Below are 72,089 nucleotides of genomic sequence, written 5' to 3' on the forward strand. Positions count from 1 at the left end.
TAGACATTTTGCTTTCTAATCAGTCTCCAAATTCAGTATACACAACTAGCCAAGGTAAACCAACATACAAGACTTTAGAAAACACATTATGATTTTCTTTAACCTTAAACCGTTCAAATTCAAAATGGCCGGCTGACAGACATTTTTTTAATCAATTGCTAAAGAAAACATGCAAAACTAGGGATCTAATGGATCCTACATATGAAATTTGAAAGATCCATAAAGTACGTTTTAAGAAATAGTGGGCAACCATCTACAACCTGTCAAAATTCAAAATGGCCACACGTTTTCCAATCAGTCTCCAAATTCACTATGTACAACAAAGGACCAAGAGGAACCTACATATAAAATCAAAAGTTAAGCTAAGTACTTCCTGAGAAATAGCAACAAACTTAAAGCTGTTGTTTTCTGATCAGTCTCGAAGTTCAATATGTACAACTTGGGATAAATGTGAACCCATATGTGAAATTTAATGAAGATCCATTCAGTAATCTCGGAGAAATAGGGCCCGGGTAGCAATAACTGTTAGATGGCAGACTAGGTGTGGTTTTTAATGAAAATGTTAGGACTAAAAATCCATAAAGAAAACAAAAAGATATTTGCTTTGCATCATTTTATTACCATTGATCTTGATGTCCCTTTTGTGGTTTGAATCTAATATTGCATAATAACAGCCATAAGCAGCAATCATGGCTGCAGACCTCAAGTGGCACCAATCTCAAGACAATAGCACTTTTTAAGTAATTTGAAAGATCTTTGTGTGACTGTAAAGAACATCTTACTCCATTTTGACAAATGGCAAATTATAGGATGATAGCATATGAAATAAGTGATAAAACTCGATTCAAATTATTTTTCCTGGCAAATTGTAAATAAGAGATTTATTATAATTTGTCATGGTTTAACTCACACAGCAGTGAATGCTGAACTGTATATATATCGAATTTAGAAGTTTTGAAAAAGAATTATTCAAAGTAAACGGCTGAATTTAATAGGCCATCAGTATCAAATGAGAATTGTTCAGCTCGAATCATTGATAATGATATGCATTATTTGTCATTGAGATTGCTATCAAAATATTCTATATAACAACCACAAGACATCAATGGCTACAATCGTGGGGACTAAACAAGGTTGCATTATTTCACAAATTATAGATTTGACAGGGACAATTAAAAGCCTGTGGTTGACCGATGTAATTTTCAAGCACTGTGACTTTGGTATGGTTTCAATTTAGATAAGTGATTCTACACAATATAAACACAACAGAAAATACATTTTGGTAAATGTGTATCCATGTAGTGCTAGGATAGATGGATTACTCCGAATGAAAAATCTACTTCAATTAAAAACATCAGTTTAAAATTTAAACTCGAAATGATATTTCCCAAATTTCTCAAACAAATGCAATATCTTAATGACATATCCTACTTTTACCTCAAATTCATTCACAATTAAGTATTTTGACGATAAATCTGAATCTCATTTTTATTTTATTTCAAATGAAAATATCAGAATATTAAAGCTAATCTCAGTAAAATTGTTTCCAATAATTATAGCATAGTCCTATTTTTAATCCTAGTGTACAGACGGAAATAAGGGTGCAAACAAACTACCTGTATTGTCAATATCAAGTTCAACTTGATCTGTTGAGTGTGGACAAGTCAATGTCGACTTTTTACATGTACACAATAAAAGTCTATTCAACAGACGCATGGCAGCATCTTCACCTCATTCTACAGAATACAAGGACATTTTGCCAACTTCACAACCTTTGCAGCTGTAGAAATTGTATGTACCTATAATTCTGGGGTGAAATTGTTTAATGATATCACAATGAAGTACAAATCGAATATGATGAACACATTTTAAATACACTGCTAGACAAGACCCTGACCACAGACCTTTTCAACCACGTGTCTGTGGGAATTCATCATAAAGTATCGTTCTTCACTTTGCATTATTCACAGAACCCAATTCAATGAGGTTCACAAAGCACAAATCCACACTTCCCTGCGACTCACTGTTGTGTCCACCTTACTACACGCATCACTTTGGCAACTTCGCCACACTTACTAAAACCTTATTCAGGTGGCAAAATTATAAATTAAAGACAAAATGGACAAACAAAATAAGAATGGGACGAATCTAAGGAGGCCTTCTACACCTGTATAGTACCTTTACTTCAAGTGTTTCAGACTAGTAAATTAAGAAATATTTGTTCGTATCCTTTTCTCTCTCCTGTACTGTTGACCAACCAAGCTGCCATTACTTCAACAAGCACTATAATTTTAAGAGGTCCATGTCCGTAGGTAGGCGGCACTTTAGTGTGGCATCGTCTTGTCAGACTTCTCTCACTTACATGGCAGGATTGCGTGTTTGGTGTTCATTACACTTGACCAGTTTAAGAATCTATGCCTGAGCTGGCACTTTCTGGAAAAATAAACAAGAGCATTCAAATTTCCCTTAAGACATGCAGTGGTTTATCCTAAGAAAAGATACTACAGTATTGATTTCTTTTGTTTAAAACAATAAACAGTTAACAAGAGTGGTAATCATTAGGGGTGGGTATTGCCTATGAAAATCATATTGTAATATTTCACCCAATATTGCAATATATTGTCGCCATCAGACTCGCCAATTCCGCGGCAGAAAAAAAAGCGGAAATGCCCCTTTTACTATTATTAGAATCGAGCTTCCAGTTTCATTTTATTCATGAATACATGGAAATGACATTCTTGATTTAAGATAACCTTGAACATATAGAGCAGGTATAGATTCAAATTTCTAAGTGTTATAGCTTTATCTACACTGTTTTCATGTGTCTACAATTTCATGCAACACTATGCTTTGTTGGCACGTATTTGAATTTATTGCTCGACACAAGAAAAGAAATGTGTCTGTTATGAAGTTTTGATATGGAAACGAAGAACCAAGAAAGGTATCAAAATACCAATATTTTCTGATCATACCGCAATATATTGTTTTCTGTTTTCACATTGCAATAACTGGTACCGGCAATGTTATTGCCCATCCCTACCAATCATAGCAATTATCCAACTGGTCATTTTGGCAAAATTATATCTTGAAATATAAATAGATAGCAAATTGTCTTCTTTAGGTACATGAAAGTAAGTGATACCTGTTTTGCTGATCCATCTCTTGGCCGGTTGACACCAGCTGCCTCATAGTCGTAGTTATAATCCACCCAGCCCTGGCTCCTATTTCTCCCTCCTCCCCTTTGTGGGCCATTATTCCATCGTCCTCCCCCTGTTTACAAAACCAAATCAGCAATACAAAATCATGTGGGATAAGAAAATGTACTAAGTTAAACAGCTCACCTGTTCTGTTATCAAATATTGTTATGAAAAGATTAGAATTTCAGAAAACTTGATTGGTAATGACTATTATAAATAGACTAGACAATTCAGCCTATAGCATGGCCACAACTTTTACTTGTCCAGATTTTCTTCTTTGTCAAAGTATACTTCAACCAAATAAGGTTATCCTGTGACCCTTTTAAGAAAAGAGGTAGCATGTAGCAATATGAAGACTCGTGGGTTGAGGGTGCTCCAGTTTTTATAACATTTTCATGTTATGTGTTGCTCAATTGTCCATTTGTTTCAGATCAATAGAAAATGAATTTGTATGGAATTAAGGGTGTGGAACTTAGTATTTCTTAGCAAATATGAAGCATCTCACATGCACAATAGATTGAGGCATTCATGACACACAATTTGTTTCTGTTTTGTTGATGTAAATAACTAGAATACTTCACACCAAATTGGGGCCTCGAACGAGTTTAATCAAAATAGATGGATGTACTTGTATTTTCAAGCCTTAACACTACCTACTCAACCCTGAGTTCCTGTTTATTTTGTACAGCTTGTTGACTAAAAATCTAACTTCACACTTGTGTTCAAATTTCTGTTTGGATGAACATTAGATTAAAGGGCCTGCATCCTCACCATATATTCACTTCTTAGATAATTCTATACCTTTAAGATAATGAAAAGACCCTTTGAATATTGTTCAAGGTAATTTCTTTATGTAAAATTTGTTGAGTGTCATACCAGGAGCCTACCAGTCAAATATAATTCTAGGCCTTTAGAAGTTACTTGATGGTTTGAACAAAGTTGACCTTGAGTATGGATTAAGGTCATTGTACTTTGTGGGCCTCATCAAAGGCACCTATCAGTCAAATATATCAGTCAAATATCATGACTCTGGGACTCTTGGGTTTTTCGTTTGGAAGTTGATTAAAGTTAAAAGGTGGATACCGGACACCACACTACAGCATTGTCCCTTCGGGCCATGTAAGCTAACAGGAGGCCCTTGGGCTTTAACGGTCACCCGTGTTCCAATATGTTTCAGTCAATTTGACCCATTTTGGCGATGCATATCAGTCCCTGGGGTCAGTCTGGGCCATTATTAGCATACAATACTGATAATTCTAACCAGTTTCAATTATTTCTAATTGCAATCCAACAAATAATGCTCAAAAATGGTATTTTTAAAGTAACACTGAATTATGTGCAACCCTATTAATTCCTCATATACAATTTACTCATTAACTAGAGAAATTTTCTTTAACTGGATTCCTTAAGCATCAGACAATTAAGCCAGAGGTCCCCAATTTGATCCCTGTTAGAGACATATGAAGTAATTTCTCATGCTCTATTGTACACATGTTAACACTGTACCTCTTGGACCTCCCCTGGGTGGACCCCTGAAATATCCTCCACGACCTCCACGATATCCACGGTTACCATACCCTCGACCACCCCTGAAATTTCTCCTAGGAAAATCAGAAACACCAAATGTTTCTACATTAAGTTTTCGCTCCTCTCTCCAACTAGTCCTCGTTGACCTGTAAAATAAAAACACAAAGCTACTTGACAAGTCACTAGTAAGCGTCTCTGCAACAGTAACTCACTCTTTTTATTGAAAATATATTTTCTGATGACTGAAAACCAGTCAATCAACATCTTACTTGGATCTTATATGTTACAAATAAGTTGATTGAAATACACTTTTATCAATTCACATACTGGTTTAAAAGTAAATGAACAAAATGCAGACATTAAATGATAATTTGGATGGAGTACCCTTTTGCTCTTTCAGTTGCTTCACAGCTAATATTGTCAAAGAAAGATTTTGCTTTGTCATAAAACAAATCATCTTCTTCCTCCTCTGGGGGGTTGTTAGTACTAGAGTTGTCACCTCCATTTTCTATGCTTCCTTCTTTTTCACCATTTGTGGTAGGAACTTTATCAGCTACAAAGATAGTGATGCAAATTCTTAATCAAAATAGATTTTAACTAATATCATCAGAAATAAATTAGTTAGATCTTAAAAAGAGACTTTTTAAAAAAGACTTTAGAATTTTTATTGATACTTTTGACTGAAAATGTTCAATATAAACTGTTATCTCATCTGCTTTCTTCTAAATCCTGAAAAGTTGTAAAACCATTTGCGTCCTCTTAAGTATTCACTAAATGATGCCCTTTAGAGCAAGCTTATAAATGCTTAACCATGCATAATTACACAGCTTTCACTATTTGGTAAATTATATCTTTTTTGTAAACAAACAAATCAAAAGCACATCTTACAAATATTTTTTGTTAATGTAATTAAGTTATGGGGAAACTTACAAATTGTAAGTTTTTGTTTTAGTTCACGTTCAATTTCTTCCTTGTCAAATTGAGCATTTGAACTTTCAAAATCAAATTCTCCTTCAAATTTGAGTGGAGATTCTGTTGGGCGTCCAGACTGAGGTCTACCACCACCCCGTGGTGGTCTACTGCCTCCTCTGGGTCCCCTAGGGCCGACGCCTCTTGGTTCTCGTCCACCTCGATCAGTGAAGCCCCCTGCAATGAAATTGGTTTAATTGAAGTGAATATGCATTAAGAGTTACAAATTGTCAAATATACAGTAATACAGAACAATAAAAGCCTAATACATTCATATATATTCACAACAATTACTTTTTAACAATGCAGAGCAATGCATGCACAATTGAAATGGACAAAGGGACACAACTGTTGAATTGCAACAATAATGATCAGACCATCATTTATTGTGCTTGTACATTTCAAAGTGTATTGTGTAGAGCTGGGAGAGGAATACTGTACCTCTTTCTGCTGCTGCTGCTCCCCCAGACATGCTTTTACCACGACTCTGTCCCCTTCCACGCGAGTAAGACGCTGATGGAGGTCTCTGATTCGGAGCACCTCTTCGTTGTTCTCGCCGTTCCTGTAAGCCCTGATTATAACCTTGCTGTTGCTGATGCTGATGTGATTGCTGCTGTTGTCTTTCAGATTTATCTGGACTAGAACTAGGATGCTGGGTACTTTGGTCAAGGGTTGGAGACTTCCTGTTTGGCAGTGGAGGAGTTGGACCTCGGGAACCTGTATACAAAATACAGTTTTATAGTTTTCCTTACAGTATGTACAGTATCTAAAAGAAAGAAAATATGTTCAACTAATAGAAATTATTAATTTCCAATCACCACTGAAATTGGCTTTCTTTTTTTTCTATTAGATAAAAACTAAGACTTATTTTCCATTAAACAAACGATATCAATATTTTTGAGCACATTAACAACAAAGAAAATATCACAAATTGTTGCTATATTACAGAGACTGTATAAAGATGAACTTAACCATGGCAAGCTTAAAGGGTGATCAAAAGAATAGACACGATAAAACAGGCTTGTTAAACATTTTGGAAACCATGATTTCTGACAAATTAATCAACGACTTGGAGTAAAATGCAGTTACTTTCTAGTAAAACAGCAGACATCATTTTTTAAATAAATTCAAAAACTTGGCACAGATAGGTTAAATGGATGAATGCCATCACTAATAGCTAAAAAATGAAGGAGAGGTGTTGCTTCAGTAACTGTGACAAGTGGATGATTCTTCCATGCATTTCATGCAAATGCAAAGGGATTATTCTTAATTTGGATGCAATCGCCAAGATGTCAGAAATGAAAAATAACCCAATTTAAAAGTCTTGCATAGCGCTAGATACAAAGTTCATCTTACAAAACCTGAACGCACAAAATATGGCAGAAATGAAATTATGTCAAAGAACATACCATGTCTGTCTTATAACCATTAGTTGAACATAAATAACTGAAGTAACATACAGTGCAAAATGTAAACATATGGAAAAATTTCCAGTTTGAGAAATTCTCCAAGAACCAATGTCCTGCTAAGTTCATATCTGTGTTGTAATACATCAACTTGGGTCCAGGTGTATCCTTTAGTGGATAAAATGCCCTCTTAAAAGCACTGAACAAATAAATTCAGAAGAGCAGAGCAAACTCCTGAAGCCAGGTTCTAATTGATATATTCTACTTTTTTCTATATCTGGGTGCCAACATGTTTCAGCTTAAACAGGCCGTCATCAGGGACACAGCTTTCATTACATGATGCACATGTAGATGCATGACCATGTGATAATAACGTAACAATAGATTATGACATCATGAATAATTGATCAAGGAAAACGGGCATGGCTTAATTGTTAACGTCTAAAATCTGAGAATAAAGACACAAAATATCCAGTATATAGAAAAATAATAAAATTGCTTTTTCAGCAGTTGAGCATACAGAGTTGGAGGAAAAGTGTGAAACTGTTTGTACATGAGATGATGGTAAAACCAAATAAAATAGCAATTTGACATCCACATTTTACTGATCTCCACCAAGCCACAACTAGATCCCATGGATAATATTGTCTAACAGTTGCTAAATACTTGGAACTAGCAATAAAACAAAATTGACCTTCATTTTAAGATGGCAGTCTAGTGTTGTTTATCATATTTGGAAACAGTGTAATTAGGATATTGGACTTGAGGAGAACGGATCTACTAGGGCAAAAAAATGGAATGGAAAAGCATGTCTAGCAATGTAACTGGATAGACAAAGTGAGACAAATATTGAAATGCAATCAATGTTCATATAAATCAGACTATACTCAAATGTTATCAAATTCATGATGGCATATATTTTGAAAGAGATAAATTGAAATATATCATTCTAAAGCTTGAAAAGATTTTTCATTTCATCAAAGGACTTGAAAAGCAATTTCAAGCAATCAATTGATATATATGCCTCAGTAAAAGTAAAAACTGAAATCAATTGCACATACTGTATATACTGAAGAGAAAATGGAAATCATTTTTACATGGTGTTCATAATAAATGCTATTTTAATCATCAATGATATTTCAACATACGTATTACTTAAACTATACTCTTAGTGGTCTACTCCTATTTAGTAGTGTCACCTCAAGTTAAAAGCCACATTATTTTCCCAAAAGTTTTTCTTTTTCTAATCAATGATGTTTATTGATGGTTGTAATAATACATTTGTCTGCTTTTGAAGCTCTATTAATAGCCGATGATATTGAGTAATTTAAACAAGTTTTGTTAGATGGGTTATAGTGCTGCAACGGTGATCTGTGGGATAATATGTCGCGGTGTAAATAGCAGAGTTTGGTTCACGGTATTTTTTCTTGCATCACGGTATGCTAGTTTTCCTGATCAGACTGCTTCCACTTTTCTGCCTATTAATTAGTATTGCCCAAACCCAGCATGGTGACGAAATCGCTTTCGTTCAGTGATTGCTTAGAATTGAAAGAACCCCTTGCTTCATTTAATTCAAATATTTGGAAACATTTTGGGTTTCTCGTAAAAGAAACAGATGGTGTTTACTATATTTCATTTATTTGTAAAATAAATGTACCATGATATGTATCGTATCATGAGGGATGCATATCGTTGCAGCACTAAACGGTTAAAACCAACCTGCTATGTATATGTTAATAAAATTACCAATCAGAATCTTTGGTAATACCAACAGCCTTTCAACTTTCAAGCATGAAAAGGTAGCACATGTTAAAACGTTTATTTAATGTAAACTTAAAGCAAACATGGGACGTGCAATTAACCACCGTTTGGATCAGTCTTTTGCAACCATTTTTTTTTTCCAAGTTAAACCTTTCTTCTTAAGATGGATGCAAATGAATGATACAACAAGGTTTTACTAACAAAGACCATCACCCTTAATAAAATATGTCAATAATGTACACAAATGCTGCTAGTGTGGTAGTGACGGGTACTAGAATTACATAGACACTAGTAAGATTGATGCAGTGATAGGATTGATCAAGGCGTGTTCAAACATGCATGTCGTTTTCCTGCACAATTATTCCTTTACAGGATACCAAAAGCAGCAAAAGGGGTAAATAAGCACCGATATTGGACTACCCACCAGGTCTCCTGATAGCGCCTATAGCAGCAGCCTGGGAGCCAACCTGTATACCTTGGTCCATGGTAGGGGATACTCGATTAAGAGTGGGTGATGGCCCACGAGAACCTAATTGCAAGAATGTTGAACAAAATTCTGTGAGTCATCCAAAATGCTTGATGATTTTACAATTAAATGTAGTATGTACCAGACCTTCAATTTTTTTTTTTTTAGATATCTCAACCTAGACTTGAGCTGAAAATTACTATCATGCAACTTCCTGAGCTTTTTTTGTAAACCTGAGCATTTAACATACAAAAAGTATTCATCTGAAACATTTCATTAAGTTTTCATCAGTCAAATATCACTTGCAAAATTGTATATTGGGAAACATTTGCCGTGACTGAAAAATGCTTTTTTTTGCCATGATCAGTGTGATATACATGCAAGAATGTGGCAATTGGTAAATTTGTGAAATATCCCTAATGTAAAGATTTAAATACAAGTCAAGAGCTTCTTTTTTTTTTAAATTTTTGTACCCAAAATGAATGTGATGAAATGATGTGATCATTTTTTTTGCTCAACAATTTCTATAGCATAAATTACCTTTCTTTAGGAAAGTAGATTTTAAAATCCCAAGCAAAACCAGGAATGCACTTTTTTAATATAATTACATAAAACTTGGTGTAAAATTCTATCCAATACATCCTTAAAGCTACACATATGCTTACAAATGTAGTTACCTTCCTCTATAGTATGAGCGATTGACTGGACAGTTATTCAGAGCTATCATTGCAATAACCCTTTATAAATGGCTTCCGTTATATAATACTTGATATAAGATGTGAAGAGTTCAAAAGTTTAATCTACATTGGGAACAGAAAGATTGGTTGACATTTATATCTATACACATCATGCAGTTTTCTCTAAATTAATACCAGTGACATTCTATAGGCGATTACACATCAAGCATAGAACAAATAAATGAAATCAGACATTTAAAACACAGATGTAAATTATACTGGATTTCACTTCTATCCGATACTGCTAAGGGCTTGCGAAATGTCTATGAAATGATATTTAGTTGAAATGTAAAGATTGCATAGGAATATTCAGTTGGCTTTGGTCTGGAAACTTTTAATACATACATAAGGCCATATAAAAAAAAAAAAAATAGATCAGGGTAGGTGATTTTTTTTTATCACTTTATTGGACACCGAACAGATAACGGTGAATTAAAAAAAAAAATCATTCACATCAAAATGAAATATTTCAATATATGCTTTGAAGCAATTTCTGTTTGCATTAATTTCAACAAGAAACAGCAAAATTTTCATATCCTGTGTTAATCCACTTTAAATCTTATATGAATTACTAACCAAACAAAGAAAATTTACCTTTAGTGCAAACAATTGCATGGTTTTTACATCTGTCTTTTAATTTGACTGACAGAAACAAAACCACCGAACACATATAAACTTTGCCTTTTACAAGACAACAAAATAAAAAATAACAATTTCATATGACTTGTCAGGTTTTTTTTCAGTGGTTCATACAGACTTGAGTCATAAAATTCCAAGGCCTTTCCAGAACTTTGTCCTCAACTTTTGATGAAATTAATATAATTAAGAAATATAGCATAAACTTTGATTATATTTTCAAAGTCATAGGAAAGATCTTTGATATTCATGTGAAAAATATATATGTGCAGTTTTCAGGTTGTCAAGTGGAACATTTGATTTGTTTTCACTATCATAATAGTAATAAATTAAGTATTGACAATCGTTTTTCCACCAAATCTTTATTTTGTACTGATAGAAATTCACTGCCAAGTCTCCACATATAAAATATAATTCTATCTAGTAAAATAACGTTTTTTGTTCAGCAATATCAAAGATCCTATGCCTTATTTCATGATTGTAAAGACATGACATTGAACTCCAGTACTTTTCCAGCCATGGACTGAAATTAAGATTTTCATGTCTGTATGAACTTTTTTTTTAACACAACAATTTTGACAAAAATGGAATGATAACAAGTTTTGTCATCGTGTAGACAGATCATATATATATATAACATTATACAGGTAATTTTTTTAAATGGCTAAACAACAGGTTGTGTGTCAATAATGTTGTGAGATTCCTAGTTTAGATTTAATATCAGCAAGTTAAACAAACCATGTCCATGATGTGGTTGTGTGGAAAAGGGCTGAGGAGCATTTCCGGGTGCCTGACCATATTGACTGTAAAGTGGAGGGCCTCCAAATGGCTGGTAGGATGGTCCTGCAAAACCTGGGGCTACTGCTGGTTGCTGTTGAAAGGAGGGAGGAGCCACAGGCTGAGAGGACTGAACAAAAGAGCACAAATTAACATAAGATATCCAGATAATCTACTTATTTCATTCATGAAAAATGTATGGCAGTATTATATTCACTTTTCTTCATTAAGTTTTTTTTTTTTAGATGCTACCCTGTAATGAAGCAGTCATTAAGAAATATATTTACGAAATTCATTTGAAAACAGTGTACCTTTACGATGGCAGGGTCTTGCGGGGGTTGGTGTTGCTGCTGTTGCTGTTGTGCTGATTTTGGTGGTTCACATACATGCAAGTCCTTGATGTCACTTCCTCTAAATATGATGTACTCAAAAATCTCATCTCGTGGAGCCACAGGCCTGTCAGTCGGTCGGTCTTCTGTACCAAATGACCTCACTGCAAGATGAATTGATAATGCATCTAAATTTTGTCATTAATCATCAAATGTAAGTCCCATTTTGTAGATGAACCAGGGGCAGGGACTTGTACTAGCAGGTTGGTCAACAACATTAATCAGTAGATAAACATTCATTAAAGATAATATCACTGGAATCTATGAAATAATTTTACTATGATTAGGTCCTTGATTGGCTTTGTATTATTGAATGTCCTATGGATGGAATGTCCTTTGAAATTACAAGACAAGTTCAACATTATGTTCTAAAAAGCAAATCAAAATTAATCTGAGAAAAGTTACTGAACCTGAAGCAGCAGCAATCTGATTAAAATACGGACCATCACTATACACTACATTATGAAGATCTGGCAATAGTCCTTGTAAGTGATCCAGTTTATCATATCAAGTTTTGGGTCAGTCTTATTTAATATTATAAAAATATTATTTATCATTTTCATAAAATTCTTTAGGTATAATGTATTGTATTGGATTCTACTGTATGTTGCATTCTAATGTATTGTATTGGATTCTACTGTATTGTGAGCCATATCTCGTTTCATTTGATGATACATTGTGACATACAGTATAACCTGTTGTAACGACTGCCTGTCTATAACAACCACCTGTCTATAACCATCAATTTTCAGATTCATTCCAAGAGATTACATTATATAATAGCCCTCTGTATAGGGACCATCTGTCTAATGTGATTAGCTAATGACCAGTGATTTTTGAACAGTGGTTCATTCAATACTCGTTTTCTATAACGACCGATTTCCATCAGCCAACTTCTGCTCTCAGCAGTCACTCACCATAAAACCCTGTAAAACTCAACACTTTCAGTAGACATCTTTCAGTAAAATATTACTCATTTCATCATAGATTCATACAACATTTTAATAATGCTATTTAAGCAACTTATATTTGTCTCAAGAATAGCAGTGCTAATGTTGTCCTATTATATAATATGCAACCTCAAATAAAAATTCTTGACTTAACAAATTACAACAGTGATTTGTCCGCAAGAACCCAAAACTGCCAACAATAGGCCTAGTTGTTTATAATAACCAAAACCAAGAGTTGCAGCTATCAATCTCCGAAATTAGGCAACCAAGAGTTGCAGCTATCAATCTCCGAAATTAGGCATACTCCCATCCTAAAATACAAAGCCGACTAACAAAACCGATATTCAAAGGAGCATCGTAAATGACAAATGTGCTAGATATAATATAAACTAGCATAATAAAATTAGTTGACGCCATATATCGATACATTGCATTGGTTTGTTAGTGTCAAACATTCACTCATTCAGCTTCGTCATCTGAAAATACTGGTACGCCAGATAAGCATTGATATGGCAATGATACACGAGAGACAAAGGGAGACGGGCGGAAAGTTTAACAATATACCAGCGTCTTCATCGGCTTTTGAAGGGTCTACTCAGAACTTTAAGTCAGTAATATTTACGAAACGGTCGTGAATCTATGTTGGAAATAAACAAAGTGAGCTGCTACTTTCACATTGACAATGAACACAACTTCATATGCATATAATAAGTAGAGTGAATTACTACTCATATTGTAACGTTACGTGAGGGTATTTTATGAAGCCGAGACTACGTTAGTGCAAGAAACTGTGTTTTTACATTGTAAACATACCTTTGGCCAATGCAACAGTCGATTCATTTGGATCGATTGTATACAAAATGCCTTCATATCGAATGCCAGCCTTCGAAATGAGGCTTATTTTACTTCCTAAGTATGGTATTCCCCCACTCATGGCTGCGTGTGCCACAGGGAATCAAATTATGGAAGATGACGATGGATTGAGTTACTTGCCACCTCAAGTCTGGTACGAACTGATCAAGATGGCGAAATCATTTGTAGTCCGACAGAGGGCGCTAAAGTTCAAAATTCATACCCATAGACCTCCGTTCTGCGCATGCGGTCTTCAGTCTGAAATGTGTTGTGCGGGGAAATGGCGACCGCCAATTTTATCGACGACTTGATTACCTCTGAGATAGATGAAAGTGCCGTTAGTGCCTTAGTTGGTGCATTAGAAGGACAGTTGGCTTCCCCTACACACAAGGATAACTCACAGTCGATATCAGAGTCTTCTATAAATAATAATCATATCACTACAGCAAGCACTCCGGTAGCTTGCACTGCATCATCTTTCAACATTGTACAGACCACAAATGTAACACAGGGACTCAAAGGTTTGTCTTTACCAAACAGTGTGACTGTGAACTCTGTCACGAGTCCATTGGTGAAACTGACCCAATCAGACCCCCAGATCATTGGTATTAATTCTATAATAAACTCCAACAATGTTGCAGCATCCAATAACAATACTCAAAATAATAGGGAATCCCCTGTACCAAACTCGAGCAGAGTTGTAAACAACCAGCATGCTGTTAGAATAGTACAGAACACTCAGCCACTTGTCAATTCAAGAAGTTCCCCTTTACCACAGGCAGTTGTCAATTCCAATAGTTTGGTAAATACAAACCATGTTCAGAGTGCAAATTCACCACAAATAGATCTGAACAGGACTACTCATTCTCCTAATGTAAATACAAGAATTGTCATTTCAAAACCAGGTGAAACTGTAGTTGATCAGAAATCTGTGATAATACCACATGTTACATCAAGTGCTGGAGGGATCACTATTCCACAACAATTTTCTAGTCAGCAGGATGTAGTGTTAAAACCAGGACACATTATTCTGAAACATGACCATGTGAATTCTGGAAATGTAAATGCTATAAAACAAGAACGTGTAACGACTATCAAACAAGAAGGCTCTATGAACTCGCAACAGCATAACCAGTTTTTAATAAAAAATGAGCAACAAACTACGAGAAGTCCAATTTCAAATGTGAAACATGATGGCTCACCGTCAATTCAGACTATACAGACCGTTCATGGAACGCAGCACATTCAAACAGGATCTGTACCTACAGCTGCTGGAAGTCAAATCACACAGGCAACTAATGTTCATATAGTTAATGCACCAATTAAAGGTGGTGTAGCAGGGAACCCAAGTGTTATTACAGTGAGGACTCCAGGACATACACAGCCTGGTCAGGTTGTGATGCGTCAACAAACGCCACAATCAAGTGGTGTGCCCATGCATGTGGTTAGTGTCAGTGGTTCCAATGTGGTTCCAAGATTCACAAACAGCAAGGGAGCAGTAGCACGGGTGGCAACTGCTTCTCCTGCACGACAGCAGCAAATCAACATAGCACCTCGGCCAGGAACGACAGCGGTAAGAAACCTCTAGCAGTAACAAAATTCTGAAACTTTGTTATTTTCATTAGTTTATAAGGTTAAAGTTGCCAATATGTGAACGTCCGTCATACCTATGTCATCATCAGGGTTAGATAATTGGGACAGTCTCAAACTTGTGAATTGTTAATTTTATGGTTAAGTACATGCTACCCTGTGTTTAAAACACTGTTTCAGTTTTCGTATAGAGAGCACATTTACTACAGATTCTTTTAACCAATTTTGAACAATTTTCATGACTTATAGCTGAACATTTTTTTTTCAATTAGATTGAATAACTCATATATATTGTTTGTTCTACAAAAATAGTCGGGCTCCTGTGGTAATGCTAAAGCAGCATTCAAAATGAGGTTACATTTTAATCATATTATACATAATATACATAATTTTCTGGAAGGCAGTTATATTTTTTTTTATGTCAATACTGTTTGCAGAATTTTGACATAAATTTTTGGTGATGTAAATTTTGCATTCTAGTAGACACTCACTGTCAGTTATTCAGGATGTAGCATCTGAATATCATGTGTTCACAGATTAATTCAAACTTAGTGATAAGGATACGAACTGGCATTTAGCTTGATCTACAACTGATCATGGTGTATAAGGCTGTTTTCTCAAAATAAAATGCTCTTTTGCCAAAATAGAGATGTGAATGCTGGAGTGGTGCTCTTTGCTTTGGGTTCCATGTATACCAACCAGGGATAGAATGTGTCTATCAGGGTCATGGGGTCATATAAGGACAGGTGTGAAAGCAGTGAAGTCTTAAGTGATTTGGTCTCTTCAATCTAATCCAATCTATTTGAAAGAAGATTCTCAAAAGCCACCCCTGATTCTACATGTGACAGGGTCCAGCTTTTAGTCTCCTTTAGTTTTGAGAAATTACTGATAAAATTTTATGGCTTGTCAGGATGTCATTTCACCTCAAAGTTGGATTATACTGATGTTGAAACAATTGCATAAACATATAAGGCAGGTTTTTCCAAATTCAGTTTTATTTTCAGCTTGTTCATTAATGATCAAACTGAAAAAACTGGACAGGGGAGATGTGATTTTAAATTGCATGCATATTTTTTTGACTTAATGAGCCGTTTCTTGAATATATTATCGCTGCTCTTCCTGAATGGATCATCACGCACAGAAATGAACATTAGTAAAGATAGCATTATCCATAGAAGCCTAGACCAAATTTAGACTTGAGCAACTTTCATGACAGTTATTCAAACCAGTGTCACATTCAAGAAGGCTATCACAGATGACATTACAAAGAAGTGAGTGAGGGGATGGTCTATAGGTAGCTCTGAAAAATATGGACCTCTCTGACATTCATGTCAGCAGTAATACCATTCCATTGTAGGTGTACATAATCTGCTTCGGATTCAGACAACATTACAAAATATGTTTCTCGGTATATAACTTTTACATTATATAATGCCAAAATTTATTATGTTTTGCTTTAATCAGTAATGGTACTGTATTTGTAACCTTAGGGAACTATCACCTTGCCTACGGGGATGCTGCCACATGGTGGAATGTTGATGAAAAATGAACAAGGCCAGTATGTCATTGTCACGGCTAACCAAGGGGGAGTGCAGCAGGCAGTGTCTACAACAATGGTTAGTTCTACAACTGGGCACCGCATACAATATGTGAGGGTAAGTATCGTGTACGTGTATATGTAACTCTTTTCATATCGTGATATAAGAGCCACAATTCCTCTTATATTATTCGATTCAGTTTTGATAGACATGTAGCATAAATAAAGGTCTATTGAAGTTAGGATTCATACACTCCAATTTTAAAGTATCTTGTATTACTTTGTCAATGTCGTAACCAAAAGTTTCTTCCTTCTTGCCATGGATCCTTGATTTTGTTTCAAATGTTGCCTTATTTTGCCTTTCCAGTTTCATTTGGCTGGTAATTTGTTAATTTTTCCATATCATTGATACACAGAACAGATTATGCTAGATTTAAATGTGTGTTGTAATTGTGTTGCACCACCTGGAGTAGAGTTTAAAAGTGCAAGATTTTGAGCCATCTGACTAAATGATTTAATCCTATGTTATTTATTTTGTTTTTGTAGCCCCCTACCACAGTCCAGGCACATGCACGACCTCCTGCTACTCAGATAGTAACCATCCAACATCCGTCTGGTACCTCAATAGCAGGCCAACCCCAGACAGTTCTCCGTCAGACCGTCCCCTCCTCAGGAGCCCCAACACATGTGTCTACAGCATCAAGTCAGGTTGTTCAGACTGTTGTCCGGGCTACCAACCCCACTATGGCACCAAACACCTCGACAACTCCTGGCACAAGTAAGTCTGGTATCTGGTATGTTGTGAGGTTTACTCCTCAATAACCACCCTGTTTACAAACCAGTATCAAACTAGTGTGGTTCACAGGCAAATAGAATATTCAGGCCTGCCATCTATCGGACTGCTCATTTGACCCCAACTTTTTGTGAGGGCATAAAACTCCATCCAACAACCTTAATCTGGGCATTGGGCTAATAGAATCACACACCTCTTACCCTTGTAAAATGAAAAATATCAAACTAAATCTCCAGTCTGATATCTGATGGTTGCAAAGTTTACAATGATCTTACAAAGTTCCATATCAAAATAAGACTGATGTCCATTGAAATATTGAAATATTTACAGTGTGTGTTGAATGAACCCTCTTGAGTGACAAAAGTGAAACTTATTTGAATCCAGTGTAATCTGGTAGATCTTTCAAAGGAAATGTTATGTTATTGATGGAATATCATAGTTGTGACAAATTTGGTGTTACACATTGTTTTCTTTTTTTCAGGCCAAAGTTCTGGTCAAGTCCAACAACAGCCTCTAGATAATGTAAAAAAATGTAAAAACTTCCTCTCAACACTGCTGAAGCTTGCAGCTGGACAACCAAAAGAAACAGTCAAAAATGTTCGAGAGCTCATCCAGGGTCTCATTGTAAGCTTTTCTTAGAGGATGAGTATACAGTCTGTTTTAATGACCAGTTGACATAATACCTGTAATAACAAACAGGTTTAAATGGTTACATTGATGTTTAAATTAATTTGGCACTAAACTTAATTATTTCAGTCTTAAATTTTAAATTCCAGTATTATATATACCGTATTTGACCTAATAAGGGCGCCCCTACCTTTTTTCAAGGAAATAAATCTTTGAGTGTCAAAATGGTGTTCAAAAGTAATAATTCATGTGAAAAGTTTTGCTTCTTTATGTGCTCAATTTTCTTCAGCAAATTAAGTAACTGGAACACAAGTTTTCGCCACATTTTGTCTATTCCTACAGATGACATGTCAGTGCAAAGAGCACCCGATACTAAACACACATACAAATAATAACTTACCACCTTTATTTGAAGATAATGTGAAAGACTTCATTCTTGTTGATAAATAACTTTTGTTCAGAACAGAATGCTAGTAAAAGACATTGTAAATCAATTATTAGGTCAAAGAAAACGATGTCTGATATGATCTGGGAAATCACCTGTGTCTATAAATAGAACACAAAAGTGTTCCATTTGAACATAAATGGTGGAACACACCTTCTCTGGTCTAAAGATCAGCTGGCATGGTTGACAAGTTTACAGGAATATTCAGGTGATGTTTAAGCTTAATATATGATAATGAATAGATATCTTCATCTGGAATATTTTTATGACTGAATATTTTACCGTTTCCACAGCCTTGGGTATTCTGCTATAAGGTATAGTCTGTTTCATAAAACTTCAGAATAACTAATCTTCATAAGGCCCCCCCCCCCCCCCCCCCCCCCCCCCCACTGTCAATTACCTGCGCCCTTATAAGGTCAAATACAGTACAATGATATTGGATGAACATGCATGATGAGATAGTTTCAATATGGAGGCAATATGAAGATATGAAGGTTTTTGTTTGTCAGATGTATGTGCTGATCTCCTCACTGTATTTTAACAGGATGGAAAAGTAGAGCCGGAGGCTTTCACAGAAAGGTTACAGGCAGAACTCAAGTCATCACCTCAGCCATACCTAGTCCCATTCTTAAAGGTAACTCATCACCATACACACAGGCTGTCAGATACTCGGTTTTTGTTACAGTGACTAAATTGTTCAGTCATTTGTGTAATGTTCACACTTGGGCCATAATAAATTATGGGGGGCAATTTTATTTTTTATTTTTGTTCCAAGAACTTCCTGTATTTGTAAGTATGATAAAAGCATGTGCAGTGTCTATAAATCTTAACTGCATTATTCTGGTCATCAATGTTACAGTGGCATATTATAGTACAGTGAATCCCACTTAATATGATGTTCTACTTTCGAGAGAAAATATAACAACCAAGATATAATTATGTTATAGCAAGCAATTTCATCCCCATGAAATGGGCATTAGACCCATTACAATCATCAGACTTACTATTTAGTATAGAAAGAGATGGGGAAAACAATCAAGTACAACTCTTCATATAGCTGTGTAAAAACTCAGAAAACTTAATATATTTGGCCTATAGGTCTCTAAAAAATTAAATGAAAAATTGCAAAAAAAAATAAATTATCATTTACATTGATATGTTGGTATTTTCCCCTGATACCATAAAGAACTTAAGTTCGTCCATTTTCTCTAAAAGAAAAAAGTTTGATTAGATTTTAAATTCAATCATTTACCTCAATATTAATGTAGTTAAGAAAAAAAATAAATAAAAAAATAGAATAAAAGACAATAAAAGGATAATTTGCAAATTATATGTCCATATATCGATTCCTTTATTAGAAAACCAACATGGCACACAGCATAGTGTTTGCCACTTTGATGGTTAGTATCACTTTCCAAGTAATGTATTGTTCTCTTTGTTTTACTCCCACCTCAAGCAACAATAACTAAAAATAGTGATGTTTTACAGCATCAATCAAACAGAATTATCTTAAAATTAGACATAAACTATTCGGATGTATACTTTGGAAGTTTAATTTTTGTTGGAAGTCAGAAGTATTTCTCTTGTGACATGTCATTATATTGCAATTACAGCACACAGACTTAGTTGTACAGTTAAAGTGGAGGCTGGAAAATGTGTTAATTAAATTTTTTCCACAGAAATGAAAAAAATCTTGGCGGGAATGAGAATCTAGGAATTAATTTATAATGGCCTTAATCAGCCCAAAGAATACAATTATTTGAAATCTTTATATTTGAAAAAAAAATCCTGTATGACTATTGTCTGGGCATCCCCACTATGGCACCAAACACCTCTACAACTCCTGGCACAAGTAAGTCTGGTATAAGAAGATATTCTAAAACTGGCATAGTTTTTAAGAAACAGGGCCATGATAGCTTAGTTGGTTAGAGTGCAGGCCACGTAACCTCAAGTGAAGATCCGAAATGTGTGCTTCTTACTCGTGTTGATTTGTATTTCTTGGGAAGCTGAAAATGGGCTGGTCTGTGCTGTCATGGTTGTGTCCATGGGCAAGACACTTTACCCTAATTGCTCTGGATGGTATGAGACAGGCCCCCTTTATGTTGTTCCGTTAGGTAGTCACCAACCACTACAAAGAGACACAACCTCAAAATGACCCTGGTTGTTATAGGACAATAAACAGTTTTAAGAAACTGTATCTATTGAATGTTTTTGACACCTTCCCCAGATTAGTTTTGACTTGTATTTGCAGGTAACTGTCTATTTGACTTCAGAAATTAATAAATGTTAAAAGTCAAGTGAAAGTCTTATATAGCAAGGTAGGACAGCCGTTTACCCTGAAGTTTACCGTGCATCAAGCTGGCACTTCACACTCTGACCATCAGTAGGCCTATGTATATCTTGTCCAGGCTTTATAAAGGGTGTATTGGCCAAGTCTGGTGACACTAATTGTCATATACCTGCATCAATTAAAAGATCCACACAACTGTAACAAAGCTACTTTTTGGTAATTGGGGCACAGGTCAGGTGTTAAAAATCGCCTCTCTACCAGCCTTACTTGCAGGGGTTGAACGAAAGCTAAATTTGATTTTCATATCAACAAATGAATGTCTTCACAATTTTATTATGTCTTACAATCAAGTCCACAACAAAAATAGATCGTAATTAGGCCTAGTGTGATGCATGTGAAACATTGAAGACAGTGATGTTGATAACCTGATAACCTCACATGACCCGTACAGTGCCTGCATTTGAAAGGATGGGAAGCGTTAGTCATTCATGTTATTTCTGAGAGAAAATATTTACAAATTTATTTAATCTTGGTTAATATACTTAGACATAATTCAAAATTGAATATAAAAAATTACAGATAATTAAAATGGGTAAAAATAAATATGAAGTTTTTATCAGGAAAATTGTGATAAACATGTACTATAATGTGTTTGTTTGAGAGAAATAATTCCATTCAGTATGTTAAATTCAAATTAGTATACATTAATTCTAATTTGAATTGAAAAATACAATCAATTTAAAAATTTCCAAAAGGTACTTATTGATTTGGAAAGCACTAATTAATTCCTCTAATGTAATTGATTTCATTTACTTACAAAATGACATAAACATCAGTTTAATAAAAAAAAAAAATTGAAAATTGTTGACGGTTAAGCTTTTGTGAATTTCATAATTTGACTCAGGATTCCAGAGCTGAGAGTCACTAAGATTTTAATCCTGCTGGATATCCGGTTATTGACAACAAGATATGTAATTATATATTGGGCAATCATTTTGATTGATCATGATTATTAATATTTTTACGACTGTTATGTGATTTCAGAAAAGTCTGCCTCTGTTGCGGAAGTCGCTGATACAGAACAAGATGTCTATAGAAGGAGTAAGGGCACCTCCTGTGTCTGTCTTGCAGCAAAATGTGATAATACCCACAGCAGCATCATCAGTGGGGCAAATGCAAAACCAGATTCCTCATGTAAGTAGCATCATTATGACCGATAGGACAGGAAATGTATTGTCAAACTTCCTTATCTTGAAATCATAACTGGAGGACAGTGCTTAACCCAAAGTAAGAATTCAGTTCTGACGGTAAAAATAAAAATAAAATACTTTGTTACCTTGTATACCCGAAATATCTTTTTTTTCATGAATCCTCTAAAGATAAAAAGCTTTCACTGTAAGGCCAATATAAGATTGGAAACATCCTTGTTGCCAACACAACAGTATCCCTCATAGTCGATATTCAACAATTTGTCAGAAAAAATACTATCCCTGTCTCTAACTTACACTAAATATCAATACATCACTCATGTAAGATAATCAACATCCCCCTTGTTTGTCTATCCAATGGTTTATTTTAAGTAATTAGGTATCTTTTATATATCTTTTACACATTAAACTTATCCCTGATGATTTTCTTTGAAAAAAAAAGTGATTTTGTTATATAAATATGTACAGAAATGATGCGTTTATATATTGGTATAGAATTTATGAAATGATATTATATGTTGTATTTAGCTCTTAAATACAGCCAAGAGTCAACCAGGGATGATTCAGGTGCAGCATATACAGAAAAGTGTGGCTCACCATAGGGGCAGCATACCAAAGACAGTGGTGACAGTGGCTGGGCGGGGTGCAGGGGCCCATGGGGTGCAGGGCCTCCCCACAGTCAACACCATACAAGGACAAGCAAAGTCACATGGCAGCACAGCGGGTCACAGAGAAAAACCCAAATACGACTCCCTCAAGTTAGTATCAATCATTTGTGGGATATTTGTACTGTATTGAAATCTAGAAGGATAATGTGCATTAATTGTCTTATTGTGCTGATAGAAAATTTATGTTGACATCATATTGGCTTATTTTTAACAAAACATTTTATTTATCCTCTGACATTTTCTTGAATTTTATTATTGAATTAATTGTATTATAATTAAAAATTCATGTTTTTAGTTATAATGATTTGCTTACTAGACTTCAACCAATCAACCAGATTCCCAGTATATGACATAACTGTTGTGTTTGTCCCTGTATAGAGATGATGACGACATCAATGATGTGGCCACTATGGGTGGTGTGAACCTGTCGGAAGAAACCAAAAATATCCTTGCCACAAATGCAGATTTCATCGGCACACAGATACGCTCCTGTAAAGACGAAGCCTTTCTCCACCATGCAACCTTACAAAGTCGGATTAGTGCTATAGGTGAGGGTTGAAACACTACACATCCATGAGACATATTCTTAATGGCCAATCAACGCTGTAATGTCACACAGGTCCTAGTGGCACACAAATTTGGTAAAATCTACAAACCTATGCCAAACAGTTGAATTGTGTATTTTGTATAATTTGAAAGGACCGTAATAACATGTTTGAGTTTCAGAGTTGTTTGGTGAAGGTCAAAGTAACCATCACTATTTAAAAAAAATCATTTCACTTTAGTGGCTTCATTCTTAAGGATTTTGATGGAACTTCAGACACTTTTAAAGGACTGTAATAATTTGAACGATTTTGACTTTCAGGGTTGTATTGAAAATCTCAGTTTCATTTATATATTTCCTCAGTCAAACATTGTATTAGAATTTACTCTTTGGTATTTGGGACATGGACATGATGGTTGTTGATCCTGTCTGCCAGATAGTCCCTTGATTCAGATAAATAATATACGGTAGTAGATAATGTTAGGAGGGAAAAATACAATCCCATATAAGAGGGAGTTGTTCAGGTGGTCACTATTAAAAGGTTAGTTTGACTGTATCGCCATCTTGTTATTTTCTTAATGTCAACATTATAATATCGTGTGTCTTCTCTTTCCAGCAAAGAAATATGGTGTAGATGAAGTGTCCTCTGATGTGATCAATCTTGTATCTCATGCTGCTCAGGAAAGAATGCGAGATGTTTTAGAAAAGTTAGCCACAATAGCAGAACATAGAATAGAAATTTATAAAGTAAGTAAATGTGTAGTATAGATATACATAGAAATATGTTGTGCAGTAGAGATCTATCTGAAATATGTAGACATTTTGATTGACCAAATATTCAAAGATGCATTAGATGTGATTTAATAGTTGTAGAATGGCAGTAAAATGCCTGATTCTGTTTAATATGGTTAATGTTTTATTATGTTGCAAGACAGTTAATTAAACTAATAAAGTCCATAGCAAAAAAAAATCTTAAACTACCTGGTAGGTGGTATCAATTTTTCCTCAAATGGCTAAAAAATTGAATAGCTAAATGTAATGCACAAACTTGTATACATTGTAGAATTTGAAGTCATATTTTAGGAGAACAACTAACTTGAAAGATTTCAATTTAGATCTGTTTCTTTTGAAATTTATTGAGATTAAATGATTTCTTTCAGATGAATGATAGATTTGAAGTAACCAAGGATGTGAAGTCTCAGTTAAAGTTTATAGAAGAGCTGGACAAGTTAGAAAAGAAAAGACATGAGGAACAAGAATGGGAAAAAATAATGAAGGCAGCCAAGGTATAAACCTGGGATTATTGTTGTTTCTCCGTGGTATAGTTGTATACATGGTTTTAGAGTATTTACATGGGTTCAGGTTGTATATGGATTAATTGTATGTATATAAAGGTTTCAGTTACTTGTACACTTGTAAACTATATTGTATGGTATAATTTATTAGTATAATATGAGATTTTGATAAATAATTTATCAAGGAAATGTTATTGTTGAAATTTGTGTAAAGTATAGGAATTACTAACAAGTTTTTTTTATGTTGGCAGAGTCGATCAAAACACGAAGACCCAGAACAGCAGAAAATAAAACAAAAGGCCAAAGAGGTAAGATTTATTATCATTGTAACAGTAATAAGCTGTTATTGATTGAGACTGCTATCTAAATACTGACATATTTTTGTGAATTATAGTAATGAAACAATTCACCATGATAACGATGAATCGTGATTTATTGATGTCAATGTGATTCTCAATTCATTGTGTCTGGATTTTTGCGAAAGCTGAGAGCTTTACAGACAATACATTTGATTGGCTGACAGTGTGTACTATCAGCTCACTCAACCAATCACAATGGCAATATCACATTGTCTTGGATAACAGACCAGATCTAATAGATTCACCAGCTTCTTTAAAACCACCGGTATAGATCGAAGCATTTCGGCATTCTGTCAGTTGGAGGGAAAGCAGACAAAAACATAACTGTCTGCCGAATTTTTGTTAACCTTTTGTGTGTTATTTGTGAGTACACATTAATTCTAGGTTGAATAAAAAAATCTAATTGACAATAATCAAAACGTTGTGGATGATTTATAATTTCTATAATTCACCTACAGTTACAACAAGCTGAGATAGAGCGAATGAGGCAGGAAGAGGCAAATCTAACAGCATTAGCGGCAATAGGACCTCGAAAGAAACGCAAGACGGACTTCGGGGAGTCGAGTCAGGTACAAAGCAGAACAAGTGAAATGATTCATCAATTATGATTATTATATTTTTAATAAACAATAATTGGTTCTCATGTTAGTTCCATAATTGATGACTTCCTAGCTTTCTGTTATGCCATTCACAATACTTAATGTTTTTGTTAGACCTTGGTAATCTGGTCTAGAAGTTGTAAGTGTAGGTTATTTTTTGTATGTTAGATAGCTGATGTAATTACCATAGAAAGGAAAATTATGATCACCTTAATAAGTTTCTTTTAGTTTTGGCAAATAATTCAAAGTTTTGTTTAAATTCAGATCTTCATAGTTGTTTTGAGTACAGTCAACTCGTTTTGTCACAAGGTGACAATTCTATTTGAAACTAAAGGGGTAACTTCTGCCAAAAAATTAAGTTTTTTTGTGATGTAAGGTTATATCTATAATTCAGTGACTAGCTTTGTGTGTATGAGGACGTAAATGTGGCTAATGTTTGGTTTTCAAAACAAAAAATATGGCTATATGTAATTTAATCTGTCTGAACATCAGTACTGGACAGACTACTTAATCTTTCTGAACATCAATACTGGACTACTTAATCTATCTGAACATCAATACTGGACTACTTAATCTATCTGAACATCAGTACTGGACAGACTACTTAATCTTTCCGAACATCAGTACTGGACGGACTACTTAATCTGTCTGAACATCAGTACTGGACGGACTACTTAATCTGTCTGAACATCAGTACTGGGCTACTTGATCTATCTGAACATCAGTACTGACTACTTAATCTGTCTAAACATCAGTACTGGACTACTTAATCTTTCTGAACATCATCACTGGACTACTGAGGTTGTAGTTTCCCTAGTCTTAGAAGCATTACATACTCTTTCAGCATCATTGTTTATTACATGTTTTAATGAGTATCAGCTTCACGAGTATGTTACTTTCCACAGGGAAGCTCTGGAGGGCTGAATCTGTCCAATGGTCTTGGATCATCATCATCAAGATCTGTAAGTACTGTTCTATAAAATCATTTTTATTCAGTAATTTCAGATTTTCACTAATGGACATTCTAATCCTTGTGTGTAGTGTATATATAGAGGTTACACAATGAGTGGTTGTTGGATATGGAATTTATTTCACACTCGTAAGTAATTTTTTAAAAGTTACAAGACACTTGTTAAAGCTAGTGTCTTATGTAACTTTAAAAAATAACTTACGAGTGTGAAATAAATTCCATATCCAAAAATCGGGAGTTGTGTGGCCTGTTTTTACCACAATAATAACGGCTTAAATCAAAGGGAAACATGGCCAAGTCTTATTTCATGTATACAAATAAGGTGTACGTGTGACGTCATCAATAATCAAATGACATCAGTAACAATTGCAGTTCAGGTCAAATGTCACTGTGTCAACCAATCAAAACGTGTTTAGGGTTTATTCCACGTGTGGTATAAACCAAATGTTATTCAACAGTTGTAGTGGTTATTACATGCCTTGGGAGTTGATTAACACCCACCTATTGTGGTTGAAACCTTACTTATCCTGGCATTTAGGGAGAGGGGGGTGGGTCTATAATTTAGTGGTATCCATTTCTCCTTTGGCTTGTCCTTTCATTCTTCCACACTTCGTCCTGTCCAAGCTGTATCTACTACACTACTTAACTGGAACTTTATGCAGTATCAGTCAACCTATCTTGCGAGTCATGTATTTAACAAAAAGTCACTGTGACCTACATTAAAGGGAAATGTTTTTCCAATGGAACTTTAATCACAAGTCAATTATTTTGACCTGTGACCTAATTTTTATTTAAAAAGGCTAAAATTTTCTCTTTTTGACATGATTTCACATTTGGTGGTGGACTTATTCACTGAATTGTATTATAAAATTTTTGTTCAGGGAAAAAGGATAATAAAGTAAGAAAAGAGGATCCAACGTACCCTAGATTATAAACATACAAGATATGATTTTTGACATTGGAAATTATCCATAAACAAAGACAGGAGTGATGTAACCTGCAGCAGTTATGAGTGATAATTATAACTTAGTATGCTTACTCCTTGTGGTTTCAGACATCCCGACCGAGAATTAAAAGAGTAACATTAAGAGATGTCCTTTTCTTCATGGAACAAGAACGATCTATGTGCAAGTCCAAGGTGCTTTACAAGACATTTTTGAAATGAAGAGATGCCCTATATAGGACTTGGTAATAACTAATTGAACAGTTTTATCCGTCTCTGTGAGGCGGACTGTGTGAAGCTTTAGAAAGTGCTGGATTGAACATTTTAAGATTGAAAGTGGTATGCTGCTTACACAGTGCTACGGTTGTAGATGTCTCTGACAAGGAGTCTAGCCTTGTCATACACTGTGTCTCTACACAGTCGGCTCCTCAGCCATCAATGCTCGCCAACCAGAGTCTACAGATAGAGGAGGGAACATCCCCATGTTTCCTACAGTGATTGCTGAAGAAAGATACATTCTGAGGGGACAAGATCAGGAGGTCTGCTTGGCATCAGGACCCCATTCCTTGCTCTGATGTGTCTGGCACTGACATGGCCATCCCAAGATAAACAGAGGAGTTTGTACGACATTGATGTTGTGCACACGGTGGCGTGTCTAGAATTGAATTCAGAGCCTTACTGAGAGATCAGTTAGTCCAAGCTATGCAATGATACTGTCATTTTGAAAGGAAAAGACAACCCTGGGCAGTCAGCTGCTCAATACCTTGCGAGACAGACAGTTGTCTGCTTTTAATAGAGAAACTGTGATCGCTGTGACAGGAAAGCAAGGGATACCTCTAGGTTGTCTTGTCTGCTCTTACAAGCGATAATGTTGGCAACAGGATAACTAGAGTGATATATCTTAATAGTCAATCAGCTGTTAACAGATTGAGGTCTGCATCAGAACTTCAGAAGACATATTTATGATATGAGTCGTTATGTTTGCTCTTGCAGCAAGTTCTAAGATGGAGACTATTGTAACAGAGAGATTGATTGATTGGGAAGATGGACTGAGATTGATAGCTTAAGTAGACTGGAATCGTACTGAGTACAAACGGCTTAAGTAGACTGGAACTCGTACTGAGTACAATGGATGGCTGAAGGATATCAGGACTCAGAATGGAGTAGAACAAGGTGGCTGTAGGTACGGAGGGTTCAGGTAGTACCTGGCCCAGATAAGGAACTTGTGTGATAACTGTGATGTACTGGACAAATATTTATGTTGTAAAAGCTGAACTTGTGATAAGATTATCAGGTGTTGGTTTGAGAAGTACTCAGCATTACAGGAGGATGTGCTTCAGGTTTACTGTTAACCAAAGACTGTGATGGGGACAGATTTCCTGGATACAGGAGACAGCAGAGTAGCGGTCATATGCTATTGTGATGGATGGTATGGGTGACCGGGCTACTCATAATACTTCTTGAGATAAACATAGTAACATGGTTGTTACAGGAAATTGGCAAATGTTTATGTGAGTAATGATAGGAAAGTCGGTACTGAGGTTGAACGTCAGTATTACAGCTTGCTGCTTTGAAACATTTTCTTCATCGGAATGACAAAAGTAGTAATGATTTTAAAGACGATCTCACTTGAAGTACAAGATAAATATTGAAAGTTGTAGTAAGGATTGTGAAAATTGAGCAATTTACTGAAAAGTTTAGAGCTTTAGATTTTTTCCATAAAGCTTGTCATTTGAAAGAGTCTGGACTTCACATTTCAGGAATTCATTCTTCCAGCAGATTTACTGAGCTATTCCTGGTGAACGACTAAGGGAACTAAGATGTGAAGTTTCGTTGGTGGATCTAGTAATATTTTGGGGTCAGTTAGTGCTACTACATGTTGGTTGTTGGTCATTAGTATATGTGTGATGGCATTGCTAGTGGTCACTTTTGATGTGGTCATATATTGCCATATGTTTGTGTGTGAGAAATGTCTTTGTCTCTACCATTCCATTATCTGAGAGAACTAAATTATTATATGCTATATTTAGCCAGTGGGAATACAGATGGGTATATACTCAGATCTTGCTCAAAGTACATTTGTATGTAAATAATAGTACCAATATTGGTAAAAAGAAAAAATAATGCTTTATTATTTTCTAGACAGATATTTATCAACAATGTTAATATTTTTTCAAACTGCTTCAAATTGGCACTAAAATGTTACTTGCTGTGTGAACATGTGTGGGCTTTTCCAGATGTTAATAAAGAGGATGAAGACATAATATATAGAGGGCAAAATCTATAATGATACCCGGTAAAGTGGTTAGTGTGGATCCCGAAACTGTTTTAAGCAGAGCTTTGAAATTTATACAGAAAATCCAATTTGTGCCAACCCAATTTTGCAGGAGCAGAGTAATACTGTCAGAAGTAGCTATAAAGCATATTGTTATTGTGTATGCAAATATGTGTGTGGAATGTTATTTGGCCAAGTATTAAAGAAAAATGTATGTAGTTGTGACCCCAAAAGGTGAATAGCAGTCAACCGATCTAGGGCAGTGAAAAATACCTCATTTGGTGAGAGTGAACGAGGAATGTAAATGTGTTACATATAGGGATTGTCAGCCCACAACGTGGAGTGATGGAAGACGGGGAATGGAGCACCAGCTGTGAATCACTAGCATGGTGATATTTTAGCTGGCAAGTGACAAATTTGATGTTTGTTTCACATTTTGTGGACTATTTAGCAGGAAAGGGCAGTGCCTACTCCTGCAAGGCAGCAGTCAACCGTGACCTTTGGTGACCTATATTTAACACCATATGGCCTTGGTTTGACCTTTAAACTTACACTGAACTTCATGTCAAACATTTTTATGTAACAACATTTTTCATTGGACTGAGGTATGTATTTCAGTCACATACAAATAAGTTGGGAACTTGCAAGAGTATTAAATGCTGATCATGTTTGTTTTACCATACTCTTACCATAACCAAGCTCGTCACCTTTGTCACATTACACAGTATTTGATTACACTATCATTTTTTTCCCGGAGGATTCTAGCCAGTATTGCGTGTTCAAATGCTTCTCTAGGTGTCCTTGTGTCATATCTACAAACACTGGTTGATATGTTTAATCACAGGGACCTACAATTTTGGCCTCACAGCAGCACCGCTTTTGTTACAAAGATATACATAGTATTCTTTCTAAAAGGCTTTATTTTTCATGAAAAATTTTAATATGCTACTTAAGTTTTCAGACTGTCAACAATGATGTGTGTAGTTGAGATACCTAATACACTAAGCTCTCAATTGGATGTTTTTGCGATTACTCTTCATGCATTCAACACATCATTTCATACATTTCTGATTTGCCCCATACAATGCAAGTTAACTTCATTGTAAAAAATCTTTCCAATGTCTCACTAAGACATTTTATATGTACATTATATTGGCTGCTATAGTATAGGAAAACAATAATGTTAATTTTTACCAGTGTGAATTAAGTTGTGATGTTTTGTTTAGTACTCTTCTTCAAGTAGAATGGATAGTCGCCTGCTCTCCTTGATGGTTGGAAATGAGCACGATCAGATTTTAGTGTTAACTAGTGATTAAAACACAAGCTATATAAGTACAGGTACTACGGAGTATGCCATCTCTACCTACTTTTACCATAATTTATTACACTATCTTCCTTAACGGTCAAGGTATGGTATAGCATGTCCAGGTGACCTTTGACCTTGGTCTGGTAATGTAACTTTTATTTGAGCTATCCCCAGGGTAATAATGAATTTGACAATTTTGATCGAGTGCCTGAAAACCTACCCATTTCTGAAGTTGTATATTCTGACATTTCTGGGTCTGAAGATTATTGTTGAAATTTTGGCAAATTTGACCCCCTTTGGCCCTGTCCCTCTAGGCCCAGGGAGTGGGGACCATAGTTTTGGTTCAACTTACAACATGGGTCGAAGCTTCCTGCAAAATTTCATCAAAATTGGTTCTGGAGTATTTAAGAAGATGTCAGAAATATGGAAAAGTTTTTGAACGACAGCGGACAGATCTTGATAGCAATAGGTCATCCCGACCTTTTGGACGAGAACACCTAAAAAAAAAAAAAATAGATCACTAAAATTGTGTAATGACAAATTTAGTGTAGTGGCTGTGATGATCAACTGTTCATATTAATTTATTGAGTTTCATTTTTCTTTACTAGTATAATATAGCCATCCTTAAATGACCTTAGCTGCCGATAGGATGTCAAAGACAAAACCAAAGTAGTATAATAGATAAGATTTACTGTCTATTTAGTGCTTGAAAATTTCCTAAATTAGATTTTGATTAATAATCATAAATCTGATTGTGTTCAGATCTATCCACACAATATCTCATGCTGGACCATTATTTTAGCAAAAATATCACACACAACTTATAACCAGTCAATCTAGCACTGGATTATTTCGCCTATACAGTCTATTGACTAGCACCGGACGGTAACATTTCTCCTGTTGTCTAGCACCAGACAGTAAAATTTCTCCTGTTGTCTAGCACAGGACAGTAACATTTCTCCTGTTGTCTAGCACCGGACAGTAACATTTCTCTCCTACAGCACGGAGTTGACCAGCACTGGACAGTAACATTTCTCCTGTTGACTAGCACCGGACAGTAACATTTCTCCTGTTGACTAGCACCAGACAGTACATTTCTCCTGTTGACGAGCACCGGACAGTAACATTTCTCCTGTTGACTAGCACCGGACAGTAACATTTCTCCTGTTGACTAGCACCGGACAGTAACATTTCTCCTACAGTCTTGTCTAGCACCAGACAGTAACATTTCTCCTCCTTCAGTCTATTGACTAGCACCAGACAGTGACATCTCTCCTGTTGTCTAGCACCGGACAGTAACTTTTCTCCTGTTGACCAGCACCGGACAGTAACATTTCTCCTGTTGACGAGCACCGGACAGTAACATTTCTCCTGTTGACTAGCACCGGACAGTAACATTTCTCCTACAGTCTTGTCTAGCACCAGACAGTAACATTTCTCCTCCTTCAGTCTATTGACTAGCACCAGACAGTAACATCTCTCCTGTTGTCTAGCACCGGACAGTAACATTTCTCCTGTTGACTAGCACCGGACAGTAACATTTCTCCTACAGTCTGTTGACGAGTACCGGACAGTAACATTTCTCCTACAGTCTGTTGACTAGCACCGGACAGTAACATTTCTCCTCCTACAGTCTATTGACTAGCACCGGACAGTAACATTTCTCCTCCTTCAGTCTGTTGTCTAGCACCGGACAGTAACATTTCTCCTGTTGTCTAGCACCGGACAGTAACATTTTTCCTGTTGTCTAGCACCAGACAGTGACATTTCTACTTCTACAGTCTATTGACGAGCACCGGACAGTAACATTTCTCCTCCTACAGTCTATTGACTATCACTGAACAGTAACATTTCTCGCACAGTCTATTGACGAGCACCGGACAGTAACATTTCTACTTCTACAGTCTATTGACGAGCACCGGACAGTAACATTTCTCGCACAGTCTATTGACGAGCACCGGACAGTAACATTTCTCCTCCTACAGTCTATTGACTAGCACCGGACAGTAACATTTCTCGCACAGTCTATTGACGAGCACCGGACAGTAACATTTCTCCTCCTACAGTCTATTGACGAGCACCGGACAGTAACATTTCTCCTCCTACAGTCTATTGACTAGCACCGGACAGTAACATTTCTCCTACAGTCTATTGTCTAGCACCGGACAGTAACATTTCTCCTCCTACAGTCTATTGACTATCACTGAACAGTAACATCTCTCCTACAGTCTTGTCTAGCACCGGACAGTAACATTTTTCCTACAGTCTTGTCTAGCACCGGACAGTAACATTTCTCCTACAGTCTATTGACGAGCACCGGACAGTAACATTTCTCCTCCTACAGTCTATTGACGAGCATCGGACAGTAACATTTCTCCTCCTACAGTCTATTGACTATCACTGAACAGTAACATCTCTCCTACAGTCTTGTCTAGCACCGGACAGTAACATTTCTCCTACAGTCTGTTGACGAGTACCGGACAGTAACATTTCTCCTCCTTCAGTCTGTTGACGAGCACCGGACAGTAACATTTCTCCTGAATGTATATTAGCACTGGACCATTTCTTCTACATTCTATTACCTAGCACTGGACCATACCATTTCTCTTTTTTCAATCTATTGTCCAACTATTTAATTTGTTTTAAGTATTTAAACAATAACACAGAATCTCACTAGTGCTGATTCAGCTGAAGTTATGATCAGGGTGAAATGTTTTTGTAAGACTGCAAGCAAGTCTTCCTGTGTGTCTGGCCTGTATTTGGCTCTATCCCTAATTTTTTGCTTGACATTATGGTATAACTACCTCATTTTCTAGGTAGTACATATGCAAATTTCCTTGGCTTTCCTTTACATGTAATTTTCATAGAATTTGTATTCTTATATGGTCAATATTATGTTAAAATTTTTAATTTCTAATGTCAAATTGAAAGATTATTTTCATATGTATTTGAAATTTCATTGTTTAAGTAAGTTATGTACTTGCAGTGTTTGGTTTGATCATGTTTATGTGTTGTCTGACCAGCGGTTTTTATCAGGGTACATTTATCCAACAATTTGAAAACTAGAATTTCACTACAAAACATATACTGGTATTCATATGATCATGAGAGAATTGGTAATAAAAATCAATGACTGTAATTGGAAGAGCAAGAATAATTCTATCTCAAGTAATTAATATTTTTGTTTACAAAGTATTTCAGACATTTTAATACATGATCGTGTCCATCGTTTTACATTTCATTTATATGAATGTATATGAATACAGAACAAAATTATTAACTAAAGGAAGAATCTTGTGTAAATACAATATAACATGTATAACAGTGTATCGGTATGTCAGATATACCTATTGTGATGTGTTGCAATATGGCCTGGTGTTCATGATCACATTTTGCTTGCCTGGACCAATTTCTGAACCGATAAGGGTTCATGGTCATATTACTTAACTAGTCAATACATTACCATAGATCGCAAATTGTTGTTTACATTAAATTTTTTAAACCAGAGAAGCACAAAACCAAAAAACATGTTGCAGTTTATAAAATATATAACTGATACAGTAATGTGAAGTCCTTAAAATTACACTAGCTTGTTGGTCATTGATGACAGATTCTGGTAGCTTCTACTAGACTCTGGCTAGAGTTACTGTCAAATTACACTAGCTTGTCTGGCCTTTGATGAAAGAGATTCTGGTAGCTTTGTGTAGATTTCTACTAGGCTCTGGCTAGAGATAGTGTCAAACTCATTCTGAGATCTTACTAACAAAAGATTCTTACTGTCATGCAACAGCATGACCCAGTAAAGAGGTGTCCAAGATATCATATATAGAAATACAATTCCAACACAATATTCATGTTCATAATTTAAGGTCACAGTCAACATACCATTCAATTCCCCAATTCAAGCCCACAGTTATTTCAAAAAGATAATATCCTTAAATCGAGGCCACCGTCATTTTCAAAAAGAAATACCCCAAATACAAGGCCAGCCATTTTAGTGTCGCCTGAGAAAGGCGACATTTAGGTATCACTATGTCGGCATCTGCACAATGGTTTCCGTGCAATAACTTTAGTTACCTTGGGTGAATCAAACTTTCATACAGTGCTTCCTTACCAAAAGTGCTTGCTTGGGATTGCTTTTCATGTTTGAAGGTCAAAGGTCAAGATCACTGTTACTATTAATAGAAAATGGTTTCTATGTTATAATTTGAGTTTTCCTTTGCTAATCATACTCAAACTTTGTATAGTGCTTCCTTTTCAAAACTGGTTGCTTGGGATCGCTTTTCAGGTTTGAAAGTCAAAGGTCATTGTTACTATAAATAGAAAGTCAGCACAATGGTTTCTGTGCGATAACTTGAGTTCCCATGAACCAATCAAACTCGAAGCTTCCTTACCAAAAGTGCTTGCCTAGGATTGCTTTTCATGGTCAAAGGTCAAGGTCACTTACTATTAATACAAAATTGGTTTTCATGCAATAACTTGAGTTCCCTGGGGCCAATCAAACTCTAACTTTGTAAGTGCTTCCTTATCAAAACTGTTTGCTTGGGATTGCTTTTCATGTTTGACGGTCAGAGGTCAAGGTCACTCATATGAATTGAAAATTGGTTTGTATGTGATAACTCAAAGTTTTCCTTAGCCAATCAGACTCAAACTTCATAGTTCTTCCTTACCAAAAATGCTTGATTAGATTGCTTGTCAGGTTCAAAGGTCAAAGGTCATTGTTACTATAAATAGAAAATAGGTTTGCTTGCGATAAATTGAGATCCCTTGGTCCAATCATACAGTAAGTGCTTGCTTGTTTAAAATTCATCTTCTAGCTTGCTGCACAGGCAACACATCCACTACCGTGGAATTTTTGTCATAAGATTAATATCCCTAATTCAAGGCCAGTTATTTTCAAAAAGATTAATATCCCTAATTTGAGGCCAGACATTTTCAAAAAAGATTAATATTCCTAATTCAAGGTCACAGTCATGAAAACGGGTATGCAGCATCACTCCCATAATAGTTTAGACTTTATGATCCACCCACCTTAAATATACAGAATTACAAATTATTGAGGAAAGCATAGACATCATTGATTTCATACACCAACTGTAACACATCTCACTAGCCATTACATTCTATTATTAATTTAATCAATAGACCAGCCTCCTTTCTGGAGGAGCTGATGGAAGACACCATTACAATGACATCACAATATTGATGTCAACAACATCGTCATGGCATTTATAGGGCCATTAATGCCATCTATATATATTTTTTTTTTTAAAGGTCAAATATAGTATTTAATACCATACAATGGTAAATATATTGTGTTGATATGTTTGTGCTATCAAAGTGCTGATGGTGTTTCCTACCTGTTCAATGATCTTGTTGGTTCGCAAACAATATTGACAGACAAGGAAATAATATACGGATAGTGAAGTCACCATATCAACATAGATCGTACGTCTATCACCACTGGTAAACCGAATCATCAGACACATCGGCAATGTTCACAAATGGTGCTTATAAATCATATCATTTAATAGCAGGATTTAAAACTATTTATTCTGGGACAATTTGTCTCAGGAAAGCTATACACTTATATGTCAGATGTACAAGATAATGTCATTATTCCAAAAGATCCTTGCTTTCCCAGATTATCTAAATCAAACTTGAAAAAAACAACAAATTCTGATTTTCATAACTATATCTGGTTAGTGTATGCGTGGATACCTTGGGTGTTTTTAGCGCTCACTTCAATCTTTGTGACACTGAATATCAATATATTACTGTCTTGAAGTAAATTGTTTGCTTGAGTACTATATTATAGAATAGCAGACATTGTTATCATTGCCAAATATTGATTTATTATTACAAGAGCATTGGATTATTGGCTCAGTGTTTCTACACTATTTCAGATTTTTTTTTATATATTTTTAATTGTCCATATTAACTATCAGCAAACAACTCAGCGATGTAAAATATAAATGTACCGGCTAAATGTAAACTTTCCACAAAATCTTCAGATTCACTGTTATTAGAACCGTACTAGTGTCTATATGTTATATAAATAGAATTTTTGTCAGTAAAATGTTCTTATAAGAATGTGTCTAGCCCCCGTGTATAAAACAATATTTTTATTGAAAAAAATATTTGAAGTACACTACTGTCAAAAAAAGGGGAAGTAAAAAGGTTACAAAAACAGTACTGATGATAGTGGGTTAAGAAATGCTATAAAGAACAGAACTTGTCAGAAGACATTACTTCCACATGCAGTTATTGTTACTGATACACTATTTGTTGTTACATAGGACCATAGATTTACAAAAAGTGTTCATCCTCCAGTCTTGTGGGATCTGATCTTCAGACATTTTGATTTAAACTACAATTAAACCACTTCTATTGTTGATTTCATCAAAGGAAAGTTAATTTTGGCAATTTAATGTGTAGAATCCTGGAGCAGGTGCTATACCAAGGACCTGGTATATTTTAACTAGCTGAGCAGTTATCTAGCCAGGCATGTTGTAACTGGTGTTTTTGTTTGTGGGTTTAAGTGTAGGTAAAGGATTGAATGTCATTTTACATTTATTTATAAGATTGTACCTCAGTCACATGTCCAATATATGTTATGATATATATATCTGTGTTACAATAACACAAGTCCATATATATATATATATATATAAGTAGTTTTACTTGTTTTATTTGTAAATAGAGATGTACTAATAATGTACAATTAATCGTCAAGTTTCGTAGAAACCTGTTTATGTGTCGTTTGACTCTATGGCAATACTTGTTGTGGGTGTCATGTTAATTAAGGGCAGGATTTGTACAATCTTACCATTCATTACTCTGAAATCATCCATAACTTTTTATAGATATTTATGAGTTTAGTATTTCCCAGTCCTGGGAATATATCAAAAATATTTGATTACATAATTTCATAATGAATTAAAAAGAGAAATATTGTGAAACTTAATTTTTGTTGTTTTATTGGTTATAAATACTTTCAACAAAAGGCCCATGTGGCCTGCATCTCTCACCTGGATATATATTGCTTTTCACATTTCAGCTGCTACTGAACCCAACAGCCAAGTTGAGGATATACCAGGGATATTGAATCTGTTTACCTGCCTCTATCTTAGTAGTACATAGAAAGTTGGTAGAAATGTGGGACTGGTATACCTATTTGACAAATGTAACAGCAAAGTAATTGTTAGAAGTTTCTTTTGAACCGGAAGGCAGATCAAAACTTTTGTGCAAACTTGATAAAGACTTCATCCCAGCAAGCTTAATACAAAATATAATCATGTGCGTTTGATGTTAAAATGAAAAAATAAATAGCAAAAGGCACTAGAAAATGCTGATTCCATAAACTGGAGAATGTATAGCCAGACATTGGTCGAAATCACCAGTGTAGGGACCAGACAAAGTGTGTTCATCATTATCAAGTTTGTTTTTATTCTTACATATAAAACATAAAACCTACATCAAATGATTGTCACAGAATTAAATTATAATCTGTGGTTTGGCACAGCAACTGAGGGACGTCATACTTACTACCCTTGCCTTTCTACACGATTACCCACCAATGTAATCAGGTGGATTAAGACCTCATATAAGTATAGGAGTAACCGTACAGTAGATAATCACTGTTTACAAATGCTACAGCAGGTTGGGTATTGCTTAAGCAATACATGTACCCTACCCCCCACCTCCGCAAAATATAGTATCGGTGATCTTTACTTTACCCATAATCCCTGAAACTCAAAATTGATCTGCAGCTACTCATACTAAAGTTACATACCAACTTTCACCGATATACCTTGAAGCATGGCGGAGAAAAGTGTGGAAAACTGATTGGACTGACTTTTACAGATGGACCGGGAGGAAAGCTGTAGTTTCACTAGTAGGGGACCAGTAATCTAGAGCTTTGACCGTTAAGGCTGTTGTATCTGTAGCCCGATATCATAATTTAGTAAAAGTAACAAGAGATCCCAGAGGGATCTTGGTGCCCACCATTGAATAATCTTGATAGGTTCCATGTCAGATTGATCTTTTCTCTACTTTTCCCTTCCTCTAAGTCTTACTTATCTGTGTAAATTCAGAAACAGCCCTCCAATACTTGAAATTCAAGATTTAGCAATAATGGCTGTCTGTCAGCCATGTTGTTTTCGGATTGGTCCCAAAATGTAATACCAGGGACCAAGGGGTACCTAAAAGATCCCTTCAGTACTTTCCGAGAAATATCGGTAACAAACTTAAATTGTCAAAATCCAAGATGGCTGCCTGACGGCCATGTTGTTTTCCAATCGGTCTTAAAATGCAATATGCATAACTATGCACCAAGGGGAACCTACATATGAAATTTGAGAAAGATCCCTTCAGTGCTTTCTGAGAAATAGCAATAACAAACTTCTATTGTCAAAATCCAAGATGGCTGCCTGACAGCCATGTTGTTTTCCGATCGGTTTTAAAATGCAATATGCATAACTATGCACCAAGGGGAACCTACATATGAAATTTGAGAAAGATCCCTTCAGTTCTTTCTGATAAATAGTGATAACAAACTTCAATTGTCAAAATCCAAGATGGCTGCCTGTCGGCCATGTTGTTTTCCAATCAATCTCAAAATGTAATATGCATAACAAGGCACCAAAGGGGAACCTACATATGAAATTTGAGAAAGATCCCTTCAGTTCTTTCTGATAAATAGCGATAACAAACTTAAATTGTCAAAATCTAAGATGGCTGCCTGTCAGCCATGTTGTTCCCGATCAATCTCATAATGCAATATGCATAACAAGGCACCAAGGTACCAAGGGGAACCTACATATGAATTTTGAGAAAGATCCCTTCAGTGCTCTCTGAGAAATAGCGATAACAAACTTAAATTGTCAAAATCCAAGATGGCTGCCTGTCGGCCATGTTGTTTTCTGATCGGTCTCAAAATGCAAAATGCATAACTAGGCACCAAGAGGAACCTACATATGAATTTTGAGAAAGATCCCTTCAGTGCTTTCTGAGAAATAGCGATAACAAACTTCAATTGTCAAAATCCAAGATGGCTGCTCGCCATTGTTTGTTTGATTGGGCCTCAGGACATTTGAAGTACACTACTTCACATGCAGTACATTTTTTTACAATGATACATTTTATTACTTTGTTAATAGGAACCATAAAGGGACTTTACAAAAAGTGTTCATCCTCCAGTCTTGTGGGATCTGATCTTCAGACATTTTGATTTAAACTACAATTAAACCACTTCTATTGTTGATTTCATCAAAGGAAAGTTAATTTTGGCAATTTAATGTGTAGAATCCTGGAGCAGGTGCTATACCAAGGACCTGGTATATTTTAACTAGCTGAGCAGTTATCTAGCCAGCATGTTGTAACTGGTGTTTTTGTTTGTGGGTTTAAGTGTAGGTAAAGGATTGAATGTCATTTTACATTTATTTATAAGATTGTACCTCAGTCACATGTCCAATATATGTTATGATATATATATCTGTGTTACAATAACACAAGTCCATATATATATATATATAAGTAGTTTTACTTGTTTTATTTGTAAATAGAGATGTACTAATAATGTACAATTAATCGTCAAGTTTCGTAGAAACCTGTTTATGTGTCGTTTGACTCTATGGCAATACTTGTTGTGGGTGTCATGTTAATTAAGGGCAGGATTTGTACAATCTTACCATTCATTACTCTGAAATCATCCATAACTTTTTATAGATATTTATGAGTTTAGTATTTCCCAGTCCTGGGAATATATCAAAAATATTTGATTACATAATTTCATAATGAATTAAAAAGAGAAATATTGTGAAACTTAATTTTTGTTGTTTTATTGGTTATAAATACTTTCAACAAAAGGCCCATGTGGCCTGCATCTCTCACCTGGATATATATTGCTTTTCACATTTCAGCTGCTACTGAACTCAACACCTAAGTTGAGGATATACCAGGGATATTGAATCTGGTTACTTGCCTCTATCTTAGTAGTACATGGAAAGTTGGTAGAAATGTGGGACTGGTATACCTAGTTTGACAAATGTAACAGCAAAGTAATTGTTAGAAGTTTCTTTTGAACCGGAAGGCAGATCATAACTTTTGTGCAAACTTGATAAGGACTTCATCCCAGCAAGCTTAATACAAAATATAATCATGTGCGTTTGATGTTAAAATGAAAAAATAAATAGCAAAAGGCACTAGAAAATGCTGATTCCATAAACTGGAGAATGTATAGCCAGACATCGGTCGAAATCACCAGTCTGATGTAGGGACAAGACAAAGTGTGTTCATCATTATCAAGTTTGTTTTTATTCTTACATATAAAACCTACATCAAATGATTGTCACAGAATTAAATTATAATCTGTGGTTTGGCACAGCAACTGAGGGACGTCATACTTACTACCCTTGCCTTTCTACACGATTACCCACCAATGTAATCAGGTGGATTAAGACCTCATATACGTATAGGAGTAACCGTACAGTAGATAATCACTGTTTACAAATGCTACAGCAGGTTGGGTATTGCTTAAGCAATACATGTACCCTACCCCCCACCTCTGCAAAATATAGTATCAGTGATCTTTACTTTACCCATAATCCCCGAAACTCAAACTTGATCTGCAGCTACTCATACTAAAGTTACATACCAACTTTCACCGATATACCTTGAAGCATGGCGGAGAAAAGTGTGGAAAACTGATTGGACTGACTTTTACAGATGGACCGGGGGGAAAGCTGTAGTTTCACTAGTAGGGGACCAGTAATCTAGAGAGATGACCTATGACCGTTAAGGCTGTTGTATCTGTAGCCCGATATCATTATTTAGTAAAAGTAAAAATAAATATGACGAACACTATCTGTAACCAGATATTGTAATGTAGTAACGGCAAAAATAAATGCGACAGGCATATTACAATGACATACATGTATTAAAGTTGAACAAACAAATTGTGGGCTGTTAAACCCTAACAAATCAACAAAACTTAATATTCATGCAAATAATCCACTCTCTACAGCTCAGAAATGTTTTTGGTCCTGTTCGAAAGCAATATGCAGAACTATTGAAATCATAAGAATGAACTCGGGGTCACAAGAATGCAGAGATCTCCAGAAGTCCAGAGTGGCATATGGAAGTGGAAATGAATCCACAGTGGCTTATGGAAATGGACCCTGTGGTGAATCCACAGAGGCCTTTGGAGGTGGACCCTGTGGTGAATCCAGATTGGTCTTTGGAGGTGGACCCTGTGGTGAATCCAGTGCCCTGTGGTGAATCCACATTGGCCTATGGAGGTGGACCCTGTGGTGAATCCACAGTGGGCTATGGAGGTGGACCCTGTGGTGAATCCACAGTGGGCTATGGAGGTGGACCCTGTGGTGAATCCACAGTGGCCTATGGAGGTGGACCCTGTGGTGAATCCACAGTGGCCTATGGAAGTGGACCCTGTGCTGAAGAGTATTATGGCTGCAGACCTGGAATAGACATTCACCAAACAGATCAACATTTTGGGAATTTGACCTGGCGTCCATTCCATGTGGCTACCTGACCAGCAGGCTAGCTTTCAACTGTGATCCATCTTCCATCTGAAGCTAAGTCACACAGAAGAGTTCTGGTCCAGTCACACAGAAGAGTCCTTAGTCCTTAGGCAGAGTTGATCCCGTTATGATCATACCTGCCACATTAGCTTGTTTGAGGTATCATGAAACATTCAAACTCTCCTCAGATGTATGATGTCATTTTACAATGACCTGTAAAACCAATACAAAAAAACACTTTGAGAGCAATGTTAGGGAATGGTTAGTTTTTGAAGGGACATTACAAATGATCATTTATCAGAATCACGCCATAGATACAACTTTCAGCAAACATTAATTACAAGTTACATGTCCTACAACATCTGAAAACTAGAGGAGCATGATACATTAAAGGGTAAGAGCCATGAAAGATCAACATTTACTCGGTTACAAAATTACATGTGAATGCTAAAATGTACTTAAAAAACAGCAAAAAAAGCTGGGGTAAAAATTGTTATCACTGACAGGTATTTAAATATATACAATAAATATAACGGATTTATTGAGCAAAAACATGAAATCATAGCAAAAACATGAAATAATGATTTAAACTACATGTATTACGTAGAAAATATGAAATTTTGCGAAAGCAATAAAGAATTCAGGAATGTTTTTGGATGTTATACATCCTTATATACTGATGTCGGACTAAGTTACTGAAGTACTTTATCTCTTCCTACTATTTAAAGTATGAGAAGTTTTTCCTGTCCTGCTTTTATTTTTTGTGAATTTTAGGGCCGTATATGTTATTTCGTAGCTCTAACTTTTATATAATTACATGACTTGAACTTAAACCCTGGATATTTACCAATGAACTCTGACACTGGATCATTGCCATCCTCAGTCCTGATGGACCCCGTGATAGCCTTGTTCTCTATCAGGGGGAGAAAGAGCTGGACAAACTCTGGTGTGTATGGAGGGGCAATAATATCTAGGATCTAAAACAACAAAGACATCTTAAAGTACATGTACATCCACATTACTTATAAAGCCTCATTCCATTCATCTATTGATCTTCAAACTTTGTTCTGTTAACAATAATGCAAAGAACAAAATATTCATGGAAATGAGTTGAGATGCTCACCTCTGTGACAAAATGTCGTACAAGGGAGATGTCCGTGTCTGGTTTGTCGACACAGTTCTTAACATAAGTGACTACAGGTAGAACAAAGCCTCGACTGAACAGGTGCACCATCCTGTCAAGCACGGTCTTCTTCAGCTCCAGCTACAACAGTTCAGGGGTTAGACATAAGTCAAAGGTCACAAACAACCAGGAAAGGCCAAGGTAATGTAAAACAAGGTAAGGTCAGGGTCATGTATAACAAGGTAAGGTCAGGATGATTTACAACCAGAAAATGCCAAGGTAATATAAAACAAGGTAAGGTCGGGATGATGTGCAACCAGGGAAGGTCAGGGTCATATAGAACAAGGTAAGGTCAGGGTCATATAAAACAAAGTAAGGTCAGGATGATGTATCACCAGGGAAGGTCAGGGTCATATAAAACAAGGTAAGGTCAGGGTCATATAAAACAAGGTAAGGTCAGGGTCATATAAAACAAGGTAAGGTCAGGGTCATGTGTACTGGTATACTTTGGTCCTCAGCACCACCTTAATAAATATTAGAGTAATCAAAGCAGTATGTTTTACTCGAGAAGAAATGTCGCTGATTAACAGTGTTAAGTGGATCCCACTATGTACCTACCCGGACGAGAACATCAAGCTCCTCAAACTGAGACTCAAACAGCTTCACCAGCAGTTCCAGAGCTTTCAGGTGGAGAAGGTGGTGGTTGGTTACAATCTACAACACACAACATGCCAAAAGCTCATGGTATTCATCAACTTAAACCTAAATTTATCACAAGATATCCATGATTAGGTATTATTTATAACAAGGCAAAGAATCAGGCATTTGTTTTAAGCAAAATTTACCAAGTTCATTTTTTTTACAACAAAACCAAGAATAAATTGAAAAAGGTCACTTGTAGTGTACATAAGTAACATATAGCACATGTTTACTGACCTCATCAATGAGCACGAGATGTAGAGGTGTGTGATCCGTGTTTAACTTGAAGTAACTCGTGTCAGTCACAGTGTAGTCCACCCACTTGAGTACTCCGAAGGCTATCACAGGGAATCTGGAGTACAAACAATACTTACACTAATACTCACAATACTTACACTAATAGTCAATACTTATCCTAATACTCAATACTTACCCTAATACTCATACTATTAACATTTCAAATGCCAGATTAGTTCTTTGTGATTTTTAACACACCTCTAGTAAGCATCAGGTTATTTTTCAAAACATTCTAACTCTAATTCACATAAACAAGCAACGGCTATAAGTTCTGATTTATAACAAGTCTTACTTGTTGTTTAAGAAGAGCGTAGAGACATCGGCTATAAGTTCTGATTTATAACAAGCCTTGGTTGATGTTTAAGAAGAGCGTAGAGACATCGGCTATAAGTTCTGATTTATAACAAGCCTTACTTGATGTTTAAGAAGAGTGTAGAGACATCGGCTATAAGTTCTGATTTATAACAAGCCTTACTTGATGTTTAAGAAGAGCGTAGAGACATCGGCTATAAGTTCTGATTTATAACAAGTCTTACTTGATGTTTAAGAAGAGCGTAGAGACATCGGCTATAAGTTCTGATTTATAACAAGCCTTACTTGATGTTTAAGAAGAGCGTAGAGACATCGGCTATAAGTTCTGATTTATAACAAGCCTTACTTGATGTTTAAGAAGAGCGTAGAGACATCAGCTATAAGTTCTGACGAACTTTTGTTCTCTGCACATAACGCCTGTACCCTCTCCAGAGCTTGTGTTGTTGGCTTCAACTCCCCACGGTCAATATTCTTCCTCAGTCCCTGTAAATCACAATCTTTTATGATAAATTCCGTATGTATAAATTCTGTATGTATACATTCCGTATGTATAAATTCTGTATGTATAAATTCTGCATGTAGATATTCTGTATGTATACATTCCGTATGTATAAATTCTGTATGTATAAATTCTGCATGTAGATATTCTGTATGTATACATTCTGTATGTACAAATTCTGAATTCATAACTCATTACCATGGTTACACACACAAGGCGTGGGAATATACAGCCATTTGTATTGTCATTTAGAATCAACACAAACCATATTTTAGAATCTAAGATAATTTTTTTTTTTTTTATATTTCCATTTAATCTTTCTCTACCAGAACAAGCTTACTTTGCTGGATAAATAAAGGCAATGGATTGCTTTCAAACACTCTCTCTGTCTCTCTCTGGATCGAGCAGAATGACCTAACTTTGCTGATAAGACCATGGATTTCTTTCAAACATTCTCTCTCGAGCAGAATGACCTAACTTTGCTGATAAAGACAAGGGATTACCTTCTTGTAGGTTTCAACCACACTGGCCGCATACGCCAACACATACACATACTTTGCCTTGTGTTCAGGGTTGATTCGTGATGATGGTCGGAACAATGCTTCAATGAGGAGATCTGATGTAAAACAAAAATACCACAGTAAGAAAACATACATGTATATGGAAATGCTGCAACACAGATAAGTCATGATGTTTGTACATTTGTTTTCAATAACAGAATTTATGGAGAAATTCTGGAACCCCCATGAGACAATGTCTGAAAGTATAGTACTGGATTTTTTCTTTAAATATTAGGTCCCAAAGAACTTCACTCAATATTTGACGTACCTAGAAATGCTGAGACTTCACTCAATGTTTGACTTACCTAGAAATGCTGGGACTTTACTCAATGTTTGACTTACCTAGAAATGCTGGGACTTCACTCAATGTTTGACTTACCTAGAAATGCTGGGACTTCACTCAATGTTTGACGTACCTAGAAATGCTGGGACTTCACTCAATGTTTGACTTACCTAGAAATGCTGGGACTTCACTCAATGTTTGACTTACCTAGAAATGCTGGGACTTCACTCAATGTTTGACGTACCTAGAAATGCTGGGACTTCACTCAATGTTTGACTTACCTAGAAATGCTGGGACTTCACTCAATGTTTGACGTACCTAGAAATGCTGGGTCTTCACTCAATGTTTGACTTACCTAGAAATGCTGAGACTTCACTCAATGTTTGACTTACCTAGAAATGCTGGGACTTTACTCAATGTTTGACTTACCTAGAAATGCTGGGACTTCACTCAATGTTTGACTTACCTAGAAATGCTGGGACTTCACTCAATGTTTGACGTACCTAGAAATGCTGGGACTTCACTCAATGTTTGACTTACCTAGAAATGCTGGGACTTCACTCAATGTTTGACTTACCTAGAAATGCTGGGACTTCACTCAATGTTTGACGTACCTAGAAATGCTGGGACTTCACTCAATGTTTGACTTACCTAGAAATGCTGGGACTTCACTCAATGTTTGACGTACCTAGAAATGCTGGGTCTTCACTCAATGTTTGACTTACCTAGAAATGCTGGGACTTCACTCAATGTTTGACTTACCTAGAAATGCTGGGACATCACTCAATGTTTGACTTACCTAGAAATGCTGGGACCCGGATAAGATCAACAGGAGGTGGGTTCATCTCCGAGTACATATTGAAGAGCTATAAGATTATAAAAAACGCTATTAGGTGTAATCTCTATGTTTGGTAATGGCTAACATATAAAAATAATGAAAAAATGACATACTTAATGACACTGCATTAAAAGGAATACTTTCTAAATGTAAGAATACTTACGATAGATATATCTGCTGGGTTGAGGGCGTGTCGTGATAACATAGAAGAGAGTGCTGAGCATGCCCGAGGGTAGGCTGCCGCTCCACTGAGGGCCAGAGTAATAGGTGTCACATCCAGACCTCTGGTTACAAAAAGTCAAATACAGACATCAAACATGGGGTCAATATTCTTTCCAGGGTTACTCCAGATCAATTCAACGACAAATAGTGGTAAGGATATTAAGCTAGGCCAAAAATGTGGACAGTCAGGATGTAATGTACATTGCGGAACAACCATAGTAAAATACACTGTATGATTATCAATTTGATTCTGACACTGGATAATGTCATCACCAAAAAGTTTAAGCCTCTTTCACCTTTGCATAAAAAATAATACTTTCTGATAATTATTTTTTCATTAAACAGTCTATACCTCTTCAAATTTTTGTAGACAATTATTTTTTAAAATTACATTAATTCTTTTAATTTCATGAACCAAGTAAATTCTTATTCTTTTTAGTTTAAAAAAAATGCAAATATAAACCTATTTTTTTGAGCTTCCTGTGTAGATAAGTTATGACTACCTGTGTTGATTAGTTAAGACTACCTGTATTGATTAGTTATGACTACCTGTGTTGATTAGTTATGACTACCTGTATTGATTAGTTATGACTACCTGTATTAATTAGTTATGACTACCTGTGTTAGTTAGTTATGACTACCTGTGTTGATTAGTTATGACTACCTATATAGATTAGTTATGACTACCTGTATTGATTAGTTATGACTACCTATATAGATTAGTTATGACTACCTGTGTTGATTAGTTATGACTACCTATATAGATTAGTTATGACTACCTATATAGATTAGTTATGACTACCTGTATTGATTAGTTATGACTACCTATATAGATTAGTTATGACTACCTATATAGATTAGTTATGACTACCTGTGTTGATTAGTTATGACTACCTGTATTGATTAGTTATGACTACCTGTATTAATTAGTTATGACTACCTGTGTTAGTTAGTTATGACTACCTGTGTTGATTAGTTATGACTACCTATATAGATTAGTTATGACTACCTGTATTGATTAGTTATGACTACCTGTATTAATTAGTTATGACTACCTGTGTTAGTTAGTTATGACTACCTATGTTAATTAGTTCAGACTACCCGTGTTAATTAGTTATGACTACCTGTGTTAATTAGTTATGACTACCTGTGTTAATTAGTTATGACTACCTGTGTTAATTAGTTATGACTACCTGTGTTGATTAGTTATGACTACCTGTGTTGATTAGTTATGACTACCCGTGTTAATTAGTTATGACTACCTGTGTTGATTAGTTATGACTACCTGTGTTGATTAGTTATGACTACCCGTGTTAATTAGTTATGACTACCTGTGTTAATAAGCTATGACTACCTGTGTTTATTAGTTGTGACTACCTGTGTTTATTAGTTATGACTACCTGTGTTAATTAGCTATGACTACCTGTGTTTATTAGTTATGACTACCTGTGTTTATTAGTTATGACTACCTGTGTTTATTAGTTGTGACTACCTGTGTTAATTAGCTATGACTACCTGTGTTTATTAGTTGTGACTACCTGTGTTAATTAGCTATGACTACCTGTGTTTATTAGTTGTGACTACCTGTGTTAATTAGCTATGACTACCTGTGTTTATTAGTTGTGACTACCTGTACATGAGATGAGGAGATAATGTGTACCTCAATTTGTACATCAACAGTTGAACCCTTGAGTAATGATATACCATTCAACTGTAGATAATTACTATTAGTATTGATCATATATAAGCACAAATCCAAAAACAGTGAAATGAAACAAGTTACAATATGTGTGCTGGAGAAGAGTACACCTGTAATACTAACCGGTCTTTAGCTCTATTCTGTAGTTACAATATGAGTACTGGAGAAGAGTACACCTGTAATACTAACCGGTCTTTAGCTCTATTCTGTAGTTACAATATGAGTGTGTGCTGGAGAAGAGTACACCTGTAATACTAACCGGTCTTTAGCTCCATTCTGTAGTTACAATATGAGTGTGTGCTGGAGAAGAGTACACCTGTAATACTAACCGGTCTTTAGCTCCATTCTGTAGTTACAATATGAGTGTGTGCTGGAGAAGTAGTACACCTGTAATACTAACCGGTCTTTAGCTCTATTCTGTAGTTACAATATGTGTGCTGGAGAAGTAGTACACCTGTAATACTAACCGGTCTTTAGCTCTATTCTGTAGTTACAATATGAGTACTGGAGAAGTAGTACACCTGTAATACTAACCGGTCTTTAGCTCTATTCTGTAGTTACAATATGAGTGTGTGCTGGAGAAGTAGTACACCTGTAATACTAACCGGTCTTTAGCTCCATTCTGTAGTTACAATATGAGTACTGGAGAAGAGTACACCTGTAATACTAACCGGTCTTTAGCTCCATTCTGTAGTTACAATATGTGTGCTGGAAAAGAGTACACCTGTAATACTAACCGGTCTTTAGCTCCATTCTGTAGTTACAATACTGTAAACGTACTTATTTTAGCGCAATCAAATTTTAGCGCATTTGCAGATTTCAGCCAGTTAGCGCAATGATGAATTAGCGCATCCACAGAACTTTCTATAGAAATGGAACGTACAAAAAGTAATTAGCGCAAGGCTTCCAGCGCGAAAAGCGCTAAAATAAAATTACCGCTAAAATATGTACGTTTACAGTATGTGTGTGTGCTGGAGAAGTAGTATACATGTAATACTAACCGGTCTTTAGCTCCGTTCTGTAGTTACAATATGAGTGTGTGCTGGAGAAGTAGTACACCTGTAATACTAACCGGTCTTTAGCTCAATTCTGTAGTTACAATATGAGTGTGTGCTGGAGAAGTAGTATACTTGTAATACTAACCGGTCTTTAGCTCCATTCTGTAGTTCCTGACACAATCTACGAATGTTGGACCCCCCACGAGGCTCGTTAGCCAGAATGTGCATCAACACCTGACTATATAGGTACGTGTGTTCTCCATGACAAACCATTTTCTGGAAAGAAGTTATTCACATCATTAAATTAGAATGTAATACAATATATCTATGACTGAAAATTGTTATTGCAAATGAAGGCGGCAAAAGGATTCTGTGATTAAAGTGAACCATACACGTGTACATTGATACATCCTAGATAACTATACTGGGTACAAAACTTCTAGACAAAAAAGAACTTACTGGTATTGTGTTACTAGCACAGGAAACAAAGCCCATTGATTCCTGATGTGTATGTATAATAAAATTTATCTTAATGATGAAACAGTGATGTATTCATGTCATCTTACAGATGACAACAAGGGTGAATACCAGTAAACTCCTGCTCAATAATTAAAATTTAATACTGTATGAAATTCAAAACCTGACCAAATGATATCTCAAAGAGAACTAGGCAGTAATGAATGACATTTGAGTCTTACTGTAAATTCAGGGAGGTTTTTTTTCACAGCCTCTTCACCTCCTTCCAGTAAACTGGTGATAGATGTTCGTAACACACGGGAAAAAACTTCAATCTGATGACATGCTGTGGAAACTGAGGTTATCTCCCCCTGGTAACCAGCATCCGAGATCAACTAAACAACAAAGGGAATGTTATCAAGATACCTGTGTAATACCTGATAATAATTGTAATCAATTCTTATAGAGGTAACTGTCAGTAGTGATCAATACGTCATGCCGTATACCTAACCAGTGACCAGATTCACTAGTATAAAAAAAGTTTTTTAGAAAAAAACTATACAATGTCATATTAGTGTATTTTACCAAGCAAGGTGGACTTTTTTCTGGTTAATTATGGAATATTGGATGCTATAATGGACTTTCTGATGTAGTTACAGTGTAACCGGCCTCACTGCATTTTCAAAATTCCTGGAATGTAAATACATTCTTTTAGTTGTTACACAATAAACGTTCATTTAAATACCAGGTAAAACATTTTTTCAAGTAATTCATTTTTTGTGTTTCTTTAATTTAACAAAAAATACTAGCCTCTTTACATAGAATTTGCATCATATGTTAATTATAAAATTGATGTAAACTATGAAGTTTGTTTAAAAACTTGTCCTGCAGGCAGGGCATATGATGCTGTTGCCTCCATTGTAAGAGGCAACTGAATTTGGGATCTTATCTTATTTCTTCTTTCTAAACAGCTTTCTTTGTCCCTAATATCTCCCTCGAGACTGCCTCAATTTTGACTTTCAAATGAATGTTCATCCCTGTGAGGAAGGATTTGAGTTCTGTTTCTTGGTTGAGCAATACCATAGTATATAAAAATGGTAGTTGCTATTCTTGCTTAATTAGTGCTCAGCATTTTGGGTGTGGGATGACTTGGTGGCAGTGTAATATGACTGGGTAAGGTGTCATCCTGGATGTCTCCAGGAGTATGCTTCAGTGAGGTAGCGCTATATAGTCTATATCAGTTTCACACTTTCAAATGGAGACAAGCAGAACATACGCAGCACATTCCAAAACTTGTACATACACTACATGTATGCACCTTACACACAAGGGACACGTCCTTATATGATCATAGCTTTTGATATGGCGTTAAACAATACTAAACTTTCATCAAAAACACAGGAAAATATGAATGTAACAATAATTGATTAACAAAAATACATTTCATAAATTTTTGAATCACTTCATATCAAATAAATATTAAATCTAAAGTATTCAATTATCATCAAATCTCTAATACTGGTCATATACCTGATGTCTATTGTTAACATTACTTCAGTCTGGTAGTACATACCTTCACAATGAAGTTCACCATGTGACAGTCTGGTAGTACATACCTTCACAATGAAGTTCACCATGTGACAGTCTGGTAGTACATCATGTGACAATCTGGTAGTACATACCTTCACAGTGAAGTTCATCATGTGACAGTCTGGTAGTACATCATGTGACAATCTGGTAGTACATACCTTCACAGTGAAGTACATCATGTGACAGTCTGGTAGTACGTACCTTCACAGTGACGTTCATCATGTGACAGTCTGGTAGTACGTACCTTCACAGTGAAGTTCACCATGTGACAGTCTGGTAGTACATACCTTCACAGTGAAGTACATCATGTGACAGTCTGGTAGTACATACCTTCACAGTGAAGTACATCATGTGACAGTCTGGTAGTACATACCTTCACAGTGAAGTTCACCATGTGACAGTCTGGTAGTACATACCTTCACAGTGAAGTACATCATGTGACAGTCTGGTAGTACATACCTTCACAGTGAAGTACATCATGTGACAGTCTGGTAGTACATACCTTCACAGTGAAGTACATCATGTGACAGTCTGGTAGTACATACCTTCACAGTGAAGTACATCATGTGACAGTCTGGTAGTACGTACCTTCACAGTGAAGTACATCATGTGACAGTCTGGTAGTACATCATGTGACAGTCTGGTAGTACGTACCTTCACAGTGAAGTACATCATGTGACAGTCTGGTAGTACATACCTTCACAGTGAAGTTCACCATGTGACAGTCTGGTAGTACATACCTTCACAGTGAAGTACATCATGTGACAGTCTGGTAGTACGTACCTTCACAGTGAAGTACATCATGTGAAATCTGGTAGTACATACCTTCACAGTGAAGTACATCATGTGACAGTCTGGTAGTACGTACCTTCACAGCAAAGTACATCATGTGACAGTCTGGTAGTACATCATGTGACAGTCTGGTAGTACATCATGTGACAGTCTGGTAGTACATCATGTGACAGTCTGGTAGTACATCATGTGACAGTCTAGTAGTACATACCTTCACAGTGAAGTACATCATGTGACAGTCTGGTAGTACATCATGTGACAGTCTGGTAGTACATCATGTGACAGTCTGGTAGTACATAACTTCACAGTGAAGTTCATCATGTGACAGTCTGGTAGTACATCATGTGACAATCTGGTAGTACGTGCCTTCACAGTGAAGTTCATCATGTGACAGTCTGGTAGTACGTACCTTCACAGTGAAGTACATCATGTGACAGTCTGGTAGTACGTACCTTCACAGTGAAGTACATCATGTGACAGTTTGGTAGTACGTACCTTCACAGTGAAGTACATCATGTGACAGTCTGGTAGTACATACCTTCACAGTGAAGTACATCATGTGACAGTCTGGTAGTACGTACCTTCACAGTGAAGTTCACCATGTGACAGTCTGGTAGTACATACCTTCACAGTGAAGTACATCATGTGACAGTCTGGTATTAATACGTACCTTCACAGTGAAGTTCACCATGTGACAGTCTGGTAGTACATCATGTGACAGTCGGTAGTACATCATGTGACAGTCTGGTAGTACATCATGTGACAGTCTGGTAGTACATCATGTGACAGTCTGGTAGTACGTACCTTCACAGTGAAGTACATCATGTGACAGTCTGGTAGTACATACATTCACAGTGAAGTTCATCATGTGACAGTCTGGTAGTACGGACCTTCACAGTGAAGCTCACCATGTGACAGTCTGGTAATATGTACCTTCACAGTGAAGTTCATCATGTGACAGTCTGGTAGTACGTACCTTCACAGTGAAGTACATCATGTGACAGTCTGGTAGTACGTAACTTCACAGTGAAGTACATCATGTGACAGTCTGGTAGTACGTAACTTCACAGTGAAGTTCATCATGTGACAGTCTGGTAGTACATCATGTGACAGTCTGGTAATATGTACCTTCACAGTGAAGTTCACCATGTGACAGTCTGGTAGTACATACCTTCACAGTGAAGTTCATCATGTGACAGTCTGGTAGTACGTACCTTCACAGTGAAGTTCACCATGTGACAGTCTGGTAGTACGTACCTTCACAGTGAAGTACATCATGTGACAGTCTGGTAGTACATCATGTGACAGTCTGGTAATATGTACCTTCACAGTGAAGTTCACCATGTGACAATCTGGTAGTACATACCTTCACAGTGAAGTACATCATGTGACAGTCTGGTAGTACATCATGTGACAGTCTGGTAGTACATACCTTCACAGTGAAGTACATCATGTGACAGTCTGGTAGTACATACCTTCACAGTGAAGTTCACCATGTGACAGTCTGGTAGTACATACCTTCACAGTGAAGTTCACCATGTGACAGTCTGGTAGGATGACCTTCACAGTGAAGTTCATCATGTGACAGTCTGGTAGTACATATCTTCACAGTGAAGTTCACCATGTGACAGTCTGGTAGGATGACCTTCACAGTGAAGTTCATCATGTGACAGTCTGGTAGTACATCATATGACAGTCTGGTAGTACATACCTTCACAGTGAAGTACATCATGTGACAGTCTGGTAGTACGTACCTTCACAGTGAAGTACATCATGTGACAGTCTGGTAGTACGTAACTTCACAGTGAAGTACATCATGTGACAGTCTGGTAGTACGTACCTTCACAGTGAAGTTCACCATGTGACAGTCTGGTAGTACGTACCTTCACAGTGAAGTTCATCATGTGACAGTCTGGTAGTACGTACTTCACAGTGAAGTACATCGTGTGACAGTCTGGTAGTACGTACCTTCACAGTGAAGTTCATCATGTGACAGTCTGGTAGTACATCATGTGACAGTCTGGTAGTACATACCTTCACAGTGAAGTTCATCATGTGACAGTCTGGTAGTATGTACCTTCACAGTGAATTCATCATGTGACAGTCTGGTAGTACATCATGTGACAGTCTGGTAGTATGTACTTCGCAGTGAAGTTCATCATGTGACAGTCTGGTAGTACATACCTTCACAGTGAAGTTCATCATGAGACAGTCTGGTACAAAAAATTGTAGTACGTAACTTCACAGTGAAGTTCATCATGTGACAGTCTGGTAGTACATCATGTGACAGTCTGGTAGTACATACCTTCACAGTGAAGTTCATCATGAGACAGTCTGGTACAAAAAATTGTAGTACGTACCTTCACAGTGAAGTTTACCATGTGACAGTCTGGTAGTACATACCTTCACAGTGAAGTTCACCATGTGACAGTCTGGTAGTACGTACCTTCACAGTGAAGTTCACCATGTGACAGTCTGCTAGTACGTACCTTCACAGTGAAGTTCATCATGTGACAGTCTGGTAGTATGTACCTTCACAGTTAAGTTCACCATGTGACAGTCTGCTAGTACGTAACTTCACAGTGAAGTTCATCATGTGACAGTCTGCTAGTACATCATGTGACAGTCTGGTAGTACATCATGTGACAGTCTGGTAGTACATCATGTGACAGTCTGGTAGTACGTACCTTCACAGTGAAGTTCATCATGTGACAGTCTGGTAGTACATCATGTGACAGTCTGCTAGTACGTACCTTCACAGTGAAGTACATCATGTGACAGTCTGGTAGTACGTACCTTCACAGTGAAGTTCAACATCAAACAGTCTGGATAGTCCTCAGCCAATTTATAGAAAAGTTCTCTCCATGTGGGAAACTCTATCATCTCTGCAAGCCATGAAGGTGTCTACAAAATCACAAATTTTGTTAAAAAATGGAATACATTAAGGATATCATTACACTTGTTCAAAACACAGCAGTTAGTTGGATATGGAGATTTTTTTCTGTAAATTTTGTGGATTTGCTGTTGTATAACTGTATCAGCAGAAAGTTTATTGTTATATGTAATACACATTATACCTAATATGCATGAACTTATACGTAACATACATGTTCTTATACATAACAGATTTAACATAGCAATACTTATACGTGAGTTACAAAACACTGATGTTTTTACTTTCATTGTAATTATCGGACCAATAAGAAAGTTCATACCTCTCCTTCATCTGTAAAAATAGAATCTGCCTTTTTAGGATCAAAGTGCTTGAGAATCATAGCTTTTAGGTGATTTTCAACCATTTCCTGAACAACTTTGATATCCACACCTACAAATAACAACACTCAGGTGAGGACTGGGCGTTGATCCTTATCTCATTATACAGTAAAACCTGGATATAACGAACTCACAGGGACCATGCAATTTTTTTCGCTGTATGCAAATTTCGTAATATGCATTCCAACATTCAGAGGTGTTGCATCGTAGCATATAGTGCTGCTTATCCGTGTACATATCAATCGGAAAATATTATATATATGTGTTTGTAACAAATCAAATAAACATGTGTATATCACTGTTAAATATTAATTTTATTTATTTTGATTATTTGAAAAAAAATATCAATACACAAATTCCATTTCATAATCTATATACAAAGTTACGTTTATGTAACGGTAGGCCTATTACCAATGCGCACAGGTCATGCGCATATAACAGTCATTTCGTGAAAAAATTGGTAATCTTACACTGAAAGGTCTTTTTCGCGATATTTTTTTGGAAGAATGATTGTAAGGCTGACAAACTGTCAAACAACTCATCTGGCACGTCCTCCTGTGCTTGGGGGCTTAATTGAACATTAGACAAAATTTCCAATGCGTCAACACAAGTCGGAATCGGGCGCCAAAAAATATGTTCATTAAAAACAAATTTTCGCTACAGGCAATTTCGTATCAAGCATATTTATTTGGTAAGAACAAAGAGGGAGATTGCCGGGGATAATTATTTTGTTCGTAATAAGCGAATTTTCGTATCAAACGGGTTCATAATAGACAGGTTTTACTGTATACAGTAATGAAAATCAACAATCATGTCCAGATCTTTCATCATTATCATTTTGTCAGTTTCAAAGATTTTCATTTGAAAACACATCATTTTTGAGCTGACAATGACAATGGATTAAATACAGACCTGCCTGTATAAGCCATTCAGCTAGAAGGTTGACGGTTTGGGCTACTGCTGTGTAATTCTCAGAGAGCATTTCCACAACTTTCTCGGGAGACCCACCTGCCTGTAAAAACCTTAGAGACACAGGTAGATATATTAGTCTAAAAATAATCAACAGGTATTAAAAGTCTGATATCAAAGTATGTTATGACATTGTACAAATCACTATACAATAATATTAATTAGATTTACATTTCTGGAGATGTGTATTTTTACATGTGTATATGCCTGTATACAGCCTTCTTTTCAAATTATATAAAATGATGGTTCTATTGTTACTTATGTTAATTTGTTAAACTTTCATCTAAATGTCATTGTTTTATACATGCATAAATGGCTTTAAAACACTTTATGATTCACCTACAATTCACAATGTTTTTATATTTGACAGTTATTGGTTGTGTTTTTTTCTGTTTAAAAAAAAAGATACCAATCCAATGTTGAGCCTTGATTTTCAGAAGTCAAATCACTCTTCCTCAGAAACCTTAAGGGTGAAACTCAAAACAAACAAATTGTAGACATTTCCCTTTAATCCCAGGAGTCAGATATAATGTTTGGGAAGTTTATAAAAAACATACTCTGGGTCTACTAGATTGTACTCACATAAATCCTGTGTTATTCCTACCACAAATTTGAGTCTATAGTTGGAATGATGTTTTTTTTGGTTGGCTGCATCTTTTTTTTTTTTTTTTTGACGATAGTGTACTAGGGGAAAATACATGGAAACATGTTTTCACTGTAAAACAGCAAATACCAAGAAAACATCACTAATACTGTATTAGTGTAATACTGTATCCCTGTAACAACAGAACATTGACCTAACATATGATCACTATTGGCTAAACAGCTATCTAATGGCTGGAGGTATAGAGTACAATAAATTCAAATTATCTCTCCGAGGAATTGGTTTTTTAAGTTACCTTTTCAAAAACTGAAAAACACCAGGTTCCATGATGAAATCTTTGGACTCAAAAGCAGTAATGCATTCCTGGTGGACAGCCATGGTCTCTTCTTCATCTTCTAAATCAGGAGACTGCAAAATGTAACATAGAGTTTTATTTACAATACAACTGATTTAAGGTTCTAGAACAATCATAATGGACATCAAAGTTTTTGATAGGTATTACTAGTATATCGTGTTAGAGAATCATATTTCATTGAACATAACAAACCTAAATGTTACCTAGATGACCCATAATTATCCCTGGAAACACTTAAACACTTAGTTTCAAGTTATTAAAATTGGCATGTCCACCACTCTTTAGAGATTACCACTGAAAATGCTGTATAAGGTCTTTTATTTTACCTTTAGGTAAACTCAGCACAAAGTCTGGTCAAAATGCAAGAATTTTCATTTTATGTTGGGTTTTCAAACAATATTAACATCTGCCCAGTAGAGCTATTTTTATGACTAAAAATAAAATTGAACAAATTAAACCAATTAACAGAAATAGCACAAGTAGATAGTAATTAAAACTTGCAATGGTAAGTTAAAAGTAAGGCACAAGGACAGAATTTATGTAAAAGCAATATTTGGAGAGTATAGTGTATTTGAGAATGCTGATAAACTGATATATAATTGTACAAACAAAGAGTCAGTCTTCACATTGGTCATATCAACTCTGGGCATGGAGAGCTTGATCCGTCATTGTAAGTCATTCAGTAGATAATTATAATTATAAGGTTTAAAATATTTCAATCAAAAACATCCAGGACAAACTGATATCTACATCAACTTATATTAGGTGACCAGCGCTATTGGCACAAAGTGATAAGCACTAAAACACACACTTATTCACACTACAATAAACAATTTGCATATATTATTTAATGCAATGAAAATATCACATTTCATGTATCACTGAAGGCATTGACTTAAAAGAAAAGCAAGAAAGCAAATACACACTCTATCTCTTTACATGGTTGTGTTAATCTTAGGTATTGTGATCATGAGAGTGTCTGATTTCCTAAAATCATATGACACCTGATATTTATTAATGAAATCACTTATGAAATTTGGTGCAATATCATTCCTAATCTTATACACTTCCTTAGTCTACCTATGTGTAGAAGATCAACATCATTTATGGATAGCAAATCTCCCTAAATTTCTATAAGTGTAGGGTTCTTTCTTGGATTTCCCCCCCATTTTTCTAAGGTTGCTTAAGTTACAAAAGTGCTAAGCTCGAGGACAAAAATTAAAGTTTGATAATATGAAAGATTTAAAGATAGTGTTAAACTTTACCTTGTTCTGTCAGATTTTTGTCTAATCTTTTCGAAATGCATAGTCGTTTTGAAGCCTTTCTACATTGATTTGAAACATGAATATTGACTGTAAAATTTAAGTTGTTGGCAATGTAGACACCTGTGAGTGTGAGTTTTCATGTGGTATTGGGCGACAAATACTAAAAGAGTTGGTTCTTTTGTTTTCTTTCCAATGCATATAGCCTGGACTTTATCTGAGATGTCCAGCACACAATTGTCAGAGAACCATTTTACTAGCAAATTACTCTCGGTTTGCAGGACGAGGTCTACTACAGTATTACTAATACATGTAGACCAAGCTATAAGTATTGTCATCTATATGTATGGTGATTCATATCCATCATCTGTGTAGTTGTATAAGGGACTAGACTTTAAAACATTTAAATATCATTTAAGAAAATATCAAAAACGAGGGGTTCAACTATCGACCCATAGCCACTACTAGACACTGACAACCGGGCCCAGCCCAACCCGCTATGCTCGCAACAGTAGCAATGAGTGATATATATACCTCTCCTCCAGCTTCGTCCCACATATTATCGTCGTCATCGTAATCCGCCATCTTATCTTGTTAATGTCTACCTTTAATGATTAAACGGAACAAACACAACAACAATCCTAATGTAGGAAACTGCTTTCCGCGCACTTTTTACATGGGCGCTGACATCTTGGAAAGTGTTACTTCCGCCAAGGGCACGTAACTCATAATTTCTATGCGACGGACTGATCAATATATCAACTTGCCGGTAAGATCTATGTCCATACATTTTTATCCTAATTCTGTATTATGTTATCGTTAGACCTATTATGATTTTATCTTCATTATTTGTATAGACGACAACGTTTACAATACTGTATAAGAACAGGGGGAAACACAGCGGTTGTAAAAGCCTTAACAGACTTGTTGCCTTTTTCAATTTTAGATAAAATTTATGACCATCTAGAATCTAATTGATATTGACATGACAGGATTTTCCCGCTCGCTATTGATTTTATTCTTGGTTCTGGCAACCGGCGATCATTCATGACTGCCATTGAAAAAACCTTTATTGATATATCGATATGATTGATACGTTAAATACATTAAAAATATACCTGTTTTCCCACATAAACAACCCGCCTTCAACAACATATGGGACATACATAAACGCTCCTGTAGGAATATTATATCATTTGTAACAAACCCTTGGGCTCCCACTTGTGCTTTGCCAGCTGAACACGCTAAGTAAGCTGAGTGATAGATATAGAGACAATTCAACACTAACGTTATGTGCATGTGTAAAATTAGAGAGTGTAAGGTCAGCTTACTAGCTCGGGCTTGGCTGAATTTCCCTTTAGCCTACTGTAGTTGTAGAATGTCTGCATGGAGAGTGAAAGGTTGTTAACTTGAGGCTCTGTGCACCTCAGGTATTTATCATTACTTCTTCCTATTATGGATTGAGCAGGTTTAATACAATGTCCCCACTAAGACAAATTCACTAAAATATTGTTGCTTCATAATTTTTATTGTCATTTCTTTTTTTCTCTAGATCTGTTTAAGTTCATCTCCATGTAGTCTGAAGAATGTTTGACATTGTGTGGAATAGAATTAAAAGTTTAAATGCCAACAATTTGATATTTGTGGTGCTATGCTGTATCATTGGGTACCTGTTCCGGGCCAACGACTCCTATGTTCTAAAACCAGTTTGGCGTAAACGTGTTGAGACCCAGGCTTATGCTAACTCAGATTTCCCCACAAAGCGAGACCGCCTCCCGCCCCCAGTAATTACTGACCTTGAGGGAGATGGGGTCAATGAGATCCTCCTCATTTCAAGTGATTTTAAGCTTTCCTCCCTGGCACTCCCCAATGTTACACAGACTGATGAGGATGATCAGACCCTTCCTCATGTCATCGTCAAACACAAGGTGGCACTTTCATTGTCTGATGAATCAAACAGATGGAGAAGCCGACCGGTTGTCATGGAAACAGGATTCACTGTACCTTACTTATCACTTATGCAAATACGAAAACAGGTATACTTTTGTTTACAACATATAGATATTAATCAATCTGTTTTTCTCAGTTTTATTAAGTATAAGCAGTCAAACTTCATTAATCTTGATTTTTTGGTTCAATTCGAAGCTCTAAAGCAATCCAGACTATGTTAATACTGAAGTCATGGTGACAATTCATAAGGGTCACAAAACATCATCATTTAATGACATTTCATTTTGAAACATTGTTAAGCAAGATATAGCAAGAATTACACACGACCCACATAGAGCAGTAGGTGTTGGTAATAGTTGTTTTTAACTATTTAGGTTCCAAAGTGAAATTTACATGTTTTTCTTTTAACAGATAATTGTAATTGTCACCGACGATTGGCATGTTTTGTGCTATGACTCAGATCTCCAGTTGCTATGGAAAAAAAAGTTGATGGATATAAGTCATGTGAAGGACACTTACATAGTGAAGGACATGGGGGTCATTATCACATCCCACAAGGTCAGGAAGGATGACCATGGCCTTGTCATCATCGGGGGCAGTTTTACACACAAAACACATGGCAAAGTTGTCACACACAAGTAAGTAAAGTTTGAAATAAGACTCATGAATAAAAAGTCACTTGATAAAAGACAAAATGAATTAAAAATATTGCTATTTTGAAATAACATAGTCACTCGTCCTGATTCGATATTTAATGATTCCAAAAGAAAGTATAATACCTCCTTTGGACAGCACGTGAGTTTCTGATTGACCCTGCCCAGTTATCACTTTATATTAACAGTGAGACAGACAATGAAACAGAACACACTACAGAAGATAACACACTGACACACTTCTCATCATTCGCTCTCAACGGTATTGATGGTACTATAAGGTGGCATCATCTCCCGGGCGACTTTGGAGAACCCGTCGCAGATGTCAAGGTAAGCCATGATGGATCGACAGCTTTTTATGTTAAAGATGCTATTTCTCTGACAAAGAGTTTTTATGATCAACAGAATCAGCGAATACTTTTGTACAACAAGTTTGTTTGATTAAACAAGAGTTATAGCATGTTTCAGATTTTAACTTCATATTTTACTACAATTACTAAATGTAGTTAGCATCAGATATATACTATAGGCTAGAGATTTATCCTGACAGGATATCCATGGTGACATCAGATATATACTATAGTCTAGAGATTTATCCTGACAGGATATCCATGGTGACATCAGATATACACTATAGTCTAGAGATTTATCCTGACAGGATATCCATGGTGACCACCACTGGAAGCTTGCACTGAAGCGCCATCGTCTACACGTGGGCGAGTCTCCCTGGAATCTCTACAGAGACGAACTCCTATCCTTCCTGGTTAGTGTGTATACTATGAGAAAATATGTCAACTCTTGGAAATTTTTTTTAAAAAGATGAACAAATTCATGTGACATTACCTTTATATTTAGTTACCTAAAATAACATGCAGGTATTGATAAAGATAGTATTGGAACTTTGAATACAATATTATAAAAAGTGAGTACTTACTGTTGTTGTCAATGATCATAAGCTATAACTTGTTTCAGATTTAGGTACTAATACTATTACAGAGGTTCCAATGTCATAGTAGATGTTTTAAAACCTGTAAATTCAGAATTTAGAAGTTAAATAAAGAGGACTACATACATTTCCCTTTCTATTATGCATATTGAAATAAATGGTAATATTGAAGTACATTATGTGAGGTCTGTCTCCTACAGCCCTTTGGATGGCACTCCATTGATGATACGAAGCTGACCCTGGGACGTTTCCAGAAGAAGGGAGATTTTTTACCTGATTCCCCAGATGGTGAACGGTCACGCCTTGCCCTAACACCTGAGCATGTGATGGGATACACCTATGGAGGCCACCGCCCACACAGCGACCATGAACATGTCTCCAATCCTAACGCTGTTGTCATTCACAATCACAATGGTCTGGAGGTGCTGAACCTACTGACAGGACGTCCCATCACAGAATTTCCTCTCCCTCCTGATAGGTCTCTGTATGTGGATATTGACAATGACGGTAACCATGAGAAATTGGTGTGGGGTCAGGCAGCAGGGGTCCGGCCATGTCACATAGAGATCTGGCGTCTGCAGCCAGTCAAGGAGAAGCTCAACCAGCTACCTGTATGTCGATTGACTCGGGTGTTTTTCACCACCTCCTGGATGTATGATGAGGACAGCCTGCAGAAAGTACCACCAGTCATCATAGAAAGGTGTGTTCATATACTTGATAGAATTCTGGAGAATTACACACTCAAAATTTCATATCCAGATTTGACCTGAAATCTTTTGTCTTGATGTTTTGCTGCCAGTATTGTTTAAATGACTTCTATCCTTTGAAACAATTGAAGGTTTTCCTGTTTTTTTTCTGCATTGATAATTAGGAGGCTGGATTTAACCACTGACACTTAAGTTATTAACATTGTAAAGATTTCTGAAACCTTTACAGTTAATTTTTTAGGCCATCTGACCCAAATATATATAATCTTTTCACATTTCAACTCTAACTTACCTGATATGATCCTGAGATGGTCCTGAACAAGTGATGTTATTTTTCGGGTCAGTCTGAAATTCAAGTTGGCCACCATGGCAGTCATCTTGAAAAACACATTTTAAATTTCTCCTACAGTTCCACAGGTGCCATTGGACTGGAAATTGGTAGGGATGTTAAGGGAAGGGAGCCAACAAAGTGTTGTTTTTTGGCCTCGTAAAAACTGTGTTTGTAATATGATTGTGCAATCATCACATGCTTTTCTTGAACTATACCTATTTCAAATATTTTCTCAGGTTCCACCTGTAGGATTCAACTCAAACTTGGCTACAATTAACCTGAGATGGTCCTGACCAAGTGTTGTTTTTTTTTTTTTTTTTTTTTTGTCGGTCCAAAATCCAAGATGGCTGCCATGGCCAACATTACCACTATACTTGCTACTGAGTATGTATTAATGTATACTACATTGTACAAGGGTCTTTAGACTCAGATGAATCTTAATGCCCATTGGCCTCTTGTTAATTTCTAGCATTGCTAAGAAAGCTGAGTGTTTAACAATTTAGATTTTATTTTCTAGCATTGCTAAGAAAGCTGGGTTTTTCCGTTTCCTGTTGGGTCACCATCTACCTACAGGCAAAAAGGAGTATGACATCATTACCACAGGTGGCATGGCTCGGGTCTCCTCCCTCGATAAAGAGGGAAATGTCAACTGGCAGGTAAGATATTCAAGTCATGTATCACTGGCCCACAATGTACCATTGGGATAGTTATCACTGTGTTATCACTGCAGTCCCCTAAACGTCTTCTTCTAAATTAATGAGACTATGGCTCTATGACCGGAAGGATAAAGGGACAATTCAGGTACTAGTGGATATAGTTCTGTCTGTCCCCAAAGACTTCACATTGTTCATAGTTAGAAAGGTCTATATTGCAAGGCTTTGATTTGCAGGTCCCCTGAGATAACATACTTTTGTCTGTCATTGATATTGTGCATTGTCCATCCATGTGCAATTTACATTTTCAACATCTCAGAAACCTTTGAACCAATTTCAGTGACATTTTGCAGAAAACTTCTATGGTCAAAGGTCAACCAAAAGTGTGAATTTTATGGACACAACCCCTAGGGGCCAACCAGGGTCAACTTTTTCTTTCTTCTCAATAACCATAAGGCACATAGACCTGATATTTTGGCTGTAGCATGCTGGTGTGAAAGGCTACCAAGTTTGTTCAAATGAATGACCTTGACCTACATTCAAGGTCACAGGGGTCAAATAGGCTAAAATTTTCAAACAACTTCTTAATAGCCAAGAGGCCCTGAGACCTGAAAATAGACTAGTAGCATGCTGCATTGAAGGACTTAAAATTATTGACATGAAAAAACCTAGCCTACTCTGATATTTGAATAAAGTGGTAATCAGCATAGTATCTGTAGAAATGACCTATATCAGCTTCAAAGTTGCTGTAGAGCTAGGTGGGATACAGGTACATTGGGCCTCTTGTTTAGCATGATTTATTTAATTGCGATTGGAAATAATGCAATCATGGTTAGAATTACCAGTATTAGATAGCAGTTTGATAGTATGCAAATATTGGCCTAGACTGACTCCTAGGAGCTGATGGGCATCAAAAAGTGTCAAATTAACTGAAAAATTTCAGAAATCAGGTGACTGTTAAGGCCCATGGGCCTCATGTCATATACAACTGTAATACAGAAAATGTAAAAAAAGAAAATGAAATAAATAACTCCTTAATTACAATGTTAGAAATGTCTGAATGAGTAGTTTAATATAGGTATTGATACTGTTCAGACAGGACTAGTATAATATAGTGATACTGTTCAGACAGGACTGGTAGTGGTATAATATAGCGATACCGTTCAAGCAGGACTAGTATAATATAGGTAGTGATAATGTTCAGACAGGACTAGTATAATATAGTGATACTGTTCAGACAGGACTAGTATAATATAGTGATACTATTCACTGTTCAGACAGGACTAGTATAATATAGTGATACTGTTCAGACAGGACTAGTATAATATAGGTAGTGATACTGTTCAGACAGGACTAGTATAATATAGTGATACTGTTCAGACAGGACTGGTATAATATAGTGATACTGTTCAGACAGGACTAGTATAATATAGTGATACTGTTCAGACAGGACTGGTATAATATAGTGATACTGTTCAGACAGGACTGGTATAATATAGTGATACTGTTCAGACAGGACTGGTATAATATAGTGATACTGTTCAGACAGGACTAGTATAATATAGTGATACTGTTCAGACAGGACTGGTATAATATAGTGATACTGTTCAGACAGGACTAGTATAATATAGTGATACTGTTCAGACAGGACTAGTATAATATAGTGATACTGTTCAGACAGGACTAGTATAATATAGTGATACTGTTCAGACAGGACTAGTATAATATAGTGATACTGTTCAGACAGGACTAGTATAATATAGTGATACTGTTCAGACAGGACTAGTATAATATAGTGATACTGTTCAGACAGGACTAGTATAATATAGTGATACTGTTCAGACAGGACTAGTATAATATAGTGATACTGTTCAGACAGGACTAGTATAATATAGTGATACTGTTCAGACAGGACTAGTATAATATAGTGATACTGTTCAGACAGGACTAGTATAATATAGTGATACTGTTCAGACAGGACTAGTATAATATAGTGATACTGTTCAGACAGGACTAGTATAATATAGTGATACTGTTCAGACAGGACTAGTATAATATAGTGATACTGTTCAGACAGGACTAGTATAATATAGTGATACTGTTCAGACAGGACTAGTATAATATAGTGATACTGTTCAGACAGGACTGGTATAATATAGTGATACTGTTCAGACAGGACTGGTATAATATAGTGATACTGTTCAGACAGGACTAGTATAATATAGTGATACTGTTCAGACAGGACTGGTATAATATAGTGATACTGTTCAGACAGGACTGGTATAATATAGTGATACTGTTCAGACAGGACTGGTATAATATAGTGATACTGTTCAGACAGGACTGGTATAATATAGTGATACTGTTCAGACAGGACTGGTATAATATAGTGATACCGTTCAGACAGGACTGGTATAATATAGTGATAATGTTCAGACAGGACTAGTATAATATAGTGATACCGTTCAGACAGGACTAGTATAATATAGTGATAATGTTCAGACAGGACTAGTATAATATAGTGATACTGTTCAGACAGGACTAGTATAATATAGTGATAATGTTCAGACAGGACTAGTATAATATAGTGATAATGTTCAGACAGGACTAGTATAATATAGTGATACTGTTCAGACAGGACTAGTATAATATAGTGATAATGTTCAGACAGGACTAGTATAATATAGTGATAATGTTCAGACAGGACTGGTATAATATAGTGATACTGTTCAGACAGGACTAGTATAATATAGTGATACTGTTCAGACAGGACTAGTATAATATAGTGATACTGTTCAGACAGGACTGGTATAATATAGCGATACCGTTTAAGCAGGACTAGTATAATATAGGTAGTGATAATGTTCAGACAGGACTAGTATAATATAGTGATACTGTTCAGACAGGACTAGTATAATATAGTGATACTGTTCAGACAGGACTGGTATAATATAGGTAGTGATAATGTTCAGACAGGACTAGTATAATATAGTGATACTGTTCAGACAGGACTAGTATAATATAGTGATACTGTTCAGACAGGACAAGTATAATATAGTGATACTGTTCAGACAGGACTGGTATAATATAGTGATACTGTTCAGACAGGACAAGTATAATATAGTGATACTGTTCAGACAGGACTAGTATAATATAGTGATACTGTTCACTGTTCAGACAGGACTGGTATAATATAGTGATACCGTTTAAGCAGGACTAGTATAATATAGGTAGTGATAATGTTCAGACAGGACTAGTATAATATAGTGATACTGTTCAGACAGGACTAGTATAATATAGTGATACTGTTCAGACAGGACTGGTATAATATAGTGATACTGTTCAGACAGGACTGGTATAATATAGTGATACTGTTCAGACAGGACTGGTATAATATAGTGATACTGTTCAGACAGGACTGGTATAATATAGTGATACTGTTCAGACAGGACTGGTATAATATAGGTAGTGATAATGTTCAGACAGGACTAGTATAATATAGTGATACTGTTCAGACAGGACTAGTATAATATAGTGATACTGTTCAGACAGGACAAGTATAATATAGTGATACTGTTCAGACAGGACTGGTATAATATAGTGATAATGTTCAGACAGGACTAGTATAATATAGTGATACTGTTCAGACAGGACTAGTATAATATAGTAATACTTTTCAGACAGGACTGGTATAATATAGTAATACTGTTCAGACAGGACTGGTATAATATAGTGATACTGTTCAGACAGGACTGGTATAATATAGTGATACTGTTCAGACAGGTCTGGTATAATATAGTAATACTGTTCAGACAGGACTGGTATAATATAGTGATACTGTTCAGACAGGACTAGTATAATATAGTGATACTGTTCAGACAGGACTGGTATAATATAGTAATACTGTTCAGACAGGACTGGTATAATATAGTGATACTGTTCAGACAGGACTGGTATAATATAGTGATACTGTTCAGACAGGACTGGTATAATATAGTGATACTGTTCAGACAGGACTGGTATGATATAGTGATACTGTTCAGACAGGACTAGTATAATATAGTGATACTGTTCAGACAGGACTGGTATGATACAGGTAGTGATATTCCACTTGTAACATGTCTGTCCAATGACTAACAATATTACTGTATGTATTTTGTTACAAGGTACAGACATCTTACCGATGGTCAGAAGCAGCCATTGAGATACGCACAGCACAGCAGTCCAACCCCTCTCAGTACAAGGAGTTCACCAGATCATTCAGGCCAAGCACCATTCTCACCTCCATACAGGTGTCAGATAAAAAGGTAGGTAACTTTAATTCCATACAGGTGTCAGATAAAAAAAAGTAGGTAACTTAACCTTCATACAGGTGTCAGATAAAAAGGTAGGTAACTTTAACTCCAAACAGGTGTCAGATAAAAAGGTATTAAGTAACTTAACCTTCATACAGATGTCCGATTAAAAGGTAGATAACTTTAACTCCATACAGGTGTCAGATAAAAAGGTAGGCAAGTTCATCTACAGACAGAAATTGTGAATGACTGGTCATAAAAAAGAACCAACATCCATTAAGTTCAAGAGAGCAGATGTTCACTGGGGTAGGTTTCAAGACGATACCTAGTGGTATGCGGAGCTGTTTTTATGAAAAATAAATAAAAAAACAAGTGAAGCAGACAGTTAGACCAGGTTTAAGGAGTTACTTCCCTCTTTTTGTATTTGAAATTTACACAGTCTATTAACATAGAAATATTCCAGAGTAAATAGTTTTATCTAAAACACTGGGGCATGTAAAAATGTGTGTGAGGAGTCTAGAATACTAATCACATTTGGACCCAAATAAACTTATAGGTACAAGTATAGCCGTTCTCAATGCCAGGGGCAAGGAAACACAAACTCCTTCAGTAGGTTTCTCTTTGTTTATTAGGGATACACTCCCAGACAAACGCATATCTACAAATGACAAATACAAACTATCAATACATGTATATTCACACGTATACGCACACACACATAACATTCATTAAATTTAACATTCACTCAATTTAATAATAGTTTTTAAATTGCTACTAGAAAAGAAATATATGAATAGCTACTACTTACTTAGCAGTTACTAGAGAAACATAATAATACAACGTTTTCCAACATGGTTAAATTAGCGACCGACATGCGTGTCTCCAAAACCATGTGCTTTTAAAGTTATTAATATATACACAATTGTATCTAATATAAATTGTACATAATAAATCCTATTTAAAACATACATACAGGCAACACTTTCTCACATAGAACACTTACCACTGTGTATCAGCGAAATGCTATTATATACATGTAGTTCTCGAGCTCGTATCAGATGGCTCGCTAGTCGATATGTATAAACGTCCTATACTGTCGAAGTATTTGGTCTGAGTGCGCAATACAATACCTGACCCCAGCGCTCTAGCACCCGAACAGGACACCACGTGACATACTAGACGGGTAGAACAGGTAACGCACGTGAACAGGACACTACACGGATAACACGCATTGACTGTACAATGGGACATGGACGTATACAAAGTAATGAATATAATATTTAAAGAAACATGTACAAGAATATGAAGAATGGATATGAAAGATGTATAGGAAAGAGATGAAATGAAAAGTCTATATATATACCTAAAATATAGTTGGCTAAGAACTGATACATAAATATGTATACATATTATATACATACATATATACATATTTCTAGCCTGCCACACAAGTTGAAATTCACATTTGACAGATTAAAAAAAACTTGCGGTAACCAGAACTGCTCTATGTTTCTTTCTTCTGTGTAGCAACTTATAAAATTTCCTATACATTGACCTACTTGGTGTGGATATACTGCAAACTGGCAATAGTGCGAACTGGCAACAGTTATTAATTTAATTTCAGACATGTATCTCATATTTGATATTTCACTATTAAAAGTGTAACAATCATTTAAATACTACTCCCACAATTTTGGTTCTCTGTGGCAGCTCTAACCTGTGCTACTGTAATGAGTAAACAAAATGTTACAGCTTCAATCCATTATTGTTGGGATCCTAACAGACAACATTGAGGCTAGATAACAGATGGTCTATTGTCATAGGAGTCTCACTGGACACCTAACAATAGGTGTATTGGGTGTACTGATATAGGTGTACTGATATAGGTGTACTGATATAGGTGTATACTGATATAGGTGTACAGATATAGGTGTACTGATATAGGTGTACAGATATAGGTGTACACTGATATAGATGTACACTGATATAGGTGTACTAATATAGGTGTACTGATATAGGTGTACTGATATAGGTGTACACTGATATAGGTGTACTGATATAGGTGTATACTGATATAGGTGTACTGATATAGGTGTACACTGATATAGGTGTACTGATATAGGTGTATACTGATATAGGTGTACTGATATAGGTGTACTGATATAGGTGTACACTGATATAGATGTACTGATATAGGTGTATACTGATATAGGTGTACACTGATATAGGTGTACACTGATATAGGTGTATACTGATATAGGTGTACTGATATAGGTGTACTGATATAGATGTACTGATATAGGTGTATACTGATATAGGTGTACTGATATAGGTGTATACTTATATAGGTATAATGATATAGGTGTACACTGATATAGGTGTACACTGATATAGGTGTACTGATATAGGTGTACTGATATAGGTGTACACTGATATAGGTGTACACTGATATAGGTGTACTGATATAGGTGTACTGATATAGGTGTACACTGATACAGTTGTGCTGATATAGGTGTATACTGATATAGGTGTACACTGATATAGGTGTATACTGATATAGGTGTACTGATATAGGTGTACACTGATACAGTTGTACTGATATAGGTGTACACTGATATAGGTGTACTTAATGTATTGTTTAACTTCAACCACAAAAACCATCTTTTAAGGAGATCTACTTGCAATGATGTGTACACTGATTTGATTTCCATTTGCGTTTCCAGAATGTCCTGGTCCTTGGAGCCTTCAAAGGTTTCTCACTGGTCGACCTGGTTGGTGGTCGACTATTGTCCGAGCATTCCTTACCGTGTCTGCCTACAGCACCCATAGTGGCTGGAGACTTTGACAATGATGGTCTAACAGACTTCATAATAACCTGTAAAATGGGGTAAGGATGTTTGGTTACCTACCACATCTCTAAAATGGTAACATGTACAATATTGAATGATTACATTTTCTTAATATCATGTACATGTATTATATATATATAAACCACAAGTATTCTTTGTCACAGATCAATACCCCTTTAGAAATTGTACACAGGGCTAAATTATTTCTTTATTAC

The 72,089-nt window shown here is 36.0% G+C and overlaps 4 protein-coding genes across 6 annotated transcripts in view; 2 read left to right on the plus strand and 2 right to left on the minus strand.

The window, feature by feature from the left end:
* Positions 1-598: 598 nt before the first annotated feature.
* On the minus strand, positions 599-13,863 carry LOC117338371 (protein LSM14 homolog B-like). Of its 2 annotated transcripts, XM_033899702.1 has the most exons (10): positions 13,629-13,863; positions 11,788-11,969; positions 11,438-11,606; positions 9,285-9,389; positions 6,135-6,410; positions 5,655-5,870; positions 5,109-5,277; positions 4,704-4,870; positions 3,143-3,270; positions 599-2,433 (listed from the first exon to the last, which is right to left on the minus strand). In XM_033899702.1, exons 1-10 carry the CDS (start codon positions 13,747-13,749, stop codon positions 2,413-2,415), a joined length of 1,554 nt encoding a protein of 517 aa, XP_033755593.1. In that variant the 5' UTR covers positions 13,750-13,863; the 3' UTR covers positions 599-2,412. The 2 variants fall into 2 exon arrangements, with proteins under 2 accessions (XP_033755593.1, XP_033755594.1); XM_033899703.1 differs by lacking the exon at positions 9,285-9,389.
* Positions 13,864-13,896: 33 nt separating this feature from the next.
* Positions 13,897-32,102, plus strand: LOC117338369 (transcription initiation factor TFIID subunit 4-like). 2 transcript variants are annotated; one of them, XR_004535003.1, is made up of 15 exons: positions 13,897-15,240; positions 16,748-16,912; positions 17,341-17,572; positions 18,069-18,211; positions 19,204-19,293; positions 21,994-22,143; positions 22,686-22,915; positions 23,204-23,373; positions 23,986-24,116; positions 24,530-24,655; positions 24,916-24,972; positions 25,482-25,592; positions 26,528-26,584; positions 27,647-29,046; positions 29,296-32,102. XR_004535003.1 is itself a non-coding variant. In XM_033899700.1 (14 exons), the coding sequence occupies exons 1-14, from the start codon at positions 13,948-13,950 to the stop codon at positions 27,755-27,757; spliced, it is 3,066 nt and encodes a 1,021-aa protein (XP_033755591.1). In that variant the 5' UTR covers positions 13,897-13,947; the 3' UTR covers positions 27,758-32,102. The 2 variants fall into 2 exon arrangements, 1 of the variants encoding a protein (XP_033755591.1); XM_033899700.1 differs by having other exon boundaries at positions 27,647-32,102.
* Positions 32,103-41,984: 9,882 nt separating this feature from the next.
* Positions 41,985-60,185, minus strand: LOC117338370 (negative elongation factor D-like). The gene is made up of 16 exons (XM_033899701.1): positions 60,025-60,185; positions 58,169-58,281; positions 57,213-57,322; positions 56,243-56,352; positions 55,824-55,931; positions 50,888-51,040; positions 50,335-50,465; positions 47,434-47,554; positions 47,232-47,298; positions 46,093-46,205; positions 45,437-45,573; positions 44,719-44,833; positions 44,401-44,496; positions 43,783-43,923; positions 43,507-43,636; positions 41,985-42,872 (listed from the first exon to the last, which is right to left on the minus strand). The coding sequence occupies exons 1-16, from the start codon at positions 60,073-60,075 to the stop codon at positions 42,844-42,846; spliced, it is 1,725 nt and encodes a 574-aa protein (XP_033755592.1). The 5' UTR covers positions 60,076-60,185; the 3' UTR covers positions 41,985-42,843.
* An 18-nt stretch (positions 60,186-60,203) lies between these two features.
* Positions 60,204-72,089, plus strand: part of LOC117338374 — a 17,036-nt gene continuing 5,150 nt past the window's right edge. The window contains exons 1-9 of the mRNA XM_033899709.1: positions 60,204-60,259; positions 61,043-61,526; positions 61,852-62,078; positions 62,282-62,423; positions 62,752-62,856; positions 63,240-63,739; positions 64,595-64,733; positions 68,897-69,037; positions 71,749-71,912. Coding sequence (XP_033755600.1) covers positions 61,077-61,526; positions 61,852-62,078; positions 62,282-62,423; positions 62,752-62,856; positions 63,240-63,739; positions 64,595-64,733; positions 68,897-69,037; positions 71,749-71,912 — 1,868 coding nt within the window. The 5' untranslated portion in view covers positions 60,204-60,259; positions 61,043-61,076. The remainder of the gene's footprint in view (positions 60,260-61,042; positions 61,527-61,851; positions 62,079-62,281; positions 62,424-62,751; positions 62,857-63,239; positions 63,740-64,594; positions 64,734-68,896; positions 69,038-71,748; positions 71,913-72,089) is intronic.

This window comes from Pecten maximus, chromosome 11 (assembly GCF_902652985.1).
Source record: "Pecten maximus chromosome 11, xPecMax1.1, whole genome shotgun sequence".
NCBI lineage: Eukaryota > Metazoa > Mollusca > Bivalvia > Pectinida > Pectinidae > Pecten > Pecten maximus.

Coding starts and splice junctions, on each gene's coding strand:
- LOC117338371 (XM_033899702.1), bottom strand. CDS start 13,749: ATGAGTGGGGGAATACCATACTTAGGAAGTAAAATAAGCCTCATTTCG. Junction 11,970..13,628: donor GACTGTTGCATTGGCCAAAG/GTATGTTTACAA, acceptor TTCATCTTGCAG/TGAGGTCATTTGGTACAGAA. Junction 4,871..5,108: donor GCAACTGAAAGAGCAAAAGG/GTACTCCATCCA, acceptor TTTATTTTACAG/GTCAACGAGGACTAGTTGGA.
- LOC117338370 (XM_033899701.1), bottom strand. CDS start 60,075: ATGGCGGATTACGATGACGACGATAATATGTGGGACGAAGCTGGAGGA. Junction 55,932..56,242: donor TTTTTACAGATGAAGGAGAG/GTATGAACTTTC, acceptor GTGATTTTGTAG/ACACCTTCATGGCTTGCAGA. Junction 50,466..50,887: donor AAAACCTCCCTGAATTTACA/GTAAGACTCAAA, acceptor ACTTCTTTCCAG/AAAATGGTTTGTCATGGAGA.
- LOC117338369 (XM_033899700.1), top strand. CDS start 13,948: ATGGCGACCGCCAATTTTATCGACGACTTGATTACCTCTGAGATAGAT. Junction 22,916..23,203: donor CCCAAATACGACTCCCTCAA/GTTAGTATCAAT, acceptor GTCCCTGTATAG/AGATGATGACGACATCAATG. Junction 24,117..24,529: donor ATAGAATAGAAATTTATAAA/GTAAGTAAATGT, acceptor GATTTCTTTCAG/ATGAATGATAGATTTGAAGT.